The sequence below is a fragment of the Bactrocera tryoni genome, chromosome 1 (assembly GCF_016617805.1).
Source record: "Bactrocera tryoni isolate S06 chromosome 1, CSIRO_BtryS06_freeze2, whole genome shotgun sequence".
Taxonomy (NCBI): domain Eukaryota; kingdom Metazoa; phylum Arthropoda; class Insecta; order Diptera; family Tephritidae; genus Bactrocera; species Bactrocera tryoni.
Window position 1 is genome coordinate 50,204,492 of NC_052499.1, and position 71,361 is coordinate 50,275,852.

The 71,361-nt window shown below is 38.1% G+C and overlaps 7 protein-coding genes across 10 annotated transcripts; 3 read left to right on the forward strand and 4 right to left on the reverse strand.

Annotated features, from left to right (window-relative positions):
- Positions 1–23,309: 23,309 nt before the first annotated feature.
- LOC120767033 (tRNA:m(4)X modification enzyme TRM13 homolog) lies at positions 23,310–24,835 on the reverse strand. Its single transcript, XM_040092879.1, has 2 exons — positions 23,504–24,835; positions 23,310–23,434 (listed from the first exon to the last, which is right to left on the reverse strand). The coding sequence occupies exon 1, from the start codon at positions 24,813–24,815 to the stop codon at positions 23,505–23,507; it is 1,311 nt and encodes a 436-aa protein (XP_039948813.1). The 5' UTR covers positions 24,816–24,835; the 3' UTR covers positions 23,310–23,434; position 23,504.
- A 252-nt stretch (positions 24,836–25,087) lies between these two features.
- Positions 25,088–26,250, forward strand: LOC120767036 (electron transfer flavoprotein subunit beta). Its single transcript, XM_040092881.1, has 2 exons — positions 25,088–25,251; positions 25,411–26,250. Exons 1-2 carry the CDS (start codon positions 25,201–25,203, stop codon positions 26,119–26,121), a joined length of 762 nt encoding a protein of 253 aa, XP_039948815.1. The 5' UTR covers positions 25,088–25,200; the 3' UTR covers positions 26,122–26,250.
- Positions 26,251–26,546: 296 nt separating this feature from the next.
- On the reverse strand, positions 26,547–28,245 carry LOC120767034 (caspase). The gene has a single exon (XM_040092880.1). The coding sequence runs from the start codon at positions 28,026–28,028 to the stop codon at positions 27,042–27,044; it is 987 nt and encodes a 328-aa protein (XP_039948814.1). The 5' UTR covers positions 28,029–28,245; the 3' UTR covers positions 26,547–27,041.
- A 2,964-nt stretch (positions 28,246–31,209) lies between these two features.
- LOC120779049 (luciferin sulfotransferase) lies at positions 31,210–32,857 on the reverse strand. Its single transcript, XM_040111187.1, has 3 exons — positions 32,230–32,857; positions 32,056–32,170; positions 31,210–31,984 (listed from the first exon to the last, which is right to left on the reverse strand). The coding sequence occupies exons 1-3, from the start codon at positions 32,562–32,564 to the stop codon at positions 31,445–31,447; spliced, it is 990 nt and encodes a 329-aa protein (XP_039967121.1). The 5' UTR covers positions 32,565–32,857; the 3' UTR covers positions 31,210–31,444.
- A 292-nt stretch (positions 32,858–33,149) lies between these two features.
- LOC120766885 lies at positions 33,150–42,113 on the forward strand. 3 transcript variants are annotated; one of them, XM_040092630.1, is made up of 6 exons: positions 33,150–33,270; positions 36,261–36,699; positions 36,774–36,922; positions 40,393–40,672; positions 41,367–41,621; positions 41,813–42,113. In XM_040092630.1, exons 1-6 carry the CDS (start codon positions 33,239–33,241, stop codon positions 41,891–41,893), a joined length of 1,236 nt encoding a protein of 411 aa, XP_039948564.1. In that variant the 5' UTR covers positions 33,150–33,238; the 3' UTR covers positions 41,894–42,113. The 3 variants fall into 3 exon arrangements, with proteins under 3 accessions (XP_039948564.1, XP_039948563.1, XP_039948565.1); XM_040092629.1 differs by lacking the exon at positions 33,150–33,270 and having other exon boundaries at positions 35,251–36,699; XM_040092631.1 differs by lacking the exons at positions 33,150–33,270; positions 36,261–36,699; positions 36,774–36,922 and adding an exon at positions 40,128–40,165.
- A 2,317-nt stretch (positions 42,114–44,430) lies between these two features.
- Positions 44,431–47,020, reverse strand: LOC120779463 (ADP-ribosylation factor-like protein 3). Its single transcript, XM_040111728.1, has 5 exons — positions 46,936–47,020; positions 45,522–45,650; positions 45,249–45,380; positions 44,907–45,143; positions 44,431–44,802 (listed from the first exon to the last, which is right to left on the reverse strand). The coding sequence occupies exons 1-5, from the start codon at positions 46,936–46,938 to the stop codon at positions 44,764–44,766; spliced, it is 540 nt and encodes a 179-aa protein (XP_039967662.1). The 5' UTR covers positions 46,939–47,020; the 3' UTR covers positions 44,431–44,763.
- Positions 47,021–47,180: 160 nt separating this feature from the next.
- LOC120779453 (RCC1 domain-containing protein 1) lies at positions 47,181–49,028 on the forward strand. Of its 2 annotated transcripts, XM_040111718.1 has the most exons (5): positions 47,181–47,256; positions 47,333–47,483; positions 47,551–48,085; positions 48,155–48,230; positions 48,287–49,028. In XM_040111718.1, exons 2-5 carry the CDS (start codon positions 47,408–47,410, stop codon positions 48,752–48,754), a joined length of 1,155 nt encoding a protein of 384 aa, XP_039967652.1. In that variant the 5' UTR covers positions 47,181–47,256; positions 47,333–47,407; the 3' UTR covers positions 48,755–49,028. The 2 variants fall into 2 exon arrangements, with proteins under 2 accessions (XP_039967652.1, XP_039967646.1); XM_040111712.1 differs by having other exon boundaries at positions 47,181–47,483.
- Positions 49,029–71,361: the final 22,333 nt, after the last annotated feature.

Genomic DNA, 71,361 nt, shown 5'->3' on the forward strand with positions numbered 1-71,361 from the left:
TGCAGACAATTCCGTTTCGATCATGCCTTGGAGCAAATTATCACCGGTTCCTAATTTTGTAAGACTTGTTTTCTTTTTACAAGCGGTTTTGAAACTTTGCTACGTGAAAAAATTGTATTATAAAACAAAATCTTGTAATTTTTACCGAAATTAGCGAAAGGTAATGTATTTTATACCCATCATCCCCCGCATATGGTATAGGCAGAAATCTGTGCACAAATCTTGTGCAAACTCATAAAGGAAGAATGAAATTAAAACTGATTGCGAGCGGCAATAACAACAATGTAATTGACCTCTTTCAATGCAACATTGCAATAAGAAGAACAAGAAACATACATAATATAAGGCAATATACAAGCAAATATACAATAATAATGTGAGTATTAATAAAAAGCCGAGCGATATTAATGTGCATGTGCTTGTGTGTATGTGTATGTGTATATATGTATAAATGAGATTACGCGCATCGCCGACTGGCACTGGCACTGACAGTGGAACTGGGCGCTAGGCGCTGGGCGATGATTGCCGCAGCGCGCCCGGCCGTCGCTGATAAACAGGCGCAAAGACGCAAAAAATGGCAAACATACATAACTACATACTAGTTTACACCAACCAGCGAGCACTCGAGATAAAAAAGGCAGCTTTATTTAATACAATTAAGGAAATATGGCGGGTGGAATTTACCAGAAATGCAGGGTCTACAGAAAAAAAAATAAAAAAAATAAAGAACAATAAGAAAATAAAAACACTAAAAAAAATATATAAAAAAAAAATTAAGGAAAAAAAATAAAAAAATAAAATTAAGATAAAAAAATAATGAGAAAATATTGAACAAATAACTGGCAACATAAAAATTTAAAAAAATTGCAATCACAGTCACAAATGCAGGCTCTCAGTTCCGCGATTGCGCGTTGCCGCAAAAATGCAAGAACAACAATAAAGTGTGAAATCCGCATTAATGCAGCGATAGTGAGTGTATTGAACCGCATGTGCAGATAAAAGTGCGTAATTTACTTAATACCAGCACACACACACGCGCATTTATGAGAATATGTAAGTGTATGCAAATATAATATATATAAACATATAGGAAACCGGGCGCTTTGGTTGTTTTCACGCGGATGCGGCGCGTCCGTTAACTTCCGATAGTAATTCGTGTAAATCACACACACACATGCGTACAAATTTCAGTTTCAGTGCTCAAAAACCTTGATTATCATTTGATCAACTTACACACACACTCCTACAAACAAACATTCAGCAAAGTCAATGCCTGTTCCGGCTATCAGTAAGTTTGGCCTAGATTTTAGCAAACTTATGCCACAAACACACACACACGCAAATACCTACATTGCGCTACTCATCTATATGTGTGCGTTTTTATCACATTTACTTGCTGGCTTGATCATGAAATCGCGATCGCACTCGCCAACACAAAGGTCATATTCATAAACCGCAACGCGCGCAAACTAGACCCAATTTAGCTATTTGCCAGCACTTGTGTGTGTGGCAGAAACGTTGGAGGCAACGTACAAATCAGCTGTTAGAAATTATGCAAATTATTCCATTTAAGTGAAATTGAATGAAATTCATTTGGGAAATGTTGAATGAGTAAGTGCTTTGAAGGCAGTGGCGCTCTTAATGAATGAATTCGCAAGCGTTTTAGGGGGAGGATGACCCTGGGTGGGCTTGGTCGGAAGGTTAAGCGCGATTAGTCGACTTACTAAAACGGCCTGCATCAAAGGCATCCCTGTGCACGGGCTCAAATGTTGATAAAATGCTGTTTTGCAAGCGTACTTATTGAGAGACTCGCAAATATGTTTGCACAATTTCGTACTTGTATGGACCTAAATACAACAATAGTGCACTTACATTGAGAGGGTGGTCCAAAACCAAGTTGTTTTCTTAAATAAAAGTAATTACAATTTTTTTACTTTAATAAACGTTATTATTTTCATTATTTTTTTTAATTATTAAATATCGATGTCATTTATAAAAAATTCAAAAATATATAATTTTCTTGCGTTAGTTTAAAATAAAATGTTTGTATTTTTTATTTTTATTTGGGTTTTTACTCATTATTTTTATCTTATTTATTTATTATACCCTGAACAGGGTATATTAAGTTTGTCACGAAGTTTGTAACGCCCAGAAGGAAGCGTCGGAGACCCTATAAAGTATATATATAAATGATCAGTATGTTGAGCTGAGTCGATTTAGCCATGTCCGTCTGTCTGTCTGCCTGTATAAATACGAACTAGTCCCTCAGTTTTTAAGATATCGTTTTGAAATTTTGCAAACGTCATTTTCTGTTCAAGAAGCTGCTCATTTGTCGGAACTGCCGATATCGGACCACTATAACATATAGCTGCCATACAAACTAAATGATCGGAAAAAAGTTCTGGTATGGAAAGCTTTTGCATTTGACAAGATATATTCACGAAATTTGGTATGGATTATTTTCTAAGGCAACAATGTAATCTCCGAAGAAATTGTTCAGATCGGATTACTATAGCATATAGCTGCCATACAAACTAAATGATCGGAATCAAATGCTTGCATGGGAAACTTCCTCATTTGACGATATATGTATCTTCACGAAATTTGGTATGAGTTATTGTTTATAGATATAATGCAATATCAGAAGAAATTGCTCAGATCGTATTACTATAGCATATAGCTGCTATACAAACCGAACGATCGGAATCAAGGGCTTGTATGGAAAACTCTCGCATTTGACGTGGTATCTTCACGAAATTTGGCATGGATTACTTTAAGGTAACAATATAATCGCCAAAAAAATTGTTCAGAACGAATTACTACAGCATATAGCTTCCATACAAACTGAACACATAGTTACTTAAAGAAATGCACCTGTGAAGGGTATATTAGCTTCGGCGCAGCCGAAGTTAACGTTTTTTCTTGTTTTTTATTAAATTTCTTCATTATTTAAAATTTTTGTACCCTAAACAGGGTGTATTAGGTTCAACAAAAAACAGCCTATAAAGTCTTACAGAAAGTAGCCAGAAACTGTCAATAAAACGCAAAACATTTAATTATTCAAAAATATTTATTTTGTTGCCTTCATAGTAATTCCCACAAGATGTAATGCACTTATGCCAACGATTTTTCCAGTCCTCGAAACACTTTTCATAAGCATTTTTTGGGATGGCCTTTAGGCTTTCCTTCAACGTATTTTAGTTTGGGAAACTAGAAAAAAAAAACACGGAAAAAATCTGGTGAATACGGTGGTTTATTGATGGTATTCATGGCGTTTCTTGCTTTAAATTCGGTAACAAACGTGGCTCGATGCGATGGTGCATTATCATCCTGTAAAATCAATGAATTGTTCTTCCACAATTCCATCCGTTTTCGACGGATGTTCTCACACAACCGCTTTAATACGGCGGCGAATAGAACTTCTTATTAACCGTCTGTCTCTCCGTAACAAATTCATGATGCAACAAACCACGAATATCGAAAAAACAATAAGCATCACCATGATTTTTGAGCGTCTTTGATGTGGTTCTTTTTTTTTTTTGTTTCGACCTGTTTTTTTTCCTCCATTTCGATGATTGTTGACTTGTTTGCATGTCGAACTCCTAAATCCATGTTTCATCGGCAGTTATAATTGCTCTTCTTACTTGCTCAAATTTACTATTTACGGTACTCTTTTTGAAAAATATTCAGCTTTATCTGGACGAATCGACGAATCCACCAAAATCATTCAAACAGACTCGCGAGAGATGTCAAGCTTTCTTGCCATCTTTCTAGCACTTTCTTGACGATCTCCACGCACTATATCCTTCACGCTTTTAATATTTGCATCAGTTGAAGAGGATGAAGGTCGTCTAGAACGAGACATGTCTTCAACGATCTCTCGGCCGTCTTTGACGGCTTTGAACCACTCGCAGGCTTGTGCTATTGGAAAAACTGAATCGGCGTAAGCCTTTTACAACATTCGCAATGATTTCGCACATAAAACCCATATTTGCGACAAATTCTTCGTTCGATATTTTCATCCATGGTAAAACTCGCCCTCACTCACTACTGAGGTGTACCGACTTAAACAGCTGCTGTAAGCAAACTGGTTGACAGATCGCGCTCATATTTGGCATAGATTTTTGGGACAGTCCTACCAATTTATACTCTTTTGATACAATATACTTGTATTAATAAACCATCAGCGTGACGAGCTGATCTATATACACCCGAATGAGCCTCTCAGTTTTTGAAATACATATGGCTCTTAAATTTTCTTCCAAAGAAGATCATTTTTCTCAAGTGCGGCATTTCGGGATCGAACTACTATAGCATACAGCTATCATACAATTTGAGCTATCAAAATCAAATATTTGTATACGATGCAAAAAGACATTAGTCTTGTTTTTTCTATATATTTTTAGACGATTGTTGATAGTAAGAAATTTAAGTATATTACCTCTTTACAGATTGTAAAGAAAACAATTTTATAATCGGGAAATAAGAGCGATAAAAAGGGTTGAAGTTGAAGTCAATGATTTAAGGCAGTCAGAAGAGGAATAGGGGACCAGTTTCGGGTTTGAACCTTGCAACATGTTGCTACAGCGTATAATAGTCTAACGGTTTTTTGTTTCACTTACAAAAAATCGGGCGTAATCCGAGCACTGTCACGCCCACAAATCATCATTAAACGAAAACTTATAAAATGCCATAACAAAGCACTAAATAGAGATATAAAGCTGTTGTTTGATACGACAGATCGCAGTAGCAAGGGGCAGTGGGCAAAAAAAATAATGAAATGGGTGTGGCACCGCCCCGTTAAGCTACTGAAAGCGTCATAAATCAATAACTAAATACACCCCCCAAAGATAGTATGAGATGGATTTACAGGACCCGAGGTCGAAATTGGACGATAGAAGTGACTCACTTTTAGGTGAAATCACATATTTTGAGACTTGATCAACTGATTTCAACCACTTTCGGTATATAGCATTACTCGGACATTCTTATGTTACAGTACGAAAATAGACGAAATCGGTTGAAGTCCTATTTCTTCTATAACCCAATTTGAAATTCCATTTTTCAGTAAACAAATCAAAAAGCAATTAATATAGCGGCAGGAATAGTGCCTCTGAAGTATCCCACTATATTAGTTAAAGTTTTCCAAATTGAAACATAAATATTGTAGCCTCGAGATAACGGAAAGGTGCACCTCAGACCCTACGGCTGACTTTTTACAGAAAATATCAGACAATATATGCGACATATAACTGAAATTCGGAGAGATTCTTTTCTTGATAATAGTATTACTATGTGTCAGAAATTGGTTCAATTGGGTCAATATTTTCGGTAGCCCCCCATATACCTAATACAAAGCTTGTCGAACTTCCGACTGACATTATACCCCAATATGTGAATTATGCTAATTAAATTGAGTGAGTGTGATTTTTCTCCTAACGGTGCACCTCTGTGCCTAAAATGAATAAATTCTGGTGAAATCTTGCGTTTAAATAAATCTAAAAGACAATATCTTTTCTTTAACTTGCATTTGTACCACCCGTTCAACAAATGTAAATAATGGCAGCGGCCTAGCCTCTGTGCACATATCGTATGAGCAACATTGAACTTGATCGTTCAAAAGGTGTTGTGCGTTTTCCATATGCTCAATTTACTGCTTCACTTGCCTATTATTACTATTACAATTGTTGTTGGTATTGTTGTTACTGTTATTGCATTATCTATTAGTTTACACACAAACAAAATGACTTTGAGCTTTCGTTTAGACAATGTCGTTTCTACGGACGTCAAATGATCGTATAACGTCAATTGATTACTCGTTTGTCAGCGACAACAACAACTACAGCACTGCAGCACTGTTCAATAGAACAGTACATTATTTGTTTATTTGCCTTATCAACTCTGCCTGCCAGCATATCAACGTATATTCATTTATATGTGTGTATATTAGTGTTTTTTCTTCAATTAAGTCTCCATAAAGTTAGAGGCACGAAGCAGGTTGTAAAAGAATTGATAATTATTCGTTGGTTTGCTTGCAGTGTTCGCCTAGCTTTTAATTGCATTGTTTGTTTGCGAAACTTGCGCAAAATGTAGGCAAATATGTCGATATTCCTATATATGTATATACATACATAAGTTTATATGGTGTCTGTGTGTGTTCTCCAATTTCGTTAGACTTGCCAAACTTCTCTTCAATTTGCTCATGTTGGTGCTTTATGATAATTAAAACTATCATAGAATCCACCAAACATTAGGCACTCCCTCTCGCTGGACTTCTCATTTATGGTTATAACGGGTGATTCAAGTAGGTGTACTTTTTTCAATTGACTTTTATTGACAGATCACGCGTGAGTCGTGTCAAGCTGTCATTTTATTTTTGTTGAGTATTGTTTAACATTTCATCATGAAAGGACTTACACTTGAACAACGTTTTCAAATCGTTCAGCTTTATTACGAAAATTCACGTTCTGTAAAGAAAGAGTTTCGCGCGCTTCGCTAAACTTAAGGTCAACATAATCGACCTCCTGAGCATACTATTCGCCATACCATCACCCATCTTGAGACCGAGCATTCATTACTAGATAATATTCGACCGAATAGACCACGTCCCGCACGCAGTGATGAAAATATAGCAGCTGTAGTTGAGAGTGTACCCGAAGACGGTGGAGAGTCGATTCGGCGCCATTCGCAGAAACTCGTACAGCCGTATGGAACGACTTGGCGAGATCTTAAATTGTACAAAATACAGCTTGTGTGAAACCGAAGCCGCTCGACCTTCCCTAGCGACGTCGCTTCGCTTTATGGTGGTCCTGAAAAGTACCAAGAAGATTCGACGTTTTCGAGCCAAATTTTGTTCAGGCGTGAGACCAATTTCTGGCTCAATGGGTATGTAAACAAGCAAAATTGCCGCATTTGTGGCGATCGTTGCTGTGTTTTTTTTTTTTTAAAGTAGGCAACCTCGAAATGGACCTCTAGTATTCGTTATGAACCGTTTGACCCTGTGAAACGAATTCATGGTGATGTGGTTCACAATGTAATCAAAGGAAACGATGAGCATTTCATTGATTTTTCACCAACTTTGTTGAGATTCTCTGCTCTTCCTCTCAAGCCGACACGACAATTTTCAAGCACGGTTTCATTAACTTTTTCGATGTTATTGTCATTAACAGAGGTGGATGGACGATTCACATGAAGCAAGATTTCGATGACTTCACCATCTTCGTGCCACTCAAAAACTTTTATTTGTTAACTCCCCAACAAACTTCTGCAATATTTTTAACGATTTCGTAGACGTTATTTTATTGGAAAAAAATAAAATTTCAAGTAACCTCGTTAATTTATTTTTTTAGTTAAACCTTCATCGACTCTCATCTTTTTGCTGTGACTACCATTAGTTAGGTATTCAGGCCCGGAATTATTGCACATATTTCTGAAAGGTCACAACCCAGAGGTGATCTAATGACTTATGCCCAGAGCATCCTAAAATTGTGGATGGAAGACTTCTTCAGCCTGCTGAGTAACAGTGCTTTCACTAAGAGAAGGCAAATCCGATTCCCCTATCCATGACGATGGAACAGACGTTCCATTGCCCGACCATGAAGAAGTTCGAATAGCAATTACCCGTCTGAAGAACAACAAAGCAGCGGGGGCTGATGGATTGCCGGCCGAGCTATTCAACACGGCGACGAAGAACTGATAAGGAACATGCATCCGCTTCTTTGTAAAATATGGTCGAACGAAAGCATGCCCAGCGATTTGAATTTAAAATTGGTCAGCCCAAACCACAAAAACGTGGACCCCACAATCTACGACAACTACCCTGGGATTAGCCTCCTCAACATGGCTTATACGGTTCTGTCGAGCGTGTTGTGTGAAAGATTAAAGACCACCGTCAAGAAACTGATTGGACTTTATCAGTGTGGCATTTAGGCCTGGAAAATCAACAATTGATCAGATATTGACCATGCGCCAAATCTTGAAAAGTACCCGTGAAAGGAAGATCAACACATACCACCTCTTCGTCGATCTTAAAGCTGCTTTTGACAGCAAAGGATCAGCCTTTATGCTGCTATGTCTGAAGTTGGTATCACCAATACCAAAAGCTCCGTCTACAATCTCCTCTTAGAGAAAATAATTCGGGCTACAGAGCTTAATCGACCAGGTACAATCTTCCAAAGCTGATGGCGTACGCCGATGATATTAATATCATTGGCCTCAACATTCGCACCGTTAGCTCTACTTTCTCCAGACTGGATAAAGAAGCCTCAACATTCGCACCGTTAGCTCTACTTTCTCCAGACTGGATAAGGAAGCGAAGCAAATGGGTCTAGTAGTGTACGAGGGCAAGACGAAATATCTCCTGTCATCAAACGACTTGGCTCTCACGTCACTGTTGATAGTCATAACTTCGAAGTCGTAGATAATTTAGTCTATCTTGGAACCAACGTAAACACCACCAACAATGTAAGCCTGGAAATCCAACGCATGATAACTCTTGCCAACAGGTGCTACTTTGGACTATGTAGGCAAATGAGAAGCAAAGTCCTCTCTCGACGAACAAAAACCAAACTCCATAAGTCACTCATAATTCCCGTCCTGCTATATGGTGCAGAGGCTTGGACGATGTCAACAACTGATGAGTCGACGTTATGAGTTTTCGAGAAAAAGGTTCTGCGGATGATTTTTGGTCCTTTGCGCACTGGCTATCGTAAATACCGCATTCGATGGAACGATAAGCTGTACGAGATATTCGATGACATTGACATAATTCAGCGAATTAAGAGACAGCGGCTAAGGTGACTAGATCGTGTCGCCCGAATGGACGAAAACATTCCAGCTCTGAAAGTATTCGATGCCGTACAAGCGGGGGGAAGCAGAGGAAGATATTTAAACTCCGTTGGAAAGACCAGATGGGATGGGTACATATTTCTTCAAAAATGATGCCGGTGAGAACGTAACTTTCAACTGACTATTTCATGCCTGCAATTGAAGCTCGTGATCTCGGCGACATTTAGTTTTAAAAAGACGACGCCACTTCCTACACATCGCATCAAGCAATGGATTTATTGAGAGAACACTTCGGTGAAGAAATAATTTCACGATTTGATTTACAATACTGCAAAGTTGCTTGTTTTTGGTATAAATTCCCGTCTTATCTTTAGATTAAGAGATTCTATGAAGTGCTAGAAAAGCATTACTGCAAACGATAGTGTTCTGAATATGACTCATAATTCTTGAAGAAATATGTATATAAGTATATTATAAGTAATGACTACGTAATACACAGATCTTTGCATAAAATAAATCATCGGAATTCGAGCATTCCAAGCAAAAAAAGAAAAAGAAAAAACTACGAAAATTAGGCAATAAGTCTTACTGTGTATTAAAAACGATTCTAAATCGCATTCCCACATGCAACTGGCGATCAGTCAAATCCCACAACACAAGAAGTAAAAAAAAATAAAGCAAAAAATCCAAACTCAAACCGAAGCAATTCAGCTAAATCGACCAAATCGAACACGAATGAGCAACGCATCGAAAACGCTTTAAATAAATACAAGCATTTTGCACAACTATTGCTTGATTAATACTTATTATAAGTATTTCTGCTTCTACGTTTGCTGCTGCTGTTGCGGTTGCTGTTTGTTGTTGTGGTTATGGTACAAGCGAAACACCAGTAATTTTTGTAATAGGCATTTAATTTTAGTGCAACTTCACAAAAGGTTGGCGGCGCAGCAGAAATTAAATATAAAAAACTAAAAAAAAAATACAAATAAAAATGAAATAATATATAAAAAAATTATAAAAATGAAATAGAATTAAACACAAAAATATTGAGAATGAAATAAGTTGGAAAAAAGCGCAAATATCAAGCGATCTGCCCACAATTTATTGGTATGAAATGATATGTTTTTGATAAAAAGCGAAAAATCTGCATTTAAATGCAATTTATAAAAGGGATGCGCTGCGCATGCGCCGCTGGAATTTAGGGTAGAAAAACATGCTAACGCAACAAAAACAACAAAAACATATTTGTAGAAAGAACATTGCGAAATTTATTGGAATTATATGTTATTTGTTGAGCAGCGAGAAAAAACGCCACGCCGCACGCAGCACTGACAGACTGACAATCAGCAGAACGCGCAACGATTAGAAATGTTTTATAGGAATTCTAGCAAGGAACAGAGCGTAATACGCGCTTGAAAAAAACGCGCGCATACGCACACACACATAGTATAAGTAAAGGTTCTAACTGAGCCTGCGTTTGGGTCCGAGTGGTCAGCGCGGGTCTGCACGGCATGCCAGGGAAAAACAGAAAAACATTTCGGGTGCCTGACGTTTAGCTGCCTAATATGGGCTTTATTCTGCAATTCTTTCTATGCGATTGGTTTTATTCTTAATTAAGTATATATGTATGTGTGTGTGTGTGCCTACAAATTAATGGTGGGATCAATTCGTCCACTGCATTAAAGCGCTTTGTGGCCGGCACCCTTGACGTGCCACTGCGTGGCTGTTCTTCTAGCGCTGTTACTGTTGCTGCTGGTCGCTACACCATAATTTTGTGAGGGTGCCGCCAAACGTTGCACGTTCATGGCATCAAATGTTGAGCAATTTTTTTTATTTCTAATTTTTTTTTTTTTGAGGGAAAGGACACATGACTGCCGGTGGTTTGGACTGACACAGTCCAATTTGACCAGTGCATCGATTGGCTGACGACGCGTTCGTGTGGCGGCTGAGTGATGTCTGTCGCTGCTGCCACTACGAGGCAAAAACAAAAAAATAAATGTTTGAAATGTGTTTTTTCTAATTCATTTGATGCGCCCTATTAATTTCAGTTTGATTGGTATTTTTGAATAGATCATTCATTCATTGGCGCGGCGACGCAGAGTCGCACCGAAAACGTTCTGAGCAGCAATAACACGCCAGACACCAGGACCACGTTGCTGGCCAGCCAGCCGCAGCAGTTCAAGGATTTCTACTGTGAAACGCTGAGGCGCGTTGCACCGGGTCAGTGAACCCGGCTGAAAGTGAGGCAAATTGCCGGAAATATATATTTATTAAAAATCGCAAGCTATAATATTACTTCGCTAATATGTGAATGTAATATTTTTGCCAATTTTTTCAAACAACGCAGTTGTGCGCAGGCGCAAAGGTGTGCGCGTTTCTATAATTTCATAGATTTTCGCCGCTTTTTTACTAATACTTCCTTCGTTTGGTTGATTTTTGTCGTTTTTGGCGTGTGCCAACATCAGCTGCTTGTTGGATTTGTAAAGTCCTTTGTTCGGCTTGGTACGCTTAGTTTAAAAATCCCTTTTAAACTGACAACATTAACCATTGATTTCCATCGATTGTTCGATCGGCAGCGCTCAACGCAATTCAACTCTTTAGTTGACACTTTTATTATTATCGAAAATTACGCGAAAGTGATTTGCCATGCGCTCGAAGGGGCAGCTGTCAATCAGATCGGAAATCAATGCTGCGCAGGCGCGCGTGCGCACTTGTGAGGGCGTGTCGTCAAGGTGTGTTGGCAAACAGAGTGCGCAGTGCGAAGAGCGTGTGTTTTGCTGAGCTGATTGTGAAAAGGGTTGATTTAGAATTGGATTGTAAGAAAATAATTATATTCAGGAACAATTGTAATTTGATAGCTGTGGAGGTATGGCATGCGCTGCAAGGTTTCGTAATCCCTCGTCAGTACATTTCTGCAGATGAAGCTAAGCAATGAAAGTGAGTTGAGGTTCGAAAATATATTCGACGAGGCTCTGGTGCGTAATTTTAGTATTAGAAAACTGCCTACTTTCAATGGAATTAAAAATAAGCTTAAAAACTCCTGTAATGAGGAATCTGAGCAACTTTCAACGCACATATTATCTGATTTGCTGCCAGAAGCCTAACCCTTTGCTAATCTAAGTTCACAGTAAACTTCATTAGCAAAAAGAAAAGCAAGAAATACAGACTAGAATCCGTTCATCTACAAAGGAAATCGAGAGGGATGGGGATACATATGTTACGCTAACTTTAAAAAATTAAGTCGATTCTGGGCAATTCAAAGCAAACCCGGTCAAAGACCACTATTACATATAAAACAGCAGAATGATCATAAATTACGATGTTCGCAGTCCTAACCGTCTGAGAATAGAGCGTACATCTGGAGGTATTACCTATAATACCCACAGAAGTTCTATTAACCGAGTCTTTAACTCTACTTTACGTGTATAGTTTACGATTATATTATAAAATAAAGAGCTGAAATTTTCTTGTGCTTCCCTTTTCTTTTAGGATCTTTTCTGGGCATTCCTTTATCAAGAATTCGTAGTTTTAGATACCCGCATGTACTTGCAGGGAACTAAACCTATAGAATCCCAGAGAAAATTGATTTCTTCGCTCTTCTTAGTCAACCGCTCTCTTCACACACAGCACTCTAGCCCAGAGTAGCAACGCTATCATGTGGTAAGTGCATCAACCTTCATATCACAAGTGTAAAAGTAAACTAAAGACACTATGATGCTCACATTATACAAGTGTGTCCTAAGTCTGCACTGAGTTATAACTATATTCGTGCGGTTTGCCAGGGAAACACGAACGCAATGTTTAGGACAAGTTTAGACAAAGCCGGATATCCATGGCCCCAAGGTAATGCGTGCTAGTTCAGCTTCTAAAACCGGGTAAAACCATTCATGGGAAACCCAACCGACAATTCATAAAATTGAATTGAGCTATGCCGGAATTCGCGATTAAACACGAAGCACTGATTTTCATCATGACAATACTCTACCTCATGTCGCAAGACCGATTATAAACTATTCAGAAAACAGCGGCTGAGAAGCCTTACCTTACCGGCCTTATAGACAACACCTCTCCTCGTCTGACTAGCATTTGTTCCGGTCGATGGAGAGCATCCTCACAGGAATACGGTTCACATCAGAACAAGATATCAAAAATTGGCGTAATTCATTCTTGCCCAATCCGGCGCAGTTCTTTTGGTATGGAATACGCAAATTACCAGAAAGATGAGAAAATATTATTTGATATGTTAATAAATTATAACGGGTGTCCCAAAATTAATAATAAAATTAATTTCAAATATAATGAAAGTTTGGCAGCCGCAAATTTCGTACAAAATACAGTCTGAACAGTGTTTGGACTTCATCAACTGTGAGGATTAATCGAAATGAACGTTAATTTTGAGGACACCCTGTATTATAAATAAACGTTCAAACTTTGAAAAACTAATAAAAAAGCACGAATACCCTAAGATTGTCCATATAAATATTTTTCACTTGCTTCAACATTGCCACCATAAAGGGTGATCCACGATATTCACTTCAAATTTAATGGAGAATGTTTATTATCATTCGAAAGAACATTCTTTGATATTTATTTTTGAATATTACATATCTCTTTCAAATATTGGCCGCGGTTGCATCTTAAATGGTCTCTCCATTGAGTCCAATTTTCGATGAGATTTTCGAGATGATTTTTTTCTCTGAGCCTGGATCGAAGTGGGATTGTCCGCATAGACTTTTGACTTTACATGCAGGGTTTGTCCGGAAACCCGCGACTGTACTTCGGAGCATGCGCACACCGACTGGATTCGGTAGAGGGCGTTCCTAGCTAACGAACGAGTTGTCTCCGAGCACCTGTACTTCGGAGCATGCGCACACCGACTGGATTCGGTAGAGGGCGTTCCTAGCTAACGAACGAATTGTCTCCGAGCAGAGGCACGCGATTAAATTCTGTGTGAAACTCGGTAAATCTGCGACAGAAACGTTTGATATGATCAAGCAGGATTACCCAGGTGTTGCTTTAGCAAGAAGTGGTGTGTTTCAGTGGAACTAGGACTTTTTGAGGGCCGGGAAGAGATTCTTCCTGGACAAACCGTCAACGCCAAGTTTTACGTGGAAGTCATCATAAGACTCAAACGAAGGGTCAACCAGTTGGGCAGCGGCACCTTCCCAATTAAGGGACCGGACATTCCAGGTGCATGCCCTAATATCGTAGTCCGTATTTCGTTTGCCATGGTCGTCATCTAAAGGGGGGTTTCTCTTCCGAGGCTGTTGGTCGTTTTTCATTGGTATAGTTTTTTACGTGGCGGGTGCCAAACCCAGCGCACAACCTTATGTAGGGGATGTTTCGCCTTCTCACTTTAGCTCGCCTTCGAACGGATGTTCTTAGGCTACCCAGAGGATACTTGGTCAAAGGCCGGAAGTCGTGAGCTGCTTGAGTTATATGTAAAAGAATCGCTTCTGGCCACTCCCAAGTGAATGGCGATCAGAGAACTTTCCTCACTTGCGTGAACTTCTACACATGACTCCATCCTCAAGTAGATCATCCAAAATAAGATTCCATAGCATGGGAGCAACACTTCTCAGGCCCTCACAGATATATGCGCAGGGCCATTTGAAATAAGACCACTTGGACCTCTGCCACAGTACCAAAACCGAGCTTTCATATACATATATCCAAGTGGGTAGGTTCATTCATATTGAATGCGATTAGATGTAGGTTTGTAAGTGCACACCACTTTGTTGTATTATATTACAACTTAATTACGGTTATACAGTTAGCCATAACTAAATTAAAATGAAATGAAACAATTGAAAAAGCAAAACAACTAAGAAAATGCAAACACTTGAAAATAAACACACACACATACACCTATAGTACGCAGCAAGATAAGAGAAGAAAAACAAAGAAAACGCCAAGTACGAAACCGAAACGGAAAATTCAACAAATTATACCACAAATTGCAGTTAATTGAATATTATACGAGCACACAATTGGCTCATACACACACACACACATGCACATGGATAGTTAGGTGGGTACGAGTACACACTATATACTAACTATACTTATTAAATGCCTCTACGTACGACCAACTTGCGCATGCGCTGCGCCAGGCCGCGCCGGTTACAGCTCAAGCCAAAGTAAATACATAATCAAACCATAAAAATCCATTGCTGGAAAACATTTTTTTTGCAAAAAATCTTCCGCGTTTTCACAACGCATTCAAGTCGATTCCGTGTTTTGAAATTTTCGCGCTCAGCGAGTCTTACAAATGCGAGCGCAGACAAGCCCAGTGGGAAATGGACGCATAAGGACAATAGTGGGAAATATATTTCGAACTGTGGAGCTTAATAGCCTAAGATAAAACTTATATATGCCAAACGTTCACAATCCGTGTGACTCAAGTCTGAAACATTAAGTCAACCTCGAATTCAAAACTCAACATTTCAAGCACCAAATCCTGACTTGGAAACCGCCAAAGCTCAATGGGGTTAAGTTGACAATTAAGAAACATGCGCTGCGGGAAAATTAGCTGAGCCCCGTGGAACTGGCAGCATCTACACACAAGAAATGGCTAATGGAGTGGGTGCCGCAATTTATTGCTCGGTATACTGCAGTGTCTTTATGGTGAAAGCAAAACACTGAAACGCCTTGTCTGCTTTTATCCAAGCTTATCTAGAACACATCTTAGATATCTAGCGGGTTCGTAGTTCAAGGGACTAGCTGAATCAAGTATAAAGTCTTTCTTAAAGTTCGCAAAAACCGTTGAAGTAGTAGCTTTGTGTGTGTATGACGTGATAACCGACCAATGTAACCTAACCCAACTTAAATTTTGAAAATCAGATGGCATTTCGAAATCCAATTCAAGCACTAATGGCGCACTTTTTCTGAGATTTAAATCTTCGAAAATTTGTTATTATAAAGTCGTTTCTGTTAATGTTAAACTGGTCGACTATGTAAAGTTATTATTTAGGCAGCCTAACACCATCCATCGCTGGTAATACACTCGGATAACTGTGAGTGATAAACGAGACTCGGAAATGAAGTGATTAAGCCATACTTCATCTACTTCCGGATATCGACGGAAAAATTTCGGTATTTTGTAAATTAACGACTGCAAAACTTTTCAGGGTTAATTGTGTGGGTGTCTCTTAATTCGCTGAAATATGTCAATGTCGTCGTATATGGTATCTCGTAATATGACTTACATGCGCCAGTGAGTTTTTTAGATTGTCATATGTATCGATCTAATTTTTTATGGTCATCCAAATTAATTTTGTAGATTTTTCAGATTTAACCATCTCTTTTACGTCCGCTCCGAGGTCCTAGCATAGACTCGGACCACCATCTTGTTGCAGCGAAGATATGCACGTCAACAAACACAAGGAAGACGCTACAATCACAATACACAACCCGATTTCCTACTCGACTTGCACTCCTGCGCTCCGAGAGCCCTCCTCAGCAACTCGGTATAAGGGAACTGTGAGACGGCATTTCAAGCTCCTTTCACATTCAGCTGCAAACGAAACCATTGGTTTTCAGAAAAGGCAAAAGAACAGCTGGTACGACGAGGAGTGCCGTGTCACAGTGGAGGGAAAACAGACTGTCTACCTCGCAATGTTACAATCGATCACAACACGTGAGGGACGGGATACTAATGTGCCCAAAAAATAAGTTGACATTGCATTTATTTTGAAAATTCTTTTTTTTTACTTATTCTTCCAAATCAATTTCATCCCCTTCAAAGTAATCCCCTTCCGATGCAATGCACTTATGCCAACGGATTTTCCAATCTTCGAAACACTGGTTATAGTCACTTTCCGGGATGGCCTTCAGTTCCGTCTTCGCTGCGGCTTGAATCTCCTCTATCGTAAAAAACGGTGTCCCCGGAGCGGTCTTTTGAGCTTGGTGAACAGCCAGAAGTCGCACGGCGCCAGATCAGGTGAATACGGTGGTTGCGGAACGATATGGGTTGAGTTTTTGGCGAAATGATCACGAATTACGAGGGCAGTATGGGATGGATATCGTGGTGTAAAAACCAAGAATTGTCTTTCCACAATTCCGGCCTTTTTAGGCGGATAGCGTTACGCAAACGACGCATAACGTTCAAATAATATTCCTTATTGACTGTTTGACCGGTTGGAAGGAATTCATAATGCACAACACCACGATAATCAAAGAAAACAGTCAACATGACCTTGATTTTTGAGCGACTTTGGCGCGATTTTTTGGGCTCGGCTCTCTTTTGGCACGATATTCGCTCGATTGATCGGTTGTTGCGGGGTCGTAAGCATAGATCCAAGTCTCATCGCCAGTTATAATGCGTTTCATTGCACCTGGTAGTCGGAAAGCATCGTTTCACACACTTCAACGCGACGCATTTTTTCCAAAAAATTTTACGTTTTCGGTACCAGTCCGGATTTGACGCGCTTGAGACCCAAAACATCTTTCAAAATGGTATTGGCTGAGCCTTTCGATATGCCAACTTCATTAGCAAGGTCTCTAATTGTTAATTGACGGGTTTTCAACACCAAATCTTTGATTTGTTGAACTTGAGCTTCGTCGGTTGAGGTTGATGGTCGCCCTGGACGCTCTTCGTCTTCTTGTAAACATTTTTTTTAGACATAGCCTCATCACCAAAGGCTTTCTGCACCATCTTCAACGTATCCGCAGCAGAAAATTGATTCCGTAAACAAAATTTAATGCAAATTCTTAGCTCAACAAATTTCGACATCGCAAAAAACGAAAAACTCACTTTTAGCAGCTCACAAAACGACACGTATCTCAAACACTAATCAATATTTTGACATGAAATTTGACATAAATGTGACTGACAGTACTACCAACCTAAATAAAAATAATTCTCCAAATCCTTCGACGCGCGCAGTTTAAATTCAAATGTCACCTTATTTTTTGGGCACAGTAGTATATACTGAGAGTTGAAGAGAGAAGCGAAACGCATTTGCGGAGAGCGAGAGGCCAAATGCATGAGTACGAAAGGCTTGACAAGCTGATCGACAGGCGTAATGCTCGAAATTTCTACGAAAAGATGCGGCGACTAACAGAAGATTGGCTGGGCTCCCCCGTCACTGTTGACAGTCATAACATAGAAGTATAGTAGATATTTTCGTGGATCTGGAAACCAGCATTAACACCAAAAACAACGTTAGCCTCGAAATCCAAAGCAAAATAACTCTTACCATCAGGTGCTCCTTTGGCTTGAGTGTGCAATTGAGAAGTAAAGTCCTCTCTCGACGAAGAAAAACCAAATTCAACAAGACACTCATCATCCCCGGCCTGCTCTTCGATGCAGAAGCATGGACGACGACAACATCTGATGACTCGGCGTTATGAGTTTTCGAGATAAAGGTTCTGTGAAAAATGTATGGTCCTTTGCGCATTGCCAACGGCGAATACCAGTCGGCAGTCGACGGAAGGATGAGCTGTAGTTCAGCGAATTGAAAGATAGCGACTACGCAGTACCCGCCGGTGGAAACAGAAGAATAGTAAGACCTTCACTCCGTTGGAAAAACCAGTTGGAGAAGGACCTCACTGTACTTGAAATCTCTAAAATATTCGATGCAATTCGAACAATGCGAACTGTAGATGTCTGGTAAAAAGTTCATAAGGAAAAATCTCAAAAAACTTCCACAGTATGAAATCAAAGTTCCGTTAACAGAGTTGATATTTAGACAACAACAATGAAATAGTAAACAAAGCAAATTCTTTTACTGCTCGTGTTCCCTGCCTCATTACAAATAACCTGTATACCACAAATATATATTATATAGTATATATGTAGGTATGTATGTGTGCTTGTGTGCGCTTTTCAATTGATGCGGATTCATGCGATAATTCGCTTTTCTCACAAGCAGAAGGTGAAACCGGCAGAAACCAGTCGTCAGCCGGAGCAACAACAGCACTTTATAAGCAACGAAAACTGCAGAATCCGTGTAATCGCGACGGGCGAATGCAATCAAGAAGCGCAAAGCCAGCGCTGAACTCCAAAGCATTTAATCCGTGACAAGAAAACTTTCACTGCCACATGGGAGCGTTGCAACAACGAATTGCAACAAATCAGCACACAAAAACCGCAACGACAAAAGAAAACAAGGCGACAGACACAGCAGAAACTAGCAATAATAGCACCAAAAACGAATTTAGCATCAAAAAGAAAAACATCCTGCCGTGTAAAGGCCGCCAAGCCATGAAAACGGCACAGCCACAGCCAACGCACAGCAAAAAGATCCGGAATGAGGCGCGTTTCGCGTGTGCACACAATTCATTCATGCGCAAATGAAGAGGTAATTTGGCCGCAATGATGACAGAGCAGCTTGGTGGGAGCCGCAACCAATGCCAGCGGTGCGCAGGTGCAGAGAGTGAAAATGTGAATTTTATGTGATGCGGTGCGGTGCGGTGCGGTGCCGGCGGCGGAGCAAAAGCAAGCAAGTTCGTCAAGTTAGGCAGCGTGCGAAAGTGAAATCGCTTTTACAGGCGGCAGTGAAGCATTTGTTTTCATTGGAGACTTAACGGTGCCACCAGTGCTGGTGCCCCTCTCACTCGCGCGCTCACTGCCTCTCTCTCACTCTCGATATAACATCAGATATCTTAGCGTCGTTGGTGAATGGGCTTTTTCTTTCGGCGCGCGCGGTGATATTTATGGTCGTAAAGTGAGTTAGCAAAAGCGAAAATAAGCGTGAGGAGACGCGCTCAAGCCCAAATGAAAGTGACACTGTGGCGCGGACAATGACCTTCCGCCAATAAGCGAGCACACTAGGCAGGAACTGCAGTGGATAAGGAGCGCGCGCGCTCAGACAGTGAGCGTTAGAGAGGGGTTTAGCGATACGCGCAAATCGTGACCGGTCAATGTGACGGCACATAACGGGTTACAAGCTCGGTTGTGGTCGACGTATAACACGTGATTACATGCCAGTTAGTTGGAGGCAAAGCGAGTTTGGCGGTAAGCGGCGGGGATTAATTGCGAACCGCCCAGTGTAGCGCTGCGCGGAAATACCGGCGCGCCAATTAACTGCGCTGGTACTAGACGATTACTTAGCATACAACAACAACACTGCATAGCGTTACAGCGCGTACTAAGCTGGAAAAACACACACAATCATACAAACATCTAAACAAGTCATGCCACAGCGGAGCGCTTCGTGGGCGGCAGGTGGCTGGCTGGCGGCGGGCGCCGTACAAATAAATATAAGCATATATATATGTATATAAATAATTTATACTAACAAATTATTCTAATGCAATGGCTAATTAATTGAGAAGCTGCAGTTGGCGATTGACAATGCTCTTAGTGCGACTTGTTACCAACGTCAACCACACACACACGCACACCGCGTCGGCTCGCAAATGAAAATGAAATCGAAAGTGGCATCTAAATTAGTGGTTCGCACGAACGCGAGCGGCTGGTGGCGGTATTCAGCGGTTGGTCGATCGTCGTCGTCGTCTCCGGTTGTGCAGTTGTTTTTATTTACTTACTTAAAAGGTGGGTAGGGTGCATATTGACGTCACAGTAACTGGCGACCGTTAAGGTTAATACAACCGCGCCGCGCGCTGTGCGCTAGAATTGTTCTAAGCCAGACGCTGTGGTCGCGTGGATGGCGCAGACAACTCTGCTATTTATATGGAATATTATAGTATACATATATTACAACAACAACGATAGCGCGCCATTTGTGTGCAAAGCATTTGCGCGGGCGCTCTCAGTTCCTACTGTAGCGCTCCTTAAACGCTGCGAGACATGACCTTCCTTATCGATTGGTGTTGGATTACCATTTACATATACTTTTATGGTGATTTGCATTCGGACAGACATTTCGCAATGCGATTAATTGTAATTTTAGTGCTTTAAAGCGACAAAAGACAACGAAAGGGCTGTGGTGTACATAGTCTTAAGAAGTTATTGGAGAAGAAGAGAGAGCGCAGTTTATCACCTAGCAACGAAACACATGTGTACAATTTCTTTTTCGTATATTAAAAGTCATATCTAGTTATAAGCGAGCGCCAAACGAACACACGCTCTATAACTAGGTTATTTTCTCTTTAAACAACAATTTAAGAAATTTAAAAAGAAATTAAAAACAAAAAATTTAGCACAATAAAAAAATATTAATTGAAAAAAAATAAATAAATTTTGAAAAATTAAAAAAAATTTTTAAATTTTGAAAAATTAAAAAAAAACTAATTTAATTTAATTAAAAACAAATTGAGAAGAAGAAAAGAGAGCGCAATTTATCACCTAGCAACGAAATAACGAAATAAATTTAACCAAAATTAAAAAAAATACAAAGAAAATTATTAATTGAAAAATTTAAAAAAAAAATATGAAAATTTAAAAAAAAAATATAAAACATTTAAAAAAAAATTTAACAAAATAAAAAAAATATTAACTGAAAAAAAATTTAAAAACAACTTAAAAAATTAAAAAAAAAAAAAATTTGATTTACAAATTGAGAAGAAGAAAAGAGAGCGTAGTTTATCACCTAGCAACGAAATAACGAAATAAATTTAACCAAAATATAAAAAAATACAAAGAAAATTATTAATTGAAAAAATTAAAAATTATATATACCTATAAAATTAAAAAATATTAAAAAACAAAAAACATAAATTGAAAAAAAATTAAGAAATTAAAAAAAATAATTTTATTTAATTAAAAACAAATAAAAAAAGTCCAAAAAGAAAACTAAGAAATAAAAAATAAATATTAAAAAAAATTTAAATTTAGACAGAATTGCATATGAAATCTCTAAAATATTCTAAGCGTCTATACTTTTTCCTACAATTGTAGGGCCTTATAGGAGACCAACACCAATGGGCCCTTACTCAGACAAACTCAGCCTTCTAACAACTTAAAAGCTTATTTAGGAACAAACATGTTTCGGTTTTTGGTTTCTACCGATCGTAAAACAAATTTTAAATATAATTTAATTTAATTTTGTTTTTTTTTGTTGTTGTTACAGTAGCAAAAACATTCCTGCAAATAAATCTAATTTCATATTTTATAACGGTGCCGTTCCACAGCAGTCGGTTTCAAGTAGCTGGAACAGATACAGATTTTTATCCGGCTAAGGTCTTCCAACTCGGTGGCATGCCTCGAAATTACTTTAGGCATGTTTTCTGCCCTACAACAACAACTGAAACTTCCTTTCAGGTAAATCAACAAGCACTTCCGAAGCCTTACACAACACATATCCAACTTAGGGGTTCTTCAAACCTACACTTGACGTTAGAAAAACTGAATTGATCAACAGTTTCAAAAATTTTCCTCTTATAAATTATGCATTAAATATCCCAAAGCATACTTTCGAGCGCAAGCCCTTATTGCCGCAGATATTATTGTTGTTGTAGCGGCAAAAACTACACCGCATATAATTTTGAGGAAAACTGCCAAGCCAACTGTCCCCGGGCAGTTAAACACCCGTGTGCGCTCCAACCATGTTGACCCGACTATCGTACGAACGACAGCCGTTGGGCACTCGGTCACTTCAGATACACTTTCAGCATTACATATGTATTTTCATAGCTGGGTTATACACAGTTATTTTCGCGCATAATTAGTAAACTTAATTTATTTCAACCGATAGTACACGCTGTTGAGTAGCGCCGGCGCCGGCGCCGACCATGTCATATGTCAATTTTGACGCCCTTCTTTTAAAAGCTTTATAATTAATTTGCTAAGCAAAATTATTAAAATGCGCATAATTTGTCAACAATCCGTGGTTTTGTTGTCTTACAACGAATTCCCATAATTAGCGATCAGCAGACACCGCAATGATTGACAGATTTGCGCTCGGTAGAATCTAAAAAGACACCACTGCATCTAAGTACATACCGGATATACAAGTATGTATGTATACATACATACGTAGATACTTATGTACATATATAAATGTACATTTGTTGCGACCAAACCATTTCGTGCAGACTCAACTACAAACATCCATCACATAAACTACAAAACTATTTCCCGCTGCTGCATTGCGATCTCTCGTGATCTATTCATTCATGCTTGTTTGCCATTATTCAGATGTATGTGTATGTACATACATACATACATACTGACAGCGAACACTTTAAATCATGCTTACACATTTGTGGTTTATTGTTTTTCCTGTTGGCGTGGGCGTGCTGTCGCGCTCTTTAATTAATCAGAGTCAATTGAGAGTTCAAGTGGTATGTTGTGAAGGGATATTTGCAAATTAATTGCAATCTCTTAGCGTGTAGCTGACCGCAAGTGAGCTACTTTCAAACGGAAATCACATTTTCAATGGTTTAAGAAAAAAAATATCAAACCAAATTCTAAAAATAAATATTCGGAAATTACAAAACAAAAAAACTAAATACAACTATAAATAAAATTTTAGCTCTAACTACACATATGAACGCAAACAAATTAAAAACGTATGTGTTTGTGAAAAAATACCTTAACAAATGTTGCTTGAATTCCAATTTTGATTGAAGGGAAGTATTGCATACATTTAGGCATTACACAAAAAATGCTAACGTTAGTTGTTCAGTTATTTACATAAAATTTTGTTTATATACATATATATTTTTTATATATGATATTGATTTTCTAACACTTAAAACAGCATACTACAAAAATTTGGGCCTTTGGTGACTCAAGGCGCTGTAAAGAAAAAATATTGCTTTAGAATAATTAAAAAAAACTTCGAATTAATTAATACATTATACCAACCTTAGTATTTTCGGGCTAGCAGACAAACGTTTTCCAGTGTCACATCACGCGCCACATAGTATTTAAGCTCTGCTTCAAAGCCATGTTCGCGCAAATATAGCAGTCGTCCATAGTCAAGTATACGTTTGCACATGTCACCAATGCGCTCACGCTCAGATAAACTCAGTCGCTGCGTCTTACTGCAATCGATAACTTCCACGGAAGTTTGTGCTTGCTCCTCAAGCGCACGTCTACGTTCGCGGCTCATACCGGTACCACATATTGCCCAACTCGCCATTTTACTAATCACTGCAAAATCTCTGCACGTCAACCCGTTGGCTTGTAGGAAGCTTTTACCCACATACGCTTGCCAATCGCAGCGGTGATGACAACATAGCGCTATGAGTATATAATTCGTGTTTGGAGTTTTGTTATTTGAGTCCCCAGTTGCAGGTTGAGTAATGCAACGCAAAGTCAAATCGGTAGCAGCGCCACATAAATGCTTTGATACTGCTACACAACGCTTTGAGCGATGTAACAATTCCAGGCTGCTCATACGAAAATCAGCAATATCTGCACGTATACGATGCACCAACGTTCGGTCTTCGATCTTATTGTCTTTTTTGTGACGCAGCGACATACGGTCAACGAGCACTACCTGAGAATCAGGTATTGTTTCCAGCAGTTGTGCTAGATAAAAAGTCAACTGGCCCTTACCAGCTCCAAACTCTATATAACTTGTGCATTGTTGTAGTTGTTGGTCGTTATCAAGTATTCCCAGTAGCGCCGCAGCCTGCAACAAATGCTTTCTCGATTCCGGGCCATATGTGGTATTAGCCAGTTCTGCGTCCAATAACTTATGACTGACTTCTAGGGACGCTATTTTATTTTCAACAAACTTTGTATAAAGCTCTTTAATACGTGTCACAATTCCGTAGAATTCTTCATTGGGTAGTTCATTTATTCTTAACTTGCTATAATCCGGTGCATCGCTATCAGCCTCACCAGCATTTATGCCCTTCTCAATGTAAGCCGGTGTATCGCCTTTGTCGCGTGCATTACATATTTTAAGATGTTTTTGTAGTTTATTCTTAAAAACAGTATGTTTTGAGTCCAATGGACATGGTATCCGAGTGTTATTACCGCTTGCTTCATCTTCTTCAGGTGATGCTTGGGGAAGTGCGGGTTGATGCTCTCCACAATATTTTTCACCTGTCTTTACTGTCATTTTACAAAAACGTTTCTTACGTTGTACCCAATGGGCGCAATTTGTTGTATTTTCAACGGCATTTTCTTCAATTTTAGGCTTTTTTGCCTCCACTTCGGTTCCCATCACTTTTCTTTTGTTTCTTATTTTATTTTACTGAAAAACAACGTGTCAGCTGTTAATCGTTAGTACAGAGTGATCAAAGCAAATGAAAATTAAATTTATGTTATTGTAATTGACACTGTAAATAACCATGATATGTCAGCTGATTAACTTATGTATAAGACAACAAACAATTTATTTTCATTTTGCTATCAAGCATATATTGATAACGCATTTTTTTAATTCTATATTTCTTCGGCTGGCAATATCGCTGATCGCTCAACCTTTGGACTTGTCATTTATTGCAGGGTGCCTATTCTAATTTTAGGAAGACCACGGTGGAAAAGTTTAGAAATAGTAAATTAATTCATTTAAGTGCCTTTTTAATTTGTGGAACTAACATTCAAAAATGTCTCGTGTCCTTGTTGGAGTAAAGCGTGTGGTCGACTATGCCGTAAAGGTAATTGAAATGTTGTAGCATATATTACTAAAAATGGCTTGTTTGTGTTGGGAGCTTATCAATTAATCTAACTTTTGCGTAATCAAAAACAAGGCAGCCGATCGTAAATTTATTATGCTAAGTAATTGAATTTAAAAAAATATGTATATTATATTTTAGGTACGAGTTAAGCCTGACAAAACTGGTGTGGTCACCGAGGGAGTGAAACATTCAATGAACCCTTTCGATGAAATCGCTGTAGAGGAGGCTATTAAACTAAAAGAAAAGAAGATCGCCTCAGAAATCATCGCTGTTTCAGTTGGTCCAACACAATCTCAAGAAGTGATACGTACTGCTTTAGCAATGGGTGCTGATCGTGGAGTACATGTTGAGGTATCGGGCAAAGACTACGATTTATTGCAACCAATTCATGTATCTAAGATTTTGGCTAAGTTGGCATTAGACGAGAAAGCTGACTTGATAATCGTCGGTAAACAAGCCATTGACGATGACAGCAACCAGACAGCACAAATGACCGCTGCCGTTCTCGATTGGCCTCAGGGTACTTTTTGCAATAAAGTCGAAAAGACCGATGCAGGGTTGAGCATTACACGCGAAATCGATGGTGGTTTGGAAACGATAAAGACAAAGATTCCAGCTGTATTGAGCGCTGATTTACGTCTAAACACACCACGCTATGCAACATTGCCAAACATCATGAAAGCCAAAAAGAAGCCATTAAAGAAAGTTACACCAAAGGATTTGGGTGTTGATACCACACCGCGCATTGAAGTTGTCTCCGTTGAGGAGCCACCTGTGCGCCAAGCTGGTGCTCTGGTGGCAGATGTGGATGCCCTTGTTGGTAAATTGAAGGAAGGCGGACACATCTAAATATTTTGGTGTTAATTCAATGAAATTTAAAAAGTGCATTTATGAAATTTAACTGATATTTTGTTTATTTACCCCTTTTTATTTGCTATACCCTATTAAAATTTCGTAGAAAATTTAAAAAATACTTAACTTTGTGTTTATAAATAATTAGTATTGTATAATTAATTGGAAGTAGAAAATAAATAACGCGTATATTTTTGTAATGCGAATTGGAGCAGCTAACTAAGCGGTTTGATTGTTCATAAAATTCGTGATTTTTACTATTCACACAGTAGATACTTGTATTCTGTGTTTTGTTCAAATTTGGCGTCCACGACTTATTTAATTCAATATCATTGTCATCTAATTAGTTATGTTGAAATGACGGAATGCTGTATCTTCCCCTTAAAAGGCAACTACTCGAGGTCAGGGTCGTTACAAAAACATTTAAGGAATTATAAATTTGTATAAATTGTCTTTATTTATATTGGATCAATTACAAATGGCAGTATATACTATAAATATACACAGACTTTGTACATAGCGTCCAAAGGAGCTTCCTTATTTAAAAGTGGCTCCTATTTTCGAAGAGTATAAAAAACTATATTATATATTCATTAATTCTTAAAAATTAGTTTAGTGCAACAAATAGCACGATTTAAATGACATCCAAACAATTTGTCTACGGAACGGACTATTATTGATAGAAATTGACATGTTTATATCTTAGCACACACATACATACGAATGTGTTTAGTTATAATTTTTTAAGTATATAGGTATATAGAATGTCGTACAATATCTAAAATGCTTAGTGAATGAGGCTTAATTCTTGGCTGATATTAAGCAAGTAAGTCTTATACTATAATTTGAAGTTTGCACAAAACGATTTGTGGTTTCACTTGTTCAGTAATACATAAAGCATCGATAAAATGACAGGCTTATAGCAAGGCACCCTTTTCGCCGAAACGTAAAATGCGGGTTAACATTGTGGTAATGCACGGTATCTGCTTCTGTTGATGCATTTCTGGATTGTCCGGGGTGCACGACTCAAAATCAACCGCAACTCTTTGGCATACAAAAGTCAACAATGTTAGCATATCCAAACGTTTACCATTGGCTGCCAACTCGGCGCAAAGTGATTGCATAAACCAAGAGCCGCGTGTAGTATTGCGCCATGAATAAAATCCCGGTATGGTGGAGTAGGCAATCAAGAAATCGGCATGCAAAGGAATTTTGTAACTCATTGACGTCTCACCGTCTGTTTCCGTACGATTGATGCGTTTCATTGTGACACCAGGGTCAAGTCGATCACCTTGGCAAGCTTGTATGAAGAAGAGTTTCGGTTTGCCACCCAAGCTGGGGCAATGTTGTGGTGTAAAGTAAGACCAAATTTGATCTAATTTATATTGCACATCCTTTGCGTATATATAACCAAGTTCGCCGTGCGAAAGTATCGCAACCAAAATGCAATCATTATCCCTATGATCTTGTTGGGAAGCCCATTCTATATGTTGTTTCAACTGTTTGAGGCTGCAATCTTTAAACACTTTCACATCAAAATCTAATTGTTTAAGAACTCGTGCTAAATTTTCACAATCCACATTAGTGCCTGCACGCGATTTTAATGTGGGTACTTCGAAATTTTCATGATTAAATATCAACGCCATTCCACGATTTTTGTGTCGCATATTATATTCAGCTGCATGGCGATCGGTTACCATATTCGCTGTGTAACTATGATAGCTACTACCAAAACCATTTGCGAGTTGGCCTATTGCACCGCCACCAAACGTACCGCCGCTGCTACTTGCACCAGTATAGTATCCACCTGAACTACTATTTGAAGAACCGGACGCTGAATTTAGCGAACCGAAGGCGTCTATTAAGTCGTTTGTTCGACCAACTTGATCCTCTGAAACGCTCATTGTTGTTTTTGTTATTGTTCGTAAAATTTGTAGATGTTTCAAAAAAAATTTGTTGGAACCCTTTAAGGAGATGAGTCACTATATTTCTATGTATATGCACACACTTTGTTTTAGTTTGAAATGAAATATTAATAAAACTTTACGTCCGCTCGTTTGCGTTGCTTGTTGTATTTTGATGCTTTTTGTATGCGCGTTCTTTTATTCAAACGCTTGCATCTTTTCTTTTGTTTGCAAATTTAATGCAATTGTCAAATGGTGATAAGCAGGGTTGTATTTGTGCTTCAAGTGAATTGATGTTGTATCGAAATCACAGTATTCGGTAGAATAAACCGAATTTTTGCTTTCGACTATACAGATGAGTTACAGCATATGTATATGCTGCAAACACGAGAACTAGTCAAACTTGAACAGCGAGTCAGTATTATCGAAACTCCAAAGATTACAAAAAATAACCTGGAAACTAACACATATAGCTAGTATTCATAAGCCTTAAGCGTATGAAAGGGATACATGCCCACACGTGCTCATAGAAACTTTAACCGAAAATCTGGCAGCGCTAAATAATAAATTTGAGAGTTTTGGAACTTAGTTTAAGGGGAGTGCTTTTATTTTTTTTTTAATTTGTTTTGAATACATAATTTAAAAATATTCTCCACAACTAACATTTTCTCAGTCGGTGCCCCAAATATGTAACTTCAAAACTACTGACTACATATGTAAATATTATTTCTATATATAATTTCAGGGGTAACTTTGGTGAGTTTTTTTTTAATTTTTTAATGTTTTCAATTTACCATAACAAATTAAACGGCTTTTGAACCGAAAGAGAAATATTTAATTATGAAACTTTTTTTTAACTATTTAATAATTAGAAAAATTATAAAAGTTAACGCTGCTTCCTCCTTAAATATTCGCTGCCTAATTCTTTACACCCAACAACAATACAAACGAGTGGGGTTTTATGTGAGAGGAGAAATTAACACAGCAAATGTGTGAAGTCATCTCAGTAACCAACACGAGTTTATCGATGGAACTGTATAGATTACTGCCCAAATGTCTCTGATACTCATGTTGATAAGAATTGATTGTCGCAAGCCTTCTAAAAAAATTTATCCATACATTTTCTGAGAAATGGATTACATTTGATTGCTATTCAAGTGGTTCGGAGAATTTTTATCTTAACAATGGAGGCAGACAGTCTATAAACTGCTAAATTGATCGATACTATGGTTATTAAAAGAAACCCCCGAAAACAATCCTACGAATATTTATACTATCGCAACACGCTTCAAAGAGCATATAAACATTCTTCAAAAATTAAAATTTTAGAAACTTTAGAAATAGGAAGAAATGCTCTTCTCATGAACCATACCCAGTACCATTTTGGCTTACGCCACTTAATTTAACCGGGTAACTTATCCGACAAAAGAGATGTCGAATCAAAATTTAATAAAAATACTTCTTCTTTATAACGTCTAAAATATTTGGCTCAAAAATAAGGAAAGCATGTTTTTAATGCTCTACGAAGAAATATTTCTTTCCTTGAGTTTTTTTCTTGCCCCGGACTTCCGACTACCTGGCCACTGCTGTTTCTTCCAAGCTAAGATCACAGTAATTGAAGAAGTCTTCTTGTTCTGAAAACAGTGTCCTCATAACAAGAAATATGTATATGTACACATTGAAAGCTTTACTAAGTGGGCGTTTCCATTAAGAAGAGCTTTGATGTTCATTAAGGTCTACTCCAGAACCGGAAAGGAAGGTTCGGTCCGGCCAGTGTCCGCTTATGAGAGCTGTAACTGTATATTATAGTCTCGCTAAAGTATTTTCGTGTATCATCGAAGATAGTGAAATAATGCCTTGATCTCTTGGTAGAACTAACATCATATTTCACGCTAAACCTGCAATGGGTTCCAGGGCATGCTGATATCCCTGGTAACAGTGAAGCATATGATACAATTAGACTCCGATAAAAAGGAAGTATATAAAGGGTTTGTCCGGCAAGTAATAGAACTTAGTCGATTTATCTGGGCTGTAGGGCGGCTGCGAAAGCGTTGGGTGCCGGCCTTAGCTATGTAGATATTTACAAGAAAGGCGGTGTGAGACGCGGTGTTGTCGATTGCAACTTCCAATCAGCTGCGATGTCTTGTCGGACCCAATTAACCCTTCGTTTGAGTCTCTTGAGGACTTCACGTAAAACTTGGCGTTGACGGCTTGTCCAGGAGGAACAAATTCATGGTAGGCGATGCCTTTGATGTCAAAAAAGACAGTGAGCATCGTTTTTACTTTGGATTTGCTCATGCTTCCGGTCTTCATCAGCGTCATCTTCCCGGTCCTCCAAAAATACCCGGTACACCGAAACACACCACTTCTTGCCAAAGCAACATGCTGACTATTTAAATTCAAAAGGAATGAGAAAAAAACTCTGATAGGAGTGCTAACAAGTCATTGTCTTAGTGGCAGGCATGCAAACAGAATGGAAGTACCAAGCCATGACTATTGTAGAAACTGCCAAGAGTGTGAGATTAATTAAGGCTTGGTATAGAAAAAGATTCACAAGTTTCAGTCAAGGGTTTCTTGACGATGTCTCGGAAGTTGCAGAAATAAAACTTTTTGTATTGATGAACTTTATCAGGAACACCGACTTTTTACTGTGTAAAATTTTTTATGAAATAATATATTCTCCATTATAATCCAGTACCTTTTGCCATTTTTCGGCCAGGAGATTGACTTCACGCTTTTTGCAGTCAAAAAACTGGTCCAAAGGAGCTTAGACGTCCTGATTTGAGATGAAGGTTCAAGGTCAACCAAAAAATGTTGCAGAGAACCGAACAAGTAACAGTCAGAAGGTGCCAAGTATGAATGTTTCACGCAATGCGTTGAGCTGATCACAATAAACTTCAAAATTAATCGTGGGGCAATCTATTAAGTTGCATCGACCAACCACATCACCTTCAAGACACCTTCCAGGATGTGGTGCATTCTCATGATCGAAATTGCCGGAACGAAATTTTGTCAACCAATTTAGGCATTGGTTGATGTCTTGGCCATCTTCGTACACCTCACAAAATGTTCTCCTTGCTTGAACTGCATTTTTACACTTTTGATAATAAAACAGTAAAATATGCCGAAAATCGTGTTTTCAAATTACTTCGTGGGACACCAAACAATAGCTTCAATAAGATCAGTTGTTGTCTTCAACCAAATGAACGACCCAATATATTCAAAATCGATCTTATATCCATGGCAACAAAACCACTTCAAATCAATGTAATGAATTCCTTAAATTATTTTTCATGTTTCGATTCCAAAGTCAAGATATTTCCCTAATTTACGTACCCTTATATACAGTTATAAACAATATTTACGAACTTACAAAAAAATATAAAAACATATTTTATCAATGAAATTCGAATGAACTACTCGTATTCGAAAACAAGTCCACTTCCTGCGGAGTTTCGCTCGATCCATTCGTCGAAGCGTTTTGATAAGTCCGCTGTTAAATAATTCCGCCAATCACCTATTTTGCCCTTTCGTATGAATTTACTTTCGACGCTGCTTTTATCGATGTTATTGTTTCGACCATCGTCGACATTATTCAACAAGGGCTCCAAATTCACTGCAGGGTTCGCCTGCATTTTGTCAAATTTCAAGTGCTCACAAATGCGCGCTAAGTCCTCGTCGGTGAGTTGATAGTTCACATTGAGAAATTTAGCACAACGACGTACGATTTTCGGCAGATCGCGTTTCATGTCTTCGTATTTCAAAAACAATATGTTCGGATCATTGTGACGCTGCCAGAAAGGCAAAACGTGATTCCAGTAAGAGCCCATGGGCGAGCGTTCATCCAGGAAAAGCTCGAGAAAGTCTTCGAAGGAACCTTTGAGGCCATGCACCAACTTACAGTAGTGATAGAAAGAGACGCAGAGGTCTTTGGGATTGCGCGCGGTGTATATAATCTAAAATAAATAGAGTGAAGATTATGTGCACAAAATTATTGGGTTAAATGAGTTCAAATCGGTCTAATTACTTTGGGTTTCACAGTATCGAAGCCGCGCGGCAGCAAGTCCCACGTAAGATGTGAACGTCCAAATCGTGGACGTGGCATATTGCGCACGACATCAACGGTGTTGCCAATCGAGTTTCTACATACGTTATGCCGTGTTAGTGAAAAGTACAAGCATTAACCTTTGATACGACTTACGTCACCCACTCATGATGATCCTCACTGAAAAGCACCGACAACTCAATTAATGGCGAACGCAGCTGTTGCATCTGTTTGGCGCCTTCGAAATCCAGTTTATTGCCCAGCAGCCAAATCATCTCCTGCGCCCAAGTGGAACCCGTACGCGGATAAGAGATCAACCACACATCATCCTCGTAGATGGGCAATTCGCGTATGGACTCCGCAATGCTCGTGAACTTGCGCGGCACCACCACATGCCCGGGCAGCACCTCAATGAAACACTCCTTCTTGGGGAAGAGCGCATCAATGCGCACGGCTATGTCTTTATCTAATTCTTTAAATGTCAGCTGCATTTTGTGTGTCTGTGGTCGCAAGTCTCAGGTCGGGGCGACTGTTTCACATCCGTTTATGTTGAGGTCTCGCGAAAAACTGTTGCGCTTGTTGCACGTAGCGTTACTTCAAGGTGGTAGAAATTGCGTTGCTAACTTGCTGCTATGCAGCAGTTCAGTAGGTGGCAGGACGTGATGCATGCGGCTCAAGTATCACTTTATATGTGAAAATCCATGGAAGTGACAGTGAAAGCCAAAAACTGTTTGCAAAGCATTTGCTTTGCGTCCCCAGCGTGTGTGGCTTTTTTGATACAAATTTTCATAGATACGCTGGAGGCGACTGCATTTGGACTCATGAGAAACCGGTTCAAGTGCAAGCGACCATAAAATATATATACACATGTATATATTATATATACATACATATATATACTATATGTAATCATTTGTGCATGTAAGTTGCCAACGGAAGCTTTGAACTCCTCCCACCGGTTGTCGTAAAAAACGGTACTTTTCGTAAAAACAGCACATCTAATTTATAGTTATAGATATCAAGTCAGGCTGGCTTTCATAGCTAGCCGATTGAGTTAATTGTATAACTACAACAGAGCAAGTTTCAAACTGTGGCCGCTCGAAATGAAAATCTAAATAAAGTTGTTTTTAACAAGAGACCCCTGGAAGGAAAGGCGAATTCAATTATGAGTTATTTGCTGACAACTTTGACTTTGTGGTAAGTTTATCTTTCATTTTCGACTGACAACATCAAGACTGATGCCATGAAAGTAAAGTTACTACTATTTTTTTTTTTTTGTTTTGAGTGTCGATTCTCTTTTCACGCGTGTTTTCCAAGATTTGGTGCATGTTGAATATCTGGTCAGTTGTTGATTTGCCAAGTCTAAAGCCACACTGATAAGGTCCAATCAGTTTGTTGACGGTGGGCTTTAATCTTTCACACAATCTGCTCGACAGAACCTTATATGCGATGTTTAGAAGACTTATCCCACGGTAGTTGGCGCAAATTGTGGGTTCTTCCTTTTTGTGGAGTAAAGAGCACACTTAAATTCCAATCGATGGGCATGCTTTTGTCCGACCATATTTTATAAAGAAGCTGATGCAGCCTCCTTATCAGTTCTTCGCCGCCGTGTTTGAATAGCTCGACCATCGGCCCCCGCTGCTTTGTTGTTCTTCAGACGGGTAATTGCTACTCGACCTTCTTCATGGTCGGGCAATGGAACGTCTGCTCCATTGTCATCGATTGGGGTATCAGGTTCGCATTCTCCTGGCGTTATACTTTCACTGCCATTCAGCAGGCTGGAGAAGTGCGCCCTCCATAATTTTAGTATGCTTTGGGAATCGGTTACTAGATCATCTCTGGGAGTACTACAAGAGTATGCTCCGGTTTTGAAAACTTCTGTTAGTCGCATCATCTTTTTGTAGAATTTTCCCGTATTTCGCCAGTTGGTTGGTTCTTTTGCATTTTCCGAAAATCAATGGTTTCGGTGGCAGCTGTACGTAAGGAGTTTGAAATACCGTCCTACAGCTCCCTTATACCGAGTTGTTGACGAGTGCTCTCACAGAGAACAGGAGTGCAAGTCGAGTAAGAAATCGTTCGCCTGTCTGTTTGTCTTTTTAGGTACTTACAGGTTATAATTAATATGGATTTTTTCAATAAGCTCAATTTCAAAGTTCGAATGCAAATCTTACGATTTTAGAGACAAATTTCGGAACACGAAGTCATTACTCTTTTCTTTATGGCTCAATCTCTCGCCAAATTTGGTTTGGTTCAATGCCGAGCAAAGTGCTGACAAATTTAATCATCTTAAGGAAAAGAATCAGAAATACTTGGATCCCACTCTAGAGCTCTTTTAAATTGTCTCTATGGCCTACTAAAGGCAAAGGCTTGGGATGGGTATTTATAATACTCTTCTTGCTCGATAATTATTATGCTCGCAAGAGATGTATTTGCTGGCCAGCTTATAGGGGACTAAGATATTCAAGAAGTTTCAGTCTACCGCTTTGCCTTTTTAGTATAGTTTTTAGCGGATAGATTATTATCATATTACCTTTATGTTGTACCCAAGACTATACAAAATATCTCATAAATTGATTAAGGTAAACATTTTGAGACTGAAAACGCTACACATAACTCACTTTACCCTCTGGCTCCTCGTATTTTTAAACTACCTCTCGTATTGATGACAGTCATGAGATGTAAATAATGCTAGAAATTTTTGGGATTTTTATGATATTTTTTATATATCTTTGAAATATTTTTTATCATTTTCCATTTATACCCACAACAATTTGTATGTATGTATGCGCGTAACCGAAAAGTAGGTAAACGATTCGCATAAATTCTTATTTTTAAATGCTTTGGTTGTAGGGAGCATACGAAAACTAAGAGTGTGGCCAAATCTGTAGCCCAAAATCGACTCAAAGGCTAAACGAAAACTGCAAAACGCAAAGGTAAAAACATCATAAATATTTACATATAACATCAGAAATGTATATTTGTATGTGTGTAAGTGCAGGCTTGAGAAGTGCAAATTGCTAACCAGCGGTATTCTGAAGAAAGTAGGTAAACCACTATCAAAACACACAATCTGAGCCACTTGAAGCGCTGGAGTTGAGTAGTTGCGGCTCAACGAAGATATATGTATAGCGCTTACAACATTCGCACGCACACACACACAACCGGATATACGGCTAAGTTGCGGTGAAATGTTGCTCAATGCGCTGCAGCAACACTGACGTGTACCACACTCAGCCGACGTTTTGCCCTCATGGCTTCTTAAGCCACAACTTGCAGTGTTCTCAGCGCTTTGTGTTTGTCAATCATTGTGTGATTTCACTCAAGTTGCAGGCGAGCCAACAAGCACCGCGCTGAGGTGAGCGCTGAGACGACGAGCGGTGTTTTGAGTGTAGCTTGTGGACGGTAGCTCAAGAAGTGATTCATATTTACCTGTTGCGCAGTGGAAAGAAAGTTCCTTAGAAAGTATAACGTCTTCAGGCGGTGCGAGCGCGTAGCAGTAGTTTTTCTTCTTGCCAAGTAAACGGACGCTTTCGCGCATGCGCGGTGCTAACCATAATAAATACATACATACATATACCTGCTTGTTGCTTTTTATTAAGTGCTATTTTGCTTTACGGCGCTGAGATTTTGGTGCTGCAAATATTTGTAATTGTTGCGCGCAGCCGCGTTCGAACGTCTAAAATCAGTCGCGTGTAGTAAATTCCATCAAATCAATTTAGACTTTACGCCGTGCGTGCGAATTGTGAAAGTTAAACTCGACAAACAATTATGTTGCTGCTGCGAAAGGTTGTCTTCCTGTTGGCGCTGCTTTGCGTCAACTTGTCCGCCATTCACTCAGCGAATCAACAGCAAGATGATTCGAATCCACTGCTCGACATGGCTTCCATGTTCATACAGGAGGCGTTGAACAGTCAAACGGGTAATGGTGGTGGTGGTGGCGCCGGTGGCGGCGCTGGTCTTGCCGGTGTCGCCTCGCTCATTGGCAGTTTCATGAATGCGAATGCAGGCGGCGGTACGGCTGGTCAGGGTAAGGCGTCCGCAGGCGGCGCTATGCAAATACTATCCGGTATCGGCAGTTTGTTGGCTAACGCGGGACAAAATGGTGCGCGCTCTGGTGGCGGCGCAGGTAGTGGTGGTGGTTTCGATCCTGCCATCATCGGTAATGTGCTCGAAATGTTTACCAACAGCGATTCCGACGCAGATGCGGCAGGCGCTGGCGCACGCAGTAATGGTGGCGGCGATGCCGGCATTGGTTTGGATTCCATACTGCAAATTGCTTCGGTCTTCATGAATGCCAACAGCGGTGGCAGCGGCAGTGGACAGCAACAGCAGCAGCATCCGCATCATCAGCAGCGACGCTCCGCGCATGCGAATGTGAATACGCGCGAGAATGAAGTTGAGGACTCGGAGGATAATGGTGGTTTCATGAGCCTGCTGCCGTTGGTTATGCAGGCTGTAAGCTCGTTTGCCGGTCCTGAGGGACAACAGACCCAGGAGAAACACAAAGGTCACGCATGGGTGTTGCCGCCCTTCTTGGAGCACTTGCACGTCGTGTGGGACCACTTCTCGAATTCAGAACTTGCCGATGCACTGTACGAAAAGTCGGGTGTGAATAAGATATTGAAGGTAGAATCATGGCTTTAATTTATAGCATGTGGGGCTCTTTTTCAAACTCGCTTTATGTTTTTGTCATTCAATAGGGATTCAAGGGACGTGACGGCAAGTTGGATTATGACAAACTCTTCGATTCGCTGAACAATCAATCGTTCCGCAGACGTTGGATCAAATCGGCGACGCTCTATCTGGCCGATTGGACGAGTTATTTGGCAAATCCAGAAGTCTATCTCAAGTAAGTGTTTCTTAATATGCCCAATAGCTCAGAAAATCTCATTACACCACCATTTGGACCACTTTGCTTTGCATATAGGTGTAATTACAAGAAATTACAGTTATCACAGCTGATTATTAAACGAGTAAACAAATACGCACATTCCAGTTGAGCGCTTGCGTGTGAGCGCACTTCTATTTTCGGCCTACAATTCGCTCATTCTCTCGACTTTGAGTATGAGCAAAAAGAAAAACAACACAAGAAGAACAAAAACATAGCGCTTTCCGCAAACACCTTTCTTTTTTTCATTCTAGTCACTTAAGTAGTTACGATTTTCTCCACACCGGTTTCTACACATTTTTTTGGTCTCCTTGACTTTGGCGCGTAGTCTTGCTCGCACAAAGATTTGCTGTCACTAAAGTGTTGACCCACTTTCTGTCATTCGATTGTGACTTGTGTGTGTTTTTTTTTTATACAAGAACCGGTGCGTTAATAGCAGGTTCCCTCGATTGTCATGCACGGTATCGTGCAACTCCTCCCACCCCACCTGATTAACGTACTACCTCGTCTTCATCGTCGTGACTTACTTTGTCATCGAAGGCGTTAACACCTCGGCGGTGCTTGCGTCGCACACGATTTACTCATTTTATTTAAACACGTTACAGTTATTCAGTCAGCGTCTTATTCTAAATACTAAAAACTATAATAATTTCCGTTTATCACGACTCGTTTTGTGCCCTATTTGGCGAATTTATTAAAGCGCGAAATGAGGTCGGACACAATGGGTTCCGATGAAGTTTCTTTGTGGAAGAATTCTTTGTGAATCTTATAAGTTTGTATCTAACCGATACAAGCGTTCTCTAATTATAACATTTAAATTGTATTCGAATTAAGAATTTTTCGTTTTTTGTTGGGAATTTAAAGGTATTACATATTTGCTAATACTTATTTAATTGCCAGCTGTTATAACAACATAAAATCTTCCCAAAAAGGCTTAATGATCCGGTAAAGAATGTTAGAAATGCAGATTACGACAGTTTCGTAACGTTAGTTGTTAGTAGTTTGTTAGACAGCAACTAATTTAGATCGTGACGTCATAAACGAAAGCAGGAGAAATGTCGTTGTCAAATATTACTGTAAAATTTGACAGTTTACGATTGTCTAATAACTCCTTACAGTATTAACAAAAGTGAAAATATACGTGTTTTAGTTAAATCCTAAACTGAGAACTTGGACGAAGGAAAAAAACTGAAAATTGGATTTTTGGCAGAAATTTTTTCAAATAAATCATAATTTCAGTGAAAATTTCGTGCATTTTTTTTTAATAGTTGTAATTGAAGAAAAATCCTTGTCCAAGTCTTTAAGAATTGTATCTCAAAGACCGGTGTAAAATTTCATAAAGTTCGGTTGAGAAGTTCTCAAAAACACAGTTTCAAGAGAGACGTGTTGAAAGACGACGCACTTAGCCTAGCTAGCCTAGAGCGCACAAGTTCTCAAGGCTGTATCTTCGAAACTGTTACCCGGACTTGAAAATTTGGAACAATATTCTAGAAGTGTTGTAGAATTTAATAAGGCAATAAAAAAAATTGATTTTTTTGAAACCCGTAAGCCCATGTAACGCCCTAAAATTTTCTCAAGCATTACTTATCAGAATATATTACTTTTTAGTCAATTTATAAGTTTAGTAATTTTTTATGCAAACGTCAGGCTTGTATCGATTTGGAAGTTATTTAAGAAGACCTGTATGCTATATATACATACATATATATAATATTGAGGTTTCGTATAAGGCAGCTAAGCCTTATCTGACTGGTAGATGATGGCCATGAAAATCTGGATTTTTGACTGGAAATTAGTTACTAATCTATTTTAGGTCACATATGAATTGAAATCCATATACTCTAAATGTACCCAGATAAGATTGCCTATCGAGGTTTTATAATCTCAAAACTAATTAATATTAATAATGATTTAATGATGTTTAAATTTGTGAGCATGTCAAAATAGAAGATTGACTGAAGCTTTTTAAACGTTGATTAATGCATCAGCTATGTTGTGCCTTATCGAGAAAGCCTCCATTGAAGCGATTCTTATCAATCATTTAATATAAAATTTTTTCATGACATTTAGTTTCATCGAAACTCAATTTCATTTCAATATCTTAAATATTAACCGGTTTAAAAGCAACCGAAGCCAGGTAGATCCTCATAATCGGTTATGAGTGCTAGAGATAGTGGATTTAAATTTCGAATAGAATTGACACACCTCAGAACCATTATTTATTCAACGTTTAACATTTTTAGATACCATATATCTTCAGTGAAGCCTGAGTTGTTTATTGCAAAATAAAAAAATCAGTGGAATTCATAAAATTTATTGTTTACGAAGTAGGCGTTATTAAGAACCGACTGCTACCGAATGAAGCATCAAAACTATGTACGAAATTTGGTTAAAATTGGTTGAGTGGTTTTTGGAATAGGAAATGTTATCAAAAATTTGGCGATGATTTTTCGAATCAGTTAACAATTTTAATTTTTTCTACAAACTTGAGTTTTGAATTTTTTCGAATAACGCTGTTTTGTGAGAGCTTTCGACTTCCAGCCAATCGTCAAGTATTACGAAAAGGAATTTATCTTGATACCTTGCCATCCTGTTCATTTTGAAACATCTCTGCAAACCACCTGTCGGTTAAATAACCGGTTAACTACCCAACAGTGCTAACAGATATTTCTACTAAAGCTTCTATGAGTTTCTTAAAGCCTAATTGGCGATTCTAGCCGAAACTTTTATGAACAACCGTTACGGAAAAATAATATCTGCAATTAAAATACTTTGTTTTTGTGATCTTATTTTGTTTTCGGGTAAATTGGCAGAAACTTCGAGTATTAAGTTATTAAAATAAAATAACGTAAAGTCAAATAATAATAATTAAAAAGTAAAATATTTACAACAACAAAGGAAACAAAACAAACAAAAATATTTACAACAACAACGAAGAGTCGCCTCAATGACCAAACAACTCATCATTAACTCTTATTTTCTGTCTTTTAATTTCACCTTTGAATCAAAGTAAGCAACACTTTCTAGCGGCTTCTATAAATAAATAATTTGAAGAAAAACACAAAATAACTTTTTGGTAGAATGCGCGCAGCTGGAATTAAGAAAAACACACAAAAAATGTGGTAATTTACAGCTGACTTTCACTTTGGCTGCGGGCAGACCGCGTAACTTCCCTTCAATGTTTACGTTCACCTTTGTAAATATGTATAAAAGCACACATATGTGTATAATGATGTACATATGTATGTATATAGTTGAGTATGTACTTGAGCGCAGTAATATCTATTTGGCTTACTCACATTCATGCCATATTTACATACCTACAGACATTTCCACGGCAGAAATTGAAACTTTTTTATTTTCTTTTGATTTTTTTATACTTTTTTACTATCCTCTAATTATATTGTCTTTTCCTTTATTTCACCACGCAGATACATTCAGACGGCGCAACTGATGTTCAACGGTTTTCTCAAGTCTCAAGGTTATCCAAAGAGCACCTACTTCGATCCCAGCCGCGCCAGCGAGACCATCTCAAATCTGTGCGATCATGTGGCCAAGCAACATCTCAATGTGAAGATCGACTCGCGCCAATATGTCAAACCGGCTGTCGGCTATGCCAGAGAATTGCTGAAATTGGGTCAAGCACGAGGTCTGCTGCAGTTCAATGCTACCGAATTGAGTGACAAACTAACCGATACGCTCAATTTGGAGGTGAGTAGGCGAGCGAATAAATGAGGTTATGCTAATTGCGGTAGAAATTCTTGAATAATGACTAGTGAGATGAGTGAGAGCTTATAAAAGTGCCAAAAATACGTGAGAGCTTTGAGTAAAATAAAGAAATCATAGAAGGAAGGGAAGAAATTAAAATTACTTTTCAATACTCAGGACTATATTTATGCCACGGACAAGCACGAAGTTGGTAACACGCAGCAGAACACACAACGAATACACTAAAAGTGTATATATATATATAATGATTGGTGTCACGAGCTGAGTCGATTTAGCCTTGTCCACCAGTCTGTGCGACTATCCGTCTGCATATACAATGTACGCGAATTAGATTTTCAGTTTTTGAGATATCGACCTAAAATGTTTCCCACATCTTATTTTCCACAAGATGCTGCTCATTTCTCGGAACCGCCGAGCTCTTGAATGGAAAACTTTTTTTGACCTGAATTATTGTCAAAAGCAAGGGTACAATCTCCGTACAAATTGTTCCGGACGGGCCACTATAGCATGCATGTAGTTGCCATACAAAATGGCCCATCAAAATCAAGAAACTTTTTTATATCTGAAGGGATCTCTTATTTAAAAATTTCTTCGATATTAGTATTTTATATTTTTTGTTGAATTAGAACTTTCGAAGAAAAAAGTCCAAAATATAACCCTTCTGCATTCCTTACAGGTCATCGAGCCGGTGCTAAAAGTACATCGTGCCTACAGATTTATCTCGAAATCTCCACAATGCGATCGCTATGTGCTCTGTGAATTGAATTCGCCCGAAGAAAGTGCGGCTGGCAATGCGCGTGGCCTAATTTCTGGTGTGAGTCCGAAAATCGTGAAGATCGGCAGCATGGGAGCGGCCATATTCATTAGCACCGAAACTGGCACACCGTTCTGGACATTGTTTGGCGTCATAAATGCGCCCTACAACTGTGAGGTAAGTCTTATTCATTAGCACGTTGCCTGCTAAGTCAGAACTCTGCACAATTTATACGGAGTCAGTAGATATATGCGAGTATGTGACACAGTTTGGATTTCATTTTAACAAGTTGATCGAACCAATTTGATAATAAATTCAATTAGTATGCTACCTGCAACATTTTATTCTTTTCTGCTCACTCTTTGTAGGTCAAATATCCAGTCGATTGTAGTGGTTTCCACGAGGGCGAGGCCAAAGTGACCACGGAGTATGTGCACAATGAGTTGTGAGCGCGCGGTGCTTGTGGGCAGAATTAGTATTGATCGTTTAAGCACAACAGCAATACGAACGAAAAACAAAAACAACAAGCTGTGGATGTGATGTTGATCTACAAGGCGGCGATCGTTAAGCGAAAAGATCGCGGCTGTTTATTTTAAATTAAGTTTAGTTAGTTGTTAGTTGTACGTACTTAATAAATAAAATTTAGCCGTTATTAAAGTAATTAATAAATATGAAAAACATATGAAAAAATTACTACTTCATGGGGCTTTGAAACCCCTTTTTGTGTTGATGGATTGATTACGACATGCTGAGTTATTAATAAAGTACCGTTATTGATGTTGTAGCAGCATGTAAGTACCTCTAACAGTTGGTTATAAATCCTTGTTCGCTCCGATTGCGTAGTGTGCGCGATAAGTGCGTAAGCGTCAAGATTTTACTATTTTAATACGTCACGGTCCACAAATAAGTACAAAGAACTTTGAGTTTCATTAAGTGCGTAGATACTTATTACTCATTACTATGTTTATTAGTACTTAAATCAACTTCGACTGTCTAGTAATCTTTCTTAAAAAGATTTCAGATAACAGGTAATTAGGTGGTCTGATAAAAGTTGAGTGGTCATATGTTATAAAAAATTTATTTGTTGGGAAGAAGAAGTGGAAATACACATGAACTTTAAAGACGATAATGAACTATTTATAACAAAATCATCTAGGCAAGAAGAAAGGCTGACTGAGTTCCAATTTGTTCGCTTTATATCGGTATAATTATAATTTCACACAAAAAGTATCAACAGAAAATATGTGGAATACCTAGGGCTTCATCTTGGCAGAAAGCTTTCAAGCAGGCCATATATTGAGGAGAGATTAAGGAAGGCATCGGTTGCCTTATGGTATTTTGTTGTACAGGAGCTATAGGGAAAAGATGCAGACTTTTACCGAAGATGGAGTTTTGGTTCTACGAAATCGTAGTCAAGTTAATAATGTTCTATGGTGTGTTCTTGCTTAGAAGTTTGAAGTTGTCCAAAGTGTCGCTCTCATTGTCATCTTTAGCGTACTGCGGTCTACACCAGCAATTGCACTCAATGTCATTTTAAACATGGCACGCGTGTACATTGTCGACAGGCGTGTTACTCCAAAGTGTGTTCTGAGGCTCAGGGAAGCTGGACATGCCGAGATTCTCTCCTCGTTCAACTGAATTTTTGAAAATTTTTATCACTGCGTCGCAGAGACCACTTGTTTCGGCTTTTTCTCTACCCAAATACCATCGAGGAATATGTGTATATGTGAAGCTTTTCACGGACGGGTTGAAGTTAGTAGTGAAGGTTGCAGAGGGAGTTTTCTATAAAGAGCTCTCCGTCATTCTTAGTTTTAGACTACCGGAACACTGTAGTGTTCTTCAAGCAGAAGTGGCTATGTTGCATCTTCATTGGGACCTTGCCTTTCAGCATTGAGCCAATGGACCTGGGGCGCTTAGCAGGCCCTGATCAACAACCAGCGCTTGTGCGACCTCGAGATAATTCAGGCCTAGAGAAGAACGCAGGAGGGCTACTGAACTACTAACCTTTATCACAATTCATCTTGCCGCTGTAGGGGCTCTTACTGGACACTGTCCAATAGGCGTTTAGCAGGCAATTATAAGACTAATTGTAAGAGTTTTATGAAACTCAGCCACTTCCATCTCCATTGTCCAGCTTTGTAAGACTTATCTTCGGCGAACTAGAAGACATAGCCGAAACTGAAGTTAGCCTGCTCAGCAAATTTGTAATAGGCTCAAACCCTTTGTCGAGTTGTAAGGGCCTTTGGATCTATTATATAGGAGTTTGAGGTATCGCAACTGACCGGCGTTTTAAGCTATCCTTTAGAATTTCTATTCTGATGGAATTGAAACTTGACATATATCGTCTGCATGGACATATATGTAGATATGTATATAAAACTATAATTAACATGATAAATTTTAGATGTTACAAACAACCCTTTTGCTCCCCTTTGCTCGTGTGTTCTACTACCAGACCGCTAGGAATTGTTGGAGCATGGTTCCTGCACCCAAGATTGCATAGTGAGTTCTCTGCTATCGGTAAGGCAAGTCGCTCCCTAGTTGCGGGGTTTCTATTACACTAATACCCTATAGGCGTTTACGCTGTAAGGTTGAGAATCTTGCTGGACTTCAGCTGTAGGAGCTGCATGCAAGAAAATGAGGTGAAAACAATTCAACGCTTCCTTCGTGATTGTTCCGCACACTGTATCACACTTTCAGAAAACACATCGAGCTGGAATAGATATTTTTATGGCTTCGCAAAGGATGCATATAGTATTTCAAGTGCCATCTTTGGCTCAGTCGATGGCTGACCTAACCTAACAATCTTTAAGTGAACAAAGTTATTATATTCCGCTCCGAGACTTAATAAATTATACTAACATACTCAAAACACAGCGATAAACTTATTATGAAATATAATAAAATATAATCAAATAAACCTAAAGTAGTTGCACACATCCGAGAACTAGATACTCTTTGAGCGTTAATTAAAAAAATGGTAGTCATTTCCTAGTAATTGTATTGCGTTTTATTAACACGATTAGGAAATTTTGTTTACATAACTGATTGTGGTACTTGAGTTTAGCATTTTTGTTTATTTATTTGTTTATGACTCACATAAACTGTTGAGAGTTAAGTGTTTATAAACCAAATATAGGTAACCTAACTAATAAAATTATCAACTAATTAGTAATAATACTTTAAATTTACATGCGTAGAGGAACTACAACAAGTGCAATGCGATTGCCATTGTTTGCTTTAACTTGCTGTTGTTGTTGTGGTTGTAGCTTAAAAGCGATTTGATAGCACTTACAATTGAGAAACTGCATAAACTTCTTCATTTCTTCATGTTCTTGCACACCCAATCCATGCCCTCCTGCACAGCGAAGAAGTAAAGCAAAAACAAAAATTATGCAAAAACAAAAAAAGGAAAAAAAACGTTGAATATGCTGCTTTTATACTTTTTGCATTGCCACTTACTTTGATGCCCGTGCCATCGACGGCTGAGCAGCCGACTATCTGCCAGGTGCGTTCCTCTAAACGCACCAATTGCGCCGCCTCGGCTACCTCAGAGGCGGTCATGGCATTCGGTAAATCCTGTTTGTTGGCGAACACCAACAACGGCACCTGCTTCAAGCGATTGTCCATAAGCAATTCGAAAAGCTCACGGTTAGTTTCGGATAAACGTTCGCGATCTGTACAATCAATTACATAAATCTGTGTAGAGAATGAGACGAAAAAGAAGTAGTGACGTTGTATTTATATATTTTTGCGATTTCCTAGTTGTGTTGCACTTGCAACATGTCATTTTTGTATATTTACCAATACGTCCGTGTTCGCAAAGTAGTTTTTCCAGTAAGGCCGTATTTTCCACTGGCCACCAATATCCCAGACATTGAGCTTGAAACCATCGGCCGCCACGGATTTTATGTTGAAACCGGCGGTTGGTGTGACCTGTGGCAATTATATACATACATACGCTTTTACATGCGAATCGAATAACAATCATTAATGCAATAAAATGTTATTTATGGTTGTTGTGCTAGTTTCGGTGAAAGAAGTGCTTGTCGAATGGTTGGTTGGTGGAAAATTTACCGTTGCAATATCTTCAGATGCCAATTGCTTTAAAATTGTCGTCTTGCCAGCATTATCTAGGCCAAGTAACAGTATTCTAGCTTCTTTGTCGGGGCTGGGACGCAGTTTGCGCAGTAATGATAGTAAACCCTGCAGCGGCGTTGATTAATAAAGAACAATTGAATGCGTGTTAGGTTAGTACTGAGCAGTTGAGAAGCTTAATGTTTGCTAAATAAAAATATTATAATTATAAAATATATATGTATGTATGTATATTTTTGTATGCCGATAACAGCAAACTACTTTGAAACGACAATTAAGGCGTTCTATCCACCTACCGGTTTCAAATAATCACTTATACATATATTGATTGTACATATTTGAGAAAATATTCTCCGAAAATTTGAAGTGGATCCGACAATTTGAGGGTTTATCTTAAAAAAAATTACTTAGTGTAATTGGCAACAAAAACTTTCGTGTTTTTTCCCGAAAAGCTGTTTTCAGAATCAATGAGGAAAGCTTCTTGGGAAAGGTTGAGCCCGACCGATTTGAGATTTTCACACGACCTTCTAGATACATTCGTCACTTAATCTAAAAAATCCGATTTTCGATAATAATTTCGATTTTTAAGCCTTTATGAAATGTAATTTTCTCACGAAAAACGACTGCGAAGCGTCCATTTTCTTAAATATCCGAATTTTGACTAGTTGATCATTATTCATCTACTGTAATACCGACACTTTTTTATGAATATCAGCTACGAGATCAATCTACATTATTTTTATTTATTTATTTAGTAAATAAAAATGCTCCTAAAAATTTCACCAAAGTACACGTTTTTTCTGACTAACAAGTGGATGTGTGATATAAGCAATCGAAACTGTGGTATTTCCCATTTCTTATCGTTACTTTTATTCGCTGGTGTTTGATAACTATTTCCAGTCATAAAATAACATATAGCAAATAAAATCAAATGTATAATCAACACCTCACCACAATTCATTCACATTTCTAATAATTTATACTACTATAAATTATATTCCTTCTCCCACATTGGTGTAAATCAATAACACACCATACTTATAACGGATTTTAACTTAATTTCCGCTATGTCCACACATTCCACCACGCCATTCCACAGCTACCACACTTGCAGTCCACCTACAGTTCAAACCATGTGGAATGCATTTGCTTTGACAGCCGCAAACAGCTGATCAAAATGTAAATAGAAAATTTTTAAAGCGCGTTGCTGAATTTTCCGCTCAGGGAAATTGTTTTGTTTCCATGACAACGGTACCGAAATAAACAAACAACTATTAAAAATTTGTTAACGATTTCACAATTTCCAATATTGAATTTTACAAGGAAAACACTTTAATGCACGGTATGCTTGCAATATTCACACAAATCTACATATGTATATTTTAGTACTTGCCATTTCTTGAGAAGATGCAGTGACACTATTATTTCTGTATTTGTAGTTTAATTGGCGTTTGAACTTTATTTATTGATGCACGAGCGTGGATTATATAAACAGAAACATAACCACCACTAACGGCAAATGAAAGTATACTAACTGACTAACTGAGAGGGCTAACATCAGATCCACCATACCATTCATTATCTGTGACAGCCGAATATATTGAAGGCAGATAGGTTTGTTCATGTAATGCTAGTAGCAACGAAAGCGGCAAAGCTTGTGAATTAGTAACATCCGGGAGGTGACGAGGCAACGGTAGCGGACATAGATACAATGGTGCTCTATTTATTATGACTGTGTTACGAATCTTCGCGATGATATTTGTTTAGCGATTGTTTTTGGTATTTTTTAGCATACAAGTGAACATGTGTAAGCGTCATCAACTACTTTGGAGAGAGAATTTTTTATATATTACAACGTTATACCAATGCTTGCTTTTAGTGGCTTCAATGGCTTCGGTCAGTTCGCCGTTGATGGTCAGCGAAGCGGAAACGCGTTTACAGGTGCGTAAATACTCAATTTTTAGGGTGCATTTGGGCTTGTAATATGGAAATTTTATATGTTTTATAGGTATCTCATTGGAAAAGTCAATGACCGGCGAACAAAGTATTTTGCATGTCGCAATCAGTTGGAGCTACACTGCCTATGCTACAGAAAAACAGCTTATGCTACGTGGCTTTTTGTCTGGTACACCAAATTCAACATTAAGTTTAGAGATTTCAGAGAGCATAGTACAATTGGCCGCTTGTGATAGATTCTGTCTTGTTTTGTGCGAAAATGGCAAATTGTACAAAGTACGCGCTGAGAACGATGCCCAGCTGCAAGAGGTTACGCTCGAGGCCGAAGTGGAAACTTTGTCACAGAAACGAAATATTTTCGGCGAACTGAAGTCCACTTCGGCGCAAACAGCGCGTATTCATATTACACATATTGCGTGTGGTTCCAACATCAATGTCGCGATTAGCGAGACAAATGCTGTTTATAGCGTGCCGAGTAAAATTCATCAATTTCCGAAACATTTTCGGGTGAAACAACTACAATGTGGATTTGAACATGCGCTCTTACTCAGCGCCAATGGTGATGTTTACAGTTGGGGTAATGGATTGTGAGTGAACTTTGTAAAAATATTTTTCGGAGAATTCAAAATAATAAACAAAATAATTATTTCTTGCAGTCGAGGACAATTGGGACACGATGTGCTACGCGTCGAAGAGACACCCGTGCTGATAGAAGCGCTCGCTGGCATTAAGGTATGCATACTGTGGAAGTTACATTTCTTAAAAGTACTAATTTACTCTCCTTGCAGATAAATTGTATAGCGGCCGGTGGTTGGCATAGCGCGGCTATTTCTGCCTTTGGTGATCTCTACGCTTGGGGTTTCAACTCAAATGGCCAACTGGGCATCCGCATGTTCAAACCAACATCCAGTGGTGACCTTAAACAACCAACAGTGTTTACCTTGCCGCAAATAGTCGAGCTGCCCGAGTGTAAATGCCTTCGAAAGAAAGTTAGTGTAGCAAGTGATGACACCTTGGAAGATATGGGCGAGGAATGCGTACCTCTGCGTGTATATGCAGGCGCACGCCATACGCTGTTGCAAAAGAATTGCGGTGCGTTCTATGCAACTGGCTGGAATGCGCATGGACAGCTCGGTTTAGGGCGTAAAGTGGAATACTGTGATGAATTTGAGCATATGAATTGTGAAGAAAATAGCTTGAGAAATGCGAGAGTAGTGTGCGGCGCATGGTGTACCGTTATTTTTAGGAAGAGCTGACGAATAAATAGTGAAGTGTTGAATCATATTTTGGTTAAAGTTTGAATATTTTCCAGAATTATTTTCGGAATGTTTGTGCAGATTACTAGAATTGATAGCAGTTAATTAATCTGGAATGATTGCTTTCATGTAAAAATAGAATGTCTAAGCAACAATTAGTGAATTCGTTGTAAAATAGTGTAGTCATACCTACATACATACATAGAAAAAGTTACAGTTAGTGATTAATGCTTGTTTCATAGTAATATAAAATATTTATAGCAACAAGTAAAAATTAAATTCGTAATTATTCAGCTATTTTAATTGCTCTATTGGGCATAAAATGATTGCAACTGTGCGCTTTGCTATTTTAATGATATATTGTGCTCGGCATATTAACTACAAATTGCATTTGTTGCTACTTGAGTAGCCGGCGGTAATTCGGACCATGCGTTTGGAGATACTAACAGCTGTAACAAATCTAGTCTTACACCCTTTTCAATGTTTCCAACAACAAAATAATGTTTGATGTCAAGTACATATGTATGTGATAAACTAGAAATAATTTCACATTTTAATTCATATTTTTAGTTTCAACATCAACTCACTCCCGCTTGAAAGCCTCAACTTCCATTAAATACCCCACCTTCCTGCTACAGTCAAGCAATTGTTTCAAATATTAACCTCTCTAATGTACAAAAACAGATCATATTAGTGCAACAAAAACAAAACTATAAAATTCTAATGATATCACTACCCAAATTCCTACCAAAACCAAAAACACGCCAACTTCATGCCACAAAATAGAGAAGTGAATGTAATCAAGAGAGAATAAGTGGAAACCGTTACTGTGGTTTTCGCACATTTTGCAAACAGTTTAAAACTTTTCGGCAACTGCAGCTCAAACACTTTACTAACAACAACAAAAACAGCAACTAATGCACATTTGACGCCACAGCAGCAGTCAGTTAGAACGGTGTTAGTTTGTTGTTGCATTTGTTGACCTTTTCAAATGGTAGTTGCATTACTCGGTTGGTTGTTGTTTTTGTGGTGCAAGGATGAAGTTTGCAAAATTATCAAATTTTCCATACGCTTTGCGTTGCTGCGACAGTGTCGAACTCGAAATTTTACTACAAATTTGTTGTTGTTACACTAATAGCTGTTAAGTGGCTTAAAGCTGTTTTTGTTTTAGTTGCATGGAGTTTAACCGAACTTTCCCTGGTTGGTAGGAATATTGTTTGTACATACATACATATGCACATATGCATTTGTTTAGAGTTGAGGATTGATTTGCATACGAAAATTAAATATCGAGGCATTTCCGACATTAGTTTGTATCTGTGGAGGAGGGTTTCAATACTTGTTAATAATATATAAGTGAATTTCATACTACAGAACCTTTTAAACTCTGGAGAATGGAGTCATGTGTAGAAGTTCACGCAAGAGAGGAAAGTTCTCTGATCCCCATGATCGCTTGGGAGTGGCCAGAAACGATTCTTTTACATATGGCTCAAACAGCTCACGACTTCTGGTCCTAGACCAAGTCTCCCCTGGGTAGCCAAAAACATCTGTTTGAAGGCGAGAAAGTGAGAAGGCGAAACATTCCCTCCACAGCGTTGTGCGCTGGGCTTGGGACCCGCCACGTAAAAAACTTTCCCAATGAAAAATTACCAACAGCCTTTGAAAAGAAACATCTCTTTTGATTACGACCATGGCAAACGCATTAATGACATCGATCATTGACCTCAACAACCGCGCCGTTAGTTTTGCTTTTTCCAGAACGGATAAGGAAGCGAAGCAAATGGCTCTGGTGGTAAACGAGGTCAAGACGAAATATCTCCAAACAGTCGTCGCACCCACTATTAGCCTCTTGGGCAGAGACATGAACGATGACAACATCTGATGTGTCGACGTTACGAATTTCCGAGAGAAAGGTTCTGCGGAAGATTTATGGTCCTTTGCGCATTGGCCACGACGAATACCGCATTCGATGGAACGATAAGCTGTATGAGATATACGACGACATTGACATAGTTCAGCGAATTAAAAGACAGCAGCTACGCTGGCTAGGTCATGTCGTCCGAATGTACAAAATCACTCCAGTTCTGAAAGCTTTCAACGTAGTACTCGTCGGGGAAAAAGCAGGTGGAGAAGTACCAGGCTTCGCTTGGAATCTCCAATTGGCGTCACAAAGCAGGAAGGAGAAACGACTGGCGCGCTGTTGATAACTCGGCTAACACCTCGTAATAAGTTGGCTCCAAATGAGTTTCTTCAGTGCTGGTTAGGCTTTCCGACTTTTTTACAAACGTTAACTTCGGAACTTGATTATCGGTTGCTGTTGTTGTTGTAACGGTTACGTTGACCCCGTTAGGATTGTAAAGTTCAGGTAAATTGTCATCGAGGTCATCCAAAGACAAGTCCAGGAAACGTGCAGTTCGCCGCGGTCGCACCATAGGGAAAGGGGTGTCAAATGTGTAGGGTAAGCTGGGCATTCAAAGAGGTAGTTAGTGTCATGCGGGGATTCGTTGCACGCTGGACGTATAAGTATATTTGTTTTTAATCTGTTACAGTATTGGGGACGAAGCTGCGCAAGGGTCACTTTCGATTCTCGCGGCAACTCGAGCTCTTCGTCTCGAGTGGGTGTTGGTTTGAAACCAAGTACGCCACTCACTGAGAGGGAGTCGGTAAAAGTGTTGAATATCGATTGGTTGATTATCGGTATTTTAGTATGGCAGTTATGTATATGCTATAACTGTCCGATTCTGAACAAATTTTTCGGTGTTTGTACTGTTGTCTTGAAGAATCTTGAAAATAAAAGTTTCCATAGCTTGTCCCGACGATTTATGTATACATATATAGACGAGGGTTTCGCTCTGTGGCAGGCGGGAATGCAGTTCCTTTAAGCTCAGTCAAGGCGTGCAAGATGCAGTGATACTCTATTTATACTTAAAAGGCAAGCAGAGATTTTTTCCTCCTAGCTTAACTTATTTCTTTCAATTGATCTCTCGGACTCAAATAGCAACCTCCCGGAGAATGTATTAGTCTTCTAAAATGTTTCTAATGCAGTAAGAATGAAATTTCCGCCACTGATATTTCCAATGACGTTTACTACAAAAGCCATGGATTGAAGTCAAAATTATGGTAAGTTCAATGGTCGAATTAATTCAAGTGAGAAAAGTGCTGCGAGCGTCATCCATTGGGAGTGGCTGTAAATGATTAATTTACATATGGCTCAAGCAGCTCTCGACTTCCGGTCTTAGACCAAGTATCCTCTGGGTAGCCAAAAAATATCGGTTTGAAGGCGAGCTAAAGTGAGAAGGCGAATCATCCCTTTCCATGGTTTTGTGCTGTAAAAGAAGTGCGATGGACGGGACAAGAACCGAGATGAGTACGTACTTGTGTCATTTACTACAGTGGTCATATAAAGGAGTGCCAATTTGGTGTGGGACTCGTGATGGGAGAGAGACTCCGTCGCCGAGTCCTGGCATTCACCTCGGTGGATAAACGTCTAACTACAATCCGCATCAAAGCGAAGTTCTTCAACATATTGCTGGTTTGGCCTCACGCCTCGACGGAAGAGAAAGATGATGTGACCAAAGATGTCTTCTATGAGCGCTTTGAGCGCATCTATGAGAGCTGCCCCCGCCACAATGTCAAAATCATACTTGGCGACTTCCATGGAAAAAGATTTAACAACAATTTTGCGTGAAAATTTAAAAATATTGCAGAAGTGTTTTGGGAAACCTGCTTTATCACGAATATAAGTACGGCACAAAGCATTTATTGAAGGTTGCGAGGTCATCGAAAATTTGCCTTATGTGATTCGTCCATCCACCTTTATTAATGACGATGAAAGGAACAGCGCCGGGTTGGCATCAGAGAGATAGAGGAAGTCTCTTATGGAACGACTCAATATATTTTGGTGGTTGGATTGGATTAAGAGTAGACATGCTTGTATTGGCTCACGACCTTATTTTGAAAGCGATAATAAATATTTGTATTAAAATAGAAGAAAAGGTTTTTTTTTTTGTCAGTCCGGGTCTGATGAGCAGATAGTATATTCCATTCATTAGTATAATATATGTATGTATAAGAAGGCGAAGACGAACGGTAAGCAAACTTCATTTACTCGTCCGAATCTGAATATTTTTTTCGGCGGACAAATTGAAAAAGCATAAGTAATTAATATACAGCGTTTACCAATAGGGATGACGTGATTTTGACAGCTTGCGGCGGCCATTTTTTGTTGACGGACTTGTATCAAATTTTATCAATGTAGTCAGTGAGGTTTGCCATTTCATCATTCCACGTGCAATTTTGGTGCAATGCTTAGAAATCGTCCAAGATTAATAGGCAAATTCATGTTCTCATTCTTTTTTTAAAAATGTCTGAAAGAGATTGGTGCTTAGATCACTTTAGAGCACTTGATGAATGTGTAGCTGACATCGGGATTTTCGTCGGTTACCTATCGGTATTTGATAGAAGTATATAATATGCAGTCGTAGCAATGTATATCAATTGAGAAAATACGAAAATACTTTTTCGACTACCCAATACAAGCAAGCTTTCGGTCGTACCTTAAATTATTTCAATTTTCTCTCAAAAAAATAAAAATAGTATTACAAATATAGCCTTGAAATATTCACTTAAGTATGTCCTTGAATTAAAATTCCACATTCTCTACTAAACAGTATCAGATTGACCTTTCAGTGGTTTAGCCACCACTTTACAGTTAAACCGTTTTATGTTGCTCGTGTCGTGCAGCACTTTCGCTTTCATTCAACCGACATGCGCCCAGACCACTGCAACCAGGTCTAATAAACCGAAATAAGCATACACACATACACAAATGAATACAGACATTTGCTGTTAACCACCATGAGCTGCAGTCCAGACAGACGGGCCTTCGCCGATGCCGAAATGCAGATGCACGACAATATGAAAATTTGCAAAAGCAACTCAAAACCACAACAACAACACGGAAAGGCGAAGGCGAAATGATAGCATAACAATGCCACATCTGCGATACCGGCAATTGGTAATGTGCAACGTGCAACAGGCAACACGAGGCTGTGTGCAGCCGACATTCGACGGTCAACTAGTCGCCTGCAGGCAATTGCAGGCATTGCATCTTGCTGTTTCCACCCACCCACACACATACACACAGATGTACGCACACATAAGCAAACGCGCGTGACTGCATGGTTGCAGTTGCATAAACGAATTAGATGGAGCTTAGCGCTAATGCCAGCGGTGCTTTGCCAATGCAGCCACATGCATGCTGCACCACATGCACACAAACATACTTGCACACATAATTTGCTGCCTATCAATGAGTTTTGTATATATGTACATATGTACATATATACAGAGTTATATGTGTGTGTGTGTGCCACTGATGATTGTAAATTTCATTTGTGGTTTTGTTGTTGTGGCTGCGCGCAAATTCATTCACAAAATTCGCAAGAACGCCGCAGCATACGTCGACGTTGACTGTGACGACGGCTGCGACGCGCATCCAAGCCTAAACCGAAAAATTCCAATTGACTTTGGAATTTAGTTCATGGTCATTGTGATGTTAGAATCATTTATTTGGCTTACTCAGCTGCCTGGCATGGCTGGTGGCTGCCTAACGGAGTGGCTTGGTGGCTGAGTGGCCGAATGGTTGGCTGCCGATAGGCAATGTTCGTGGCTTCATTTGTGTTTACCTTTTAGTTGATGCAATTTTCGTGCATGCGCTTGTTTGTACATGTGCATACATGTATATACATGTAAGTATGTATGTGTGTAGGTGCATATGCGCATTATTATTGCAAATTTGCATTTATGTACTCGTTAATGCTTTTGTTTTGCATTCTAAACTGATTTGGCATGGATTTTGTTTTAGGTGCACACATATTCATATACAAACTATGTATGTATTATGTATATACTCATGTGGGTTATTAGAAATAAGCTTTGTTTGTCAAAGTTCAACAAAATATGTATGTACTTATATTATGTGCAAATCAAATTACATAAAATATTAGGTTCTAAGAGTATATATGTACATATGTATATATTATACTACGTAAATAAGCTTTGATATATGCGTGCGTAACAATTTTGTCAATAGAAACATGCTGCATGGACATACTTAAGTACATATGTATGTATGTATGTACATTAGAGTACTACTTATATCTTATATACTTAGTAATGCACTCGTACAAATTATATCGTATACTATACATATGTATGTATGTATAAAGATATATGTACATATGTATGTATTACTATATTGATTATATACAACTTTTTCATGGGCATGCTAATATATTCATATTATCTAATAATTAGATGTAAGTATGTATGTACATAGTCAAATGAAAGTGAAAATGTAAGTCAATGCCAGTTTTTGGTATAAATTATTAATAAGCAGCAATATTTTTTGTGATTATGTGTAAATATAATACATAAGTTATGCTTCGGGATAAGAGAACAAAAACAAATATTAATCACCGCCAATCACTTTATTTTTTTCAAAATATTCTAAATTAAGATCCATTTACTTGTACGTATATTTGTTTGAACCAATTGCCGAAGCACTTTTGCCACTCTGATTGAAGTACATAAGTACATATGTATGTATATTCAAATCATGCGTTCTGAAATCATGCCACTTCAGGTGTCAAAGAAGTCATTCGGTGTCAATAAGAACTTTACGGTGGATTACTTATCAAATCAACATTTTAAGTGTTCAAAATTGCAGTTGTTTCAGTCAAGGTGTGAGAGCCCGCATTGTTGCGGTAAAGAGTGATCCCACTTCGGTGGTTGGTTTTCATGATTTTTTGAAAGTAAAATGGCCAACAATTGGTTGTGTACCACTCAGAATTTACTTTTCTAGTGGTTATGACATGTCCCGTTCCTCCAAAAAAAAGCGGCTACCAAAAAAACTTTTATTGGACACGATCCTTTTTTTGAGCGATCGACAAATTGTGTGGAATCGATAGTGAACAAATCTTTTTTACAGTCAAATGCCCATGCAATATTAATTAAATGCTGGTCCCACCAATATCTATAGTTGTCTGAATCTCACGATAGGTCATTTGAGCATCTTACAACATCAATATGCGCACAGCATCAATAGTTTCCGGAATAAGAACTGATTTCGGACGACCTTTCCGAAATTTGACAAACACTGGTCTTTGAACTTAATAGAGTTCATCGATCTGAGTTAAGACAAGTCGAAAATTGTAAAAGATATTCGCGCCAAAATTTTCGAAATTTAATTTAATTTTTTGGTAGAGATGATTATTTTAAGTTACTGTAAATAACACAATAGCTTTTGTAAGAAGAAATCCATTATTTTTGAACTAGATGATTTTAGTAAGCCTCATATCGCGTTGTTTAATTACAATTCGCGTATTACAAGTATACTCATTTGCAAGTCAAAAAACGCGTTTTTTGTGAATATTTTTTAAGAGGTATTTTATAAATTAATCTATATATAGTATAAAGGAAAGAAACCATTTATAACTCAAGAACGGCTGAACCGATTTGGCTGCAAATTGGTGGAGAGGTAGTTTAGAACCAGGTTAAGGACGTAAGATACTTTTTTTTTATCTCTTTATGTCCAAATTTAATACAACTCATAAATACAAAAATTATATTTCAAATCATAAGCATTTATTCAAAATTCATTTTTGTAGCAATCATTTGAATATATGCGTACAATTTTAAACAGATTCCTCCTCAAAAATAATATAATTGCTAAGTATTTGGAATCGTAGAAAAGAATTGCAACCAAATACTCAGTGAAAAAGATTATAACTGGCTCGGTAATCAGTCGTTGAGTATGTATTATACCACGTGCATCCCAAAAGACTGATGTCATAATCTTTCAAGCCGACTTTTTCGTATTTCCACGAATGAGAACCGCTTCATCATGTGTAGTCCACTAGAATGACTGTCGATTAGACTCCAGTGGGAAATGATGGAGCTATGTGCCACACACCGACGCAACAGTTCGGTTTTATAACGATTAAAGAGCTCAAAAACTCCTCAGAATCAGTTATTCGTTGTTTTTGTTGGATTATGAACTTTAGAGCATAATTGTCCTCGGTGCTCATTACGCCGGCTTCCAGCTTAGCAAATATCTTTTCAACGGTGGATTTCCTTGAGCCAGAATTCAACAGTATTTTCCCCCAAAAAGTAATGCTTTATTAACGCACGAAATGCTTTATGATCCTTTTTTTGTAAACTAACACAAGTTGCTTCACAAAAGTGCTATATCTCAATAAATAATGGTTATAATCCAACTAATAGAAATCATATAGATGGTAGTAGTAGTATTATCTATGTACTTATTAGCCACAATGAAGCGTGGACGGGTCCTCTAGTATAATATATTTTATAAATGTATATTCACAGAATTCGAAGTACTGTAATAATCGGATCTTCAGTTTGAAAAATTTTCGATTCACTTGATCCTGTAACCAATCTCCAGGAAGACCTCCGGAAAAAGGTGTCAGACGGCGGGGAATATTTTCTTCCTTAAGATTCTCTCTTGATTTCATACAAAGTTGCGACTTCCAGAAAAAAAGTGTTTTTTTTTTTGTGAACAAATTTACAGGTTAGAGTGCTTTAAAGTGGGAATTAAGGGCCTCAGATGAACGTACATTCCAGGTTTCTATTCGTGATCCATTTTTCATGCTGAAGGTCGTCATCAATTTATCGTACTTAATCTTAACTTTGTTTACTTCGATTTCGGTAATCAGAGGGTTTAAGATGAGTAGGTGATTAGCCTTCTGCATGCGAGCCTAGTTCCGGGGCTGCCGGGTTATTATCTGACAAATAATTATATCTCCACACGAAAATTTCAAATCACCTTCACGGAAAAATTTTCCCCATCGACTCTGAAAACAGCTTTTAAACTTTTCGAAGCCGATTACACTAAGCAAAAAAAAAAATTCTTACAAATAAGCACATATTTTCAAAACTTTTTACTGGATTTACTTCAAGTTTTCGGAGAATATTCTCAAATACCTGGGTTTTCACTAAGAGTGATATGATTTTTTAAAAATATAATACTAATTGTAAAGGAAAATCAAATGTTCTTTATTTAATGTGAAGTACAATCGATACAATTAAGTTCTGTAACATCATTCAAGTCCACAACTTTTTTTGCAGGAACTCATTTTTCGAGTACTTTTGCCACTAAATAAAGTCGTAAGTCCTGAATAGCACGTTCAATATTGACTTTTTGAAGCTTGAAGAAAGTCTAGTTTATTGCTAAAGACCAATGACTTCGCATAACCCCGCAAGAAGTAGTCCATGGTGTTAAATCAAAGCGTCTTGGGGCATATCAAAGTCACAATTTCTTGAAATAATCGAATCTCCAAAATTTTCTCGCAATAATTCGGTTGTTGCATGTGATGTGTGGCACGTAGCGGCGTCTTGTTGGAACCAAATGTTGTCAAGAACAACTTCTCACTTGCGGCCATAAAAAGTTGGTTATCATCGATCTATACCTCTCTCCATTGACAGTTTTATTTCGATAGGAGTACGTACCAATGATTCCACCAGATCAAAAACTACAAATAACTGTCAATTTAGATGAATGAATGGTTGTTCGTTTTCTATAAAAAAGCAACCACTAACCTGTAAGAGACATATCTACCCAAATCTGGTTGGCAAAAGTATACACTAAAGGAAATTGTCTGATAAAATTTTAAGATTTATTAAAATCATAAAATCGTTAAAATTTTTCTAACATTTCCTTCTTTACTAGCAGTGTCTACTGCTTACGCGATTACAGCCGAGTTAACAACAGCGTGCCAATCGTGTCTTTTCGTAACGTGGCGCCAATTGGAGATTCCAAGTATAGCTAGATTCTTCTCCACCTGGTCTTTCTAACGGAGTGGAGGTCTTCTTTTTCTTCTGCTTCGGATACTGCACCGAATACTTTCATAGCTGGAGTGTTTTTATTCATTCGGGCGACATGGCCCAGCCAGCGTAGCCGCTGTCTTTCAATTTGCAGAACTATGTCAATGCCGTCGTATATCTCATACAGCTCATCGTTTAATCGAATGCAATATTCGCCTTGGCCAATGCGTAAATTACCATAAATATTCCGCAAAACCTTTCTCTCGAAAATTTTTTACGTCGACTCATCAGATGTTGTCATCGTCCATGTCTCTGCACCATATAGCAGGACTAGTCCAGTCATTATAGTAAGTATATCGAATTCCGAGATTCTTACCTAATTTAAGCTTAAATGACTGGACTAGACGGTAATAATGAGTGACTTGTAGAGTGTGGATTTTGTTCGTTGAGAGGAGACTTTACCTCTCAATATCCTACTGTTGCACCTGTTGGCATGAGTTATTCTTGCTGTTAATGCTGGTTCCAAGATAGACGAAATTATCTTCTCTAAGATTGTTTGATGACAGGAGATATTTCATCTTGCCATCGTTCACTGCCAGACCCATTTGCTTTGCTTCCTTCTAACATTAACCAAAACTATTTATATGGTGAATTGTAACTATTTTTTTCTCAAATATAAACAAAATATGATGTCAATAAATTAATAGATCAGAGGGCTCGCAGCCTATAACCATTTTTAATTACATCCCTGTCTACAAAAAACCGTCACTGAATGCAAGTTATCGGTGTGACTGTATAAATCAATCAATTGTAGCATTGAGCAGATGTCCTTCATGCGTCTAGGCCCCAACAAAGATTGCAGACAAATCGCAAATCTACTTATTGGCTTTGCAACCACTTTAATCGGTGATCCAATTGATTGACATTGTTTTACCTTTGCTAAATTATACGGATCAATTAATTTTCACACCGCTCCATTTATCCAACGTTGGAGAAGATCGTACGAACTAAGCCTTTTAGAAAGTGGTAAAACAGCGAGCGTAACCAAATATTGCTCAGCTGGTCAATTATTTGTGTTTTTTTTTTTGTAGAGTTTATGAAGAAAATTGGTAAAAGAAAGAGATGATGATAAATAATAAGTTATAAGCTACTTGGATTTTATTCAGGCTTTTTGGCGATCTAACCACCGTGTAAGCTCAGTATCATTCCAACCTGTAAACATCAACTTAGAATCTGCTTTCTAACCAAGAAATCTTACTTTGGACTGAGTCTGCTATTACAGCCTTATTATGCTCCTCCATCAATATGAAGTGGAAGCGTCGCAATGTTAACATAGTATAATGAAGTCGTTCTTGGAAGTGTTCGAGATTGAGACCGTAAGTAAAATTTACTGATATTTGAGGGTTGGCGATAGATAATATTGCAAAAGCTGGGAAGATGAGTTTAAAAATTGACTAGCGACATCAGCTAATAATGGAAAAGAAAAATAAATGCTCCTCGATGTTGGAAGGAGAATAATTTGGTTTCACTTGGTTCATGCTCTATAAGTATAACACGGGTTTTAAGTAAGGGATGTGATACTTCGTGTTTTAAATTGGGGATAATTTGCAAAAAGAAAGAAAAATGATTGGTGAAACACTTTGGATAGTGTAAAGATCGCTTAGAGTTCAGCAAAGGACTGGGGGAACACTGCGGATAGTGGAAAGATCGCTTAAGAGTTCAGCAAAGGAATGGGGGAACACTGTGGATAATGGAAAGACCCTCCTAAGCGGTCAGCAAAGGACTGGAGGAATATTGTGTTTAGCAAAGAAGCAGTAAGAGGGAATTTAGTCGGGATTTCGAAGAGGCGGAAACTTGATAGGTAAACTGCGTAGTCTCGGAATTCAGAAGAGCTCACATCCAATTAATTAAAACAGTCATAGAGCGAACCATGAAAAGAATGAAACCAAATCAATTATTTAGTATAGGTCTAAAGTCGAAGTAAAATTTTTCATAGACACGAAATTCGAAGCGACACTTTATGTCAATAAATCAATAAGAACTCGCACATTAGCCATAAAATGAGCAGAGTGCATAAGAAATTTCAAATTCAAAACATGTAAGGATCAATTTGATCAAACTGCTGGCATTTAATTCAACACACGCATACAAATGCAAGGTGGTGTAGACGGGGTGTGAGTGCGTAAATGGAACTGTACCGTTAGTTGGCGAATTGCGTGACTTAAAATAGTTGAAAATTGCAAATATACTTATCTCCGACATTAATAAGTCTCGAAGGATTTTTGTATGAAGTAGTCCGCTGCTCAAACTTCTGCACACCTTGTTGTTGTTGCTGTTGTTGTAATGCATAAATGAAATTAAGTAATTTGCGGTGAGTGCGTTAGCCATATTTTTAGTGTCAATAAAATTTAAGGTAATTTGCATGCCGCACTCCGCTAATAAGCGCCAATACATACACAAATGTGTGTGTGGCAAGCTCTTAAAAATCAGCCCATTCTAAAATTACAACAATTTACGCATTATTTATTTATATATTTATATACAAAGCAGCTATTTAAGTGTGCAAAATGCGTTTGAGTGCTTCGGTGTGTGTGTGTGTTTGCGTGCAATGCGGATTGTGGCACAAAAGTGCGTGTGGCAAGCAGCTAGAACTGCGTGTGTGTGTGTATATGTGTGAGTTTACTAAAAACGCATTGACATAAAATTGCGCAAAAGGGTGTTCTTGTGGAAAATTTCCAATGTGGCGTGAAAAGAGCCTCGAAGGTGCACTTCCACACACATACCTACACACACACACGCAATATATTTTGCACAAATTTATGGGCAAACAATAAAATACCTATGCCTACAAATAGAGTGCATTGCACTGTCCCCTCTCCGCAGCGTACACATATTACATAATGCAATATATTTGTGTGTATTCGTGTCATTGTGTTTGGGTGCGTGCGTTTGTGTTGCCTCGGCTACGTGCCCCACTAAGTATGCAACAAAAAAGTAACTTTGCAACAACAGCACAACAAACTCAACAACGAAATTAGTGCAATTTCGCGCATGCATTTGCACCCTCTGCCACGCGGAACTGTCCATTTTCCCCAGTAGCGATATGCGGCGGCATGAGCGTTGGTAGGTGGCAAGTCGCCTGATGCGTGCCATCGATGAGTACGAAATGCGGCCAAACAAACCGCGTTGCCACAATGTTAAAGGACGCGTAACAAAGGCAGGGCGAGTGCGGTAAGGGGGATAAGGGGAGTATTGGGCCTGGGAAAGTGCGTAAGCAACTATACATATCGTATATAGAAGGGTGTTGAAGGCTTTTATGGTCGATACTTGTATGCTATACACACGACATATGAATGTGTGGCAATAAATTTTTGCAGCTCAAATTATATGCATGTGTATGTGTGTTTGTATAACAATTGCGTAACGCTTGGGTAAATACATTATGTAAAATTTAAAATATAAATAAAAGCCTCTCTATTGGTTCGCTGCGAATACTTGATGTATGGCTGATATTTGTGACGACATACTACTATGAGCAAAAAATAAAAAAAACTTTGTTCATAATTATAAGATTCTTAATTTATTCTTCAAAATCTGTGTCGTCCCCCTTAAAGTAATTTCCCTTGGCTCCAGTACACTTGTGCCAACATTTTATCCAATCTTCGAAACAGTTTTTAAAGTCAATTTCCGGAATAGTCAATTTGACAAAAAAATCATGAAGAATCATTGCGGTATGCGACGGTGCATTATCGTTATGCAAAAAACCAAGGGTTGTCGGCTCTTTTTATACTTTTGCAACCAATTGCTACAGAGTATTATACAAGGTCTGTCGCAAAAAATAACAACAAAAAATGAATATTTTTCAAAAGTTATATTTTTTTATTCAAAGTAGTTTCCTTGTGCTTCGATACAGCGTTTAGCCCGGTCAATTAGCATTTCAAATGAGTGTTTAAGGTCATTTTTCGGATTGCTCTTGAGAATATCGGTCGTCGCCTTTTGGATAGCTGAAATGTCCTGAAACCAGTGTTCTTTCATGGCAAATGAAGTTTCCCAAATAGGTAAAAATCACAGGGTGCCAGATCAGGTGAGTAGGGCGAGTGATTAATGGATAATATGGAGTTTTTTGTCAAAAAATCAGTGACAAGCGTCGACCGATGACACGGCGCATTATCGTGCAATAGGCGCCAGGACCCTGCCTCACGGTATTGTGGTCGAGCACGACGAATGCGTGACAAAAGACGCTTCATAACACCAAGGTAAAACACAGCATTAATCGTTTGGCCAGGTGGGACGAACTCTCGATGTACAATAGCCTCGGAATCGTAAGAACAAATCAGCATTGTCTTTATTTTTGACTTCTGAAGACGACCGACTTCTGATCGCCACAGAGGTCCTCACGACCTTCTTGGAATAGCTTAAACCACTCATGCACATTACTACGGGAGAGGCACTGATCACCATAAACTTTTTTCATCATTTGAAATGTTTCAGTAAACGTTTTCACAAGTTTAAAACAAAATTTATTATTTGCTCTTTGTTCAAAATGCATTTTACGACCGATGATCAAAAGCTGCTGCCACTATTTGATCGATAACATCGATTGTAGTTATCCAATTGTCTTAAAATTTTTACGAAATGTCAACAAGAAATCAAACTTTTTGTTTCATATACCCACCAATAGGTGGCGCCACCAGAAATGGTTATATTTAAAAAGTTCTGTTTCTTTTGCGACAGACCTTGTAGTTATCGAGATAGATATAGAGTTATATACTATATATAAATGATCAGGATGACGAGAAAAGTTTGAAAGCCGGTTGACTGTCCGTTCGTCAGTGCAAGCTGCAACTTGAGTTAAAAGATATCTCGACGGTTGGATCTTGGTAACTGTAACTGTAACCTGTGGATAAAAAATTCTTAAAAAGTGGGCGTGAGCCCGCCTCCTACCTACTCCTACAGGTAGTGTGAAAATGTATGAAATCGGGTGAAAATCTTGCTCACCCTCCCTATAACGGTACTGCTCAAAACTACTAAAAGCGGATAACTCAATAACTAAATTCGCCAGAAGACTTGCCTTTTTACTATTCCTAATAGTGTATGCCACCTTATGACAAAAAATTGTTCAAATCCAACAAAAACTGTTCCAGACCCTAGGTATCGAATATGTGGACCCAGTACCTATAGTTGACTTTTGATCTAAAATATCGGTCAATGTGTGAGAAATGCAATGGAAATTCAGACACAATCCTTATCCCGCAGTAGTAATTTTGTGTATCCAAAATGGGTGCAATCGGGTCAATACTTCCCTGAGCCTCCATATACCCAATATAAAGATTTTCGAGCTTCCTGGTGACTTTATGCTGGATATGTCGGCTAATATTTGAGTTATCTCAATGAAAACTTTAGAATGTATTTTACTCATAACAGTGTATCATTTTGCCTAAAATGGTTAAAATTGGACGAAAACTTGACCTAGCCCCCATATATTAACCATATGCTCGAACATCCGGCTGTTTTCGTGTAATGACTATGTATCATGATTTTTTCTAACAAATCTTATGCCAAATATATATGTAGGCCAGTGTATAAGTTATATATGATGTATATAAATGTATATAAAATTGCTTAGATTCCGATTCTCTGGTTGACGTTTTACATCGTAAGGTACTTCACTGGCTTTGATTCCTGCAAGTTGCAAGAGTATAAAATGTTCGGTTGCACTCGAACTTAGCCCTTTCTTACTTGTTACTAATAGCTTCGGGTAAAGGACGATTAACACTCATGTATTATATATATTAGTTGTTGACAATTTTGGAATACGGAGTACACCACAGCTCGATAATCGAAGAAAACTGTCGAAACCTTGACTTTTGACATGCTTTGACGTGTTTTTTTCGATTCTGCTCACCTTTGCCACCATATTTGGCCGATTGGTCGTCTGTTACCGGCTCGTAAGTATAGATCTAAAACTCAGCTCCAGCAAAAATACATTTCATAACTTCCTGGTAATCGGAAAGCATTGTTTCACCGACCTTAACACGACTCTGTTTTTTGAAAAAATTTAGTCTTTTCGTGCTTTTGCTTTTCTTAGGACCAAATGATCTTCTAAAATTCGCTAATTTTTCCGATATTCTAATGATGCCAGTAAGATCTCTAATTGTTATTCGTTGATTCTCAAGCACTAATTCCTTTATTTTATTGACGTGTTGATGAGGACTTGATGTTGATGGCCGTTCTGGACGTAGTTAGTTGTACAGGCGTTTGATTATTTTGATGTGACATTTGGCACAGATGTCACTGACAGTCATACCAGTCTAAATTAAAAAGTCTTACTATTTTTTGCCCACAATATGTTTCGATAAACCCATTCTTTTGAATTTAATTGGAATTTCAAAAATATTTGTAGAGTGGTGCTTGTGTCCAAAACCCTATACAGGGCCTTAATTTATTTCCTCTAATATCTAATATTATACAGCCTTATACATGTATGTTACATGTTATGTCATCAGCTGACACATTTTACGGATATGCCTCATTGGCATCTTTGATTTATGTAATAATTATTCGAAATTCATTGAGTTAAGAGTCGGGAGTTAATTACAAGGCGTTGAATTAATTTTCTGCTTATTTGACACAACAGAAATTGATTTACTCATATTCCATATATTTTTATCTTTTTTGTCAGAAATGCAAAATTAATAGCTATTCTGCTATGCATTATTCCCCTGATAACATTATTTTGTTTTATTTTAAGCCCCCAGATAGATGTCTTTTAATCTAATCAACGCTATCAAAAACTGAAGCAAAGCACCCTGATTTCCTGTTTCCGGCAGTGAAGAAAGGCGCGCTGATTTGTATTTGTTCCAATGCATTTTCAGCATTGAGCATTCTTAATTTCACTGCGCTGGGTTTGAAGAAGTGCGAATTTTGCATTCACGCATAGGGAGGATGGCGGGGAAAAGGATATCGGCGCCATTTGGTGCGATTTCTATCAGCTACGCACCCACACGACTATTTTTGTGCATATCCTTATTTCTTTGCACGTTAAATGAATTTGTGTATGTTTGAATTTATGGATGTCTGTATGTATGTATGTATGTATGTAAATGCGCTTATGTAATTATGTGAAAACTTTAGGGTTCTAAAAGTGCGTGCCATTTCAAGAAAGCCATAGCCTGGCATGTGCTCGAGTTGGCTGCGAAAAATATAAGAGTGTAACTGTGTGTGTGGAATAAGGCTTTACACATATACGTATACAAATATGATTCTTATATGGTTATTTGTAAGTAATTCGCATTGGTAAGCCAAGTGTTGAACCCAAGGATTTTCTGCGAGATTTTTTAAATATTCGTATACGCGTACCGCCCACACATGTTGGTCTAAAGGGTATTCCAATTGCATTAAAATTGTATTTAAAATTTATTTTAAAAAATGTAAAGAATTTTAAATTCCCAAAATCTATTTCACACTAGAGATTCTCGAGCTGAGACTTTAGCTAATGTTGCTAATGCACAAACAGTTTCCCAATATCAAAAGCTTTTATTGTATACATATATCAAAAAATAAATTTTCACGTTAAGTGCGGTAAACACCAAACCCGATTACGACATAAACAAACTAATCGACTCAATTAACGAGTTAATTGACTCAATTAACAATATCACTTCTTAAATTAACAACACAATTTATTAAAATAACAACCTAATTGACCCAAATAACAACTTCATTGACTCCATTTACGACTTGATTCGACTAAAAGCATAATTTACTATTTTGTTAAGAGAGTTGACGAAATTATATAGTAATGAATGCTTCCATTTTCGAATTATCTTAAGTTATTACAATTTCCAATAAAAGCGGTTTGATTGTGAATGAATTTTAAAAATTTAAAATCCAATTTAGTTCGAGTTAAGATTTTAGCTAATGTTGACAATGCAAAAATAAGTTCGCAATATAAGAAATTTAATTCTCTATATCAAATAGTAAATGCTTACTTTGAAGGTGTGTGAACATCAAACTCGATTAATCAATTAGCAATCTAATCGAGTCAATTAACAACAAAATTTATTAAATTAACAACATAATTTACTTAGTTAAATAATCGACTCAATTAACGACTTAATTGACCCAATTAATAACCTAATTGACTCAATTAAAATCATAGCCTACTTAGTTAACACTATAGTTTACTCAATTAACAACGTAATATTAAATATCATTCTGGGAATTGCTTAGTTCTTCATAAGAAAATAAAATTTGATCGTTAACAACGTAATTAATTTATTAAATTAACAACTTATCTTACTCAGTTATCAACATAATTGAATTAATAAGTTAATAACCTAATTGACTCAATTAAAAACATAGCATACTTAATTAAAACCATAGTTTACTTAATTAACAACCTAATTTTCTCAATAAATCCTTCAGTTTGGTTACTGTGTATTAAATATCAAAATGTAAATTGTTAACAACATAATCAACTCAATTAACAATTTCATTGACTCAATTAATAACCTATTTGACACAGTTAATAATATAGCTTACTTGATTAACACCATAGTTTACACAATTAACAACCTAATCGTCTCAATTAACAACCTAATTTACTCAATAAATCCCTAAGTTTGGTTACTGTATATTATATATCATCATTGAAGTTGCTTAGTTCTTCATAAAATAAAAATTTGTTAACAACATAATCGACTCAATTAACAACTTAATTGACCCAATTAATAATCTAATTGACACAGTTAATAATATAGCTTACTTGGTTAACACCATAGTTTACACAATTAACAACCTAATCGTCTCAATTAACAACCTAATTAACTCAATAAACCACTCAGTTTGGTTACTCTGACCATATTGAAAAAGAAAGTCTTTTGAGAAAAGCGTTTTTTCATCTTAATAAGCACATAATAGAGTATACTGAATTATTTTAATTATTATGATTTTATTTCACTTTTAAAAATACCACCTTCATATCGGGTCACCCTATATGTGACCGCTTGCAGTTCGGTGCGCTTTTCACCATCGAAATTTGCGTTCCGTGCTTGACTTGGATCTCGTGCGTAATGAAAATATCGCAAAACTTTCGAAGCACACACACCTGAACTTGAATACTAAGAAGCGTCTGGATTTGCAAACATACACACTTACTTATGTCTTTGAGACCATTAGGCGGCATAAAGTGTAAGGTGCGTTACGCATCGCAAAGTGAAGAGCGGAAGTTGAAGTTTTTTGGAGCATTTCACGCACACACACAGGCATACCACACACTCACAAACACATAGAACACATACCACACACAGACTTTTACGAATTTATTGCACTTTTCGATGCACTCCCCCTTTTCTAACTGGTTTTGCTTAGATGTTCGGATGTGTGTGCGTGTGCGTGAGTGCGTTAAGAAACTCTTCAAACGGAAGCACAAATTTAGCGCAAGATTTATGGCGGAAGTTGAATTTAAATTCAATTGTAAAAACAGTGAATTATTTGAGCTGCGTGAAAATGTTATTTATTGACTTTTCAAATCGCCAGCAAAAAATACAGTTGTTGCAACACACTTACCCATACATATATGTACATACATATGTGTGTATAGTGCGAAAAATGTATTGCGTGAATAATTTGTATGCATATCAGATGGTAATTGGCATTCACGCTGCGCTTTCGCATAAATTACTTTCATGCAAATTAATTGCACACATCGAAATTTTCTCTAAATAGAAAAAAAAACAACAAAAGCAAAGATGTGAGTTCTTTAAAGCGTTTGCAATAATGCAATCAATTAAACGGAATAATTACAAATAAATGAACTAAATAATTATGCAGTGCATTTTTCAACAATTTGATTTGATTTTTAGAAATTTATATCCATATTCCCAATAATAATTGTGTGCCTTAAGTCCCAGCGATTTACTTGCAATGTCTTCAATGGACTCAAAACGGTTTCTCTGGAGCGGTTGTTTGAATTTGCTGAATAGCCATCAATCACACGGAGCTAAATAAGCGAATGTAGCGGTTGCAGCACAAATTGGTTGAAAATTTCGCGAAAAACTCACGAAGAATCAATGCAGTATGTGACGGTGTATTAGTTAGTGGCCCATAAGTCCGGCCACTTTTTACGCTGTTTTTCGAATAAATTGAGTGATTTTGGCACCAATTATGCTCTCACCTTTCTTAGGTCCAAATGATCTTTCAAAATGGGGTTTCAGGAATTCTTACGATGTTCCACGGATGCCATTAAGATCCATGACTGTTAATCGTTGATTCACAAGTACCAATTCCTTTATTTTATTGATATGTCGATGTTCAGTTGAAGTTGATGGCCGTCTTGGACGTGGTTTGTCGTCAACGCGTTCTCAATCCACTTTATTTATTTCAGAAGGACAAGCGTATACTAAACACTAATGATTTTCTTGATGTGATATATGGCACAGACATCACTGACAGCCATAACAACTTAGAAAAAAATATTTTGTCGAACTGGTTTAAATGGAAAAGTCGTACTATTTTTTGCCCACAGTAGTACAAGTAGATATCTTTAAAAATAGAGAACCATGCATGACCTCTGGGAAGAGCGTGAGGAAGAACGTTTATCGCAAGTTTTTTCCGGAAACCACCTGAAAATATTCATTATATGAAAAATCTGAGGGCTACAGAGAGTTCTACATTCGAATTCGAAGATAGTGTTCATAAGTGCATTAATATTTTCGAAATTTAGTAAATAAGAAATTTTAATATCTCCATTCAAAAGTTTATAACGTTTTAATAATTAAGAATATGCTTCGGAACTAAGCTAGATGTTGGTTAACCTGAGTAGATTTTCTCTTGGCAATGTCACTTTGTTTAGTTTTTCCTACAAATCAACTTCCTTTTGTTCCAACATTCAGTAAGAATCGCAAAAGTCATATATTATAACAGGTCAATTGAAAATCACCAGAGTAAAACAAATATTTTTGACAAATTTCGTTTTTTTATTCAATTGAGTTCCCTCAAAGGGTGACACACTGATTATAGGGACCTTACAAATTTTTCGATACCATTTTGGTAGTACGATTTGTCTTTTGTCTTAAAATGGGCCTCAGTTTCGGCGGCCACCTTTTCATTCGACGAAACTTTCATCCTTCTAATCATTATTTTGCGATCTGAGAACAGTAAATAGTCGCTGGGGCCAGATCTGGAGTGCAATTCGAAGCCCAATTTAGAGATTTCTACCATCGTTTCGATTGAGTTGTGACACGGTGCATAGTCTTGGTGAAACATCACTTTCTCTTTCTTTAAATGAGACCGGGTTTCCGCGAATTCGTCCTTCAAACAGTCCACTAACGCTATATAATAGTCGATGTTGATGGTCCTTCCTTTTTCCAGGTAGCGAGTAGAAAATAGTTCCTTGCGCATCCCAAATTACAAGCGCCACAACCCTGCCAGCTGAGTGTTGCGTCCACTTTAGTGTGGGTTCAGCGTGTGCGATTCACTCGGATGACAGCCGATTGAACTTCAGAGTTAAATGATGGAGTCATGTTTAAGCCATTGTCCCATATCTATGAAAAAACACGGGTTTATTAGTAAAATATATGCACTACTACACACAACCACGTATATAATTCTCAAACAATGCATAAATTAGTTACTTAGTTTTTTGTTTTTTAACTTTCCAAAAATCGACTTTTTTAAGCTGCCATTTTTTCCCATAAAATTAATAGATGTCGAAGTTGTACTTAAAGATAAATAAAAAAGTGAAAGCACGATTGGTTCCAAGATCACTCAATTTCTTTGAAAAAACCTTCGCGTTAAGGTCTGTGAAACAGAGCTTTCCGACAACCAGGATGTTATGAAACATAATTTTTTTTGGGGATGAGTCTGCGGTCTATACTTATGAGCCGGTAACAGACGATTAATCGGCCGAATGTCGTGGCAAAGGTGAGCCAAAGTCGATGAAACCACGTCAAACCAGGTCAAAAATCGAGGTTATGTTGGCAGTTTCTTTGATTATTGAGGTGTGATGCCCCCCGAATTCTTTCCGACCGGCCAAACTGTTATCAAGGAATACTATTTGAGTGTTATGTGTCGTTTGTGCGAAGCTATTCGTAAACAGAGGCCGGAATTATGGGTCAACAACGCTTGATTTTGATCCACGATAATGCCCCATAGCATACTGCATTGATTCTTAGTGGGTTTTTAACAAATATCGTGCCGCAACCAGCGTATTCGCCTGTTTTAGCTCCGTGCGTTTTCTGGCTATTCAGCGTACTCAAACTACTGCTCCGGGGAAGCTGTTCTGAGTCAATTGAATACTTTAAATTTCACATTTCTATTAACTTGTCATCTTCTGGTCTAGATTTTTTTTAGGTTTTATCCACGAATAATGCCGGAACCACGTATATTGTACTTCATTATTCGTTCGAAAATTTCCAAAAACCTGGCAACATCAAACAAACGTCTTGGCCACCCTAAAGTACTGTGAGTATATTTTATAGTACAGAAATGTAATTATTTGAATTTAAAAATATTTGACTCTAAAAACTCATCCGACTGAGTAAATTATGAGCGCTTCATGTAAACACGATTTCGTAAAGAAGAATACGAACTTACATACCCATTTATAATACTCGTATATGTATGTAGTATAGTGTAACTGAATGCTTCCCCGTAATTTTAGTCTGTAATAACAGCAGGGCATTTGTGATAATATTATTACAGCAAAGGAGTTGAAAAACAAAAATGAAAATTACATTAATTACGCGTTTTAGTTTCAC

Bases quoted from the DNA above. Each gene is read 5' to 3' on its own strand.
- LOC120767033 (XM_040092879.1), bottom strand. From the start codon at position 24,815: ATGGGAACCGAAGTGGAGGCAAAAAAGCCTAAAATTGAAGAAAATGCC.
- LOC120767036 (XM_040092881.1), top strand. From the start codon at position 25,201: ATGTCTCGTGTCCTTGTTGGAGTAAAGCGTGTGGTCGACTATGCCGTA. The intron at 25,252-25,410 runs GTAATTGAAATG...ATTATATTTTAG, and splicing joins TGGTCGACTATGCCGTAAAG to GTACGAGTTAAGCCTGACAA.
- LOC120767034 (XM_040092880.1), bottom strand. From the start codon at position 28,028: ATGAGCGTTTCAGAGGATCAAGTTGGTCGAACAAACGACTTAATAGAC.
- LOC120779049 (XM_040111187.1), bottom strand. From the start codon at position 32,564: ATGCAGCTGACATTTAAAGAATTAGATAAAGACATAGCCGTGCGCATT. The intron at 32,171-32,229 runs GTAAGTCGTATC...TAACGTATGTAG, and splicing joins GATCATCATGAGTGGGTGAC to AAACTCGATTGGCAACACCG. The intron at 31,985-32,055 runs GTAATTAGACCG...TATTTATTTTAG, and splicing joins TCGATACTGTGAAACCCAAA to ATTATATACACCGCGCGCAA.
- LOC120766885 (XM_040092629.1), top strand. From the start codon at position 35,842: ATGTTGCTGCTGCGAAAGGTTGTCTTCCTGTTGGCGCTGCTTTGCGTC. The intron at 36,923-40,392 runs GTAAGTGTTTCT...TTCACCACGCAG, and splicing joins AATCCAGAAGTCTATCTCAA to ATACATTCAGACGGCGCAAC. The intron at 40,673-41,366 runs GTGAGTAGGCGA...CATTCCTTACAG, and splicing joins CCGATACGCTCAATTTGGAG to GTCATCGAGCCGGTGCTAAA.
- LOC120779463 (XM_040111728.1), bottom strand. The intron at 45,144-45,248 runs GTAAATATACAA...TTCTCTACACAG, and splicing joins TTGCGAACACGGACGTATTG to ATTTATGTAATTGATTGTAC. The intron at 44,803-44,906 runs GTAAGTGGCAAT...TTCGCTGTGCAG, and splicing joins TCGATGGCACGGGCATCAAA to GAGGGCATGGATTGGGTGTG.
- LOC120779453 (XM_040111712.1), top strand. From the start codon at position 47,408: ATGCTTGCTTTTAGTGGCTTCAATGGCTTCGGTCAGTTCGCCGTTGAT. The intron at 48,086-48,154 runs GTGAGTGAACTT...TATTTCTTGCAG, and splicing joins TACAGTTGGGGTAATGGATT to TCGAGGACAATTGGGACACG. The intron at 48,231-48,286 runs GTATGCATACTG...CTCTCCTTGCAG, and splicing joins AAGCGCTCGCTGGCATTAAG to ATAAATTGTATAGCGGCCGG.